Source organism: Leptosomus discolor, chromosome 5, assembly GCF_034619465.1.
Source record: "Leptosomus discolor isolate bLepDis1 chromosome 5, bLepDis1.hap2, whole genome shotgun sequence".
In the NCBI taxonomy this organism is placed as follows: domain Eukaryota; kingdom Metazoa; phylum Chordata; class Aves; order Leptosomiformes; family Leptosomidae; genus Leptosomus; species Leptosomus discolor.
The window spans coordinates 29,834,937-29,905,487 of NC_141395.1; the positions used below are offsets into that span (position 1 = coordinate 29,834,937).

At 45.0% G+C, this 70,551-nt stretch overlaps 3 protein-coding genes across 4 annotated transcripts; 1 reads left to right on the forward strand and 2 right to left on the reverse strand.

Moving 5' to 3' along the window:
* Positions 1–8,436: 8,436 nt before the first annotated feature.
* On the reverse strand, positions 8,437–11,255 carry METTL21A (methyltransferase 21A, HSPA lysine). Its single transcript, XM_009948449.2, has 3 exons — positions 11,109–11,255; positions 9,925–10,036; positions 8,437–8,882 (listed from the first exon to the last, which is right to left on the reverse strand). The coding sequence occupies exons 1-3, from the start codon at positions 11,253–11,255 to the stop codon at positions 8,485–8,487; spliced, it is 657 nt and encodes a 218-aa protein (XP_009946751.2). The 3' UTR covers positions 8,437–8,484.
* A 12,097-nt stretch (positions 11,256–23,352) lies between these two features.
* Positions 23,353–56,990, forward strand: CCNYL1 (cyclin Y like 1). 2 transcript variants are annotated; one of them, XM_086465128.1, is made up of 10 exons: positions 23,353–23,590; positions 36,382–36,456; positions 38,728–38,762; positions 40,446–40,546; positions 42,033–42,068; positions 42,750–42,801; positions 45,383–45,502; positions 47,558–47,724; positions 52,207–52,369; positions 55,218–56,990. In XM_086465128.1, the coding sequence occupies exons 1-10, from the start codon at positions 23,353–23,355 to the stop codon at positions 55,332–55,334; spliced, it is 1,104 nt and encodes a 367-aa protein (XP_086321254.1). In that variant the 3' UTR covers positions 55,335–56,990. The 2 variants fall into 2 exon arrangements, with proteins under 2 accessions (XP_086321254.1, XP_086321255.1); XM_086465129.1 differs by lacking the exons at positions 40,446–40,546; positions 42,750–42,801.
* Positions 56,991–63,302: 6,312 nt separating this feature from the next.
* On the reverse strand, positions 63,303–65,033 carry FZD5 (frizzled class receptor 5). Its single transcript, XM_009955083.2, has one exon. The coding sequence runs from the start codon at positions 65,031–65,033 to the stop codon at positions 63,303–63,305; it is 1,731 nt and encodes a 576-aa protein (XP_009953385.2).
* Between the last annotated feature and the right edge of the window lie 5,518 nt (positions 65,034–70,551).

Sequence of the window (70,551 nt, forward strand, 5' to 3'; positions counted from 1 at the left end):
AGCTCATGATGGCGTAATTTACACTATTATATGGAATGGTTCCTCCAGCTTTGAGAAACACAGAAAAGGCTGTACGTGCGTACATTAAGGCAATTCCTTTTGTAGAACCATCTGTTTGCAAAAATTTTAAGTTTTTGCAGTGAACGTGAATGAGGCTAGCTGTGATCTGAGAGCCGTTCCTAGTGGGTAATGAGCACCGTCCAGCACTTGCTGATAGTCACTCAGCACAAATTCTGGGAGCTGAATGGACCAGGGAGCCTAAACTGGTACCTGGGTGGGGTTCTTCTAGTACAGGGTTGGTGCAAATCTGTGCAGCAGTGAGACGAGAACTGTGTTACCGGTTTGTCTGTGTGTGGTCTGCAAGTAGTCCATAGTGTCAATAGTCTAGACCTCATTGGCAACTAATATTTCACTAAGAATATTATTTTACAGTACATAGGGATCTGCAAAAATCTTTATTTATGCTGCACTGAGGATTTAGGGACTGGAATTTATTTAATGGAAATTTTAAATTACAAGAATAAAAAACATATTAGACCAAGTACAGGGCTGGCTAGGGTTACCCATACATGCTTTACTATTTCTTTTGACCCAAAAAGGGAAAGACTATGACACAGGAATCCATTCATATGTTATTTACCGAGTAATGAGGTTGGGGTAATCAGCTTCTATAAACTAAGGCCATTTGGATGCAGGACAGAAATTATGCTGGCAGGGGGGAGGGAGGGTTAGTTTTAAATCTCACAGTTGTGAGTTTTCAAGAATTGATAGCCTGTTTTACCTGAAGAGAGGGTTAGAAAGGGCTAGATCCATTATGTTCATAATAAACAAGAATTGATTTGAAATATAATTTTTGTAATGTCATTATTTTGCAAAACAACAGCACCAATCAGGCAGTTAAGATATTGTCAGAGGTGCTCTTTTAATTTAGATATTCTTGGAAAATACATATGTATAATATATGTACATATATATATATATACACACAGTATATAATCTACAGCTCTGAGAGCTTTTAAGTCAGGAATGCTGAGTATTATAGTATATGGAGGTCAGAAAAAATTTTTACTTTTCTGTGTGTGTCTGGGTGTGTGTGGATGTGTGCGTGTGTGTGAAAGCTTCCCCCGCCCCAGTAGTTCTGGGCTGCATTATTCTAGCGCTTATTACTGATTTGTTTTGTGCTGTTTCTCAGTTATCCATTTTCAAGAATTTTGTTTCATCTTTCATGGGTTTTTTGAGGTTTTTGGTTTTTATTGATGGAGATTTTTGAAATTATGTAAACAGTTGTTTTACAACAACCACCACCCCCCAGAATAATTCACTTTTGTGCTTTTTCTCTTTGGCAGCTATATATCAAAGGCAAAACAACTGGAAAGGTTGTTAAAGTGTTATTTTCTAAAGGAACCACTGGTAAGACCTGTTTTCCTCCTGGGGTAGTGGTGATGCATTTTTACTCAAGCAGCAATTTCACCAGAATCGGGTAGTTGCCAGCACTATTGCTTGTATCTGAAAGCACAATTTTAGCCTGCCATGCTCATCAGGACTGTACAAACACTTGTAGGTTCTGGCTATTCTGTAATTGGCATTTGCATTGTAGACCACTGTCTTCTCTGGTACTTGTACGTTGATCAGAAAATTGGTGGGGTGTTTGGAATCATTAAGAGGCTCAGGAAAAAAAAAGATTTAATAAGGAAAAACAGCCTTGATAGTTTCTGATCTGGATTTGTACTACAGGGTTTTTTAAAATCTGGGCTTCCAGTAGACTGCAGCTGCAAGTAGTCATCTGTTAGTGAAAACTGGCCTCTGCTTTTTTATTTTATATTTTTTTAATTTGTGACAGACAGACAGTGCTTTTTGTGAGTTAAAGTAAAGACACGTCTCCCCATCAAAGCAAGTTCAATATCAGTGGTTGCAAATCTATGACAATTTATAGAGGATGTCATTGGTTTTCTAAGACCGTGTTTTTATTGTCATTTTTTCACCCTGAAGCTGGTTAGTGATGTAACGTTTGCCAATTATCTAACCAAAAGGTCATGTATTTATTTTTGTTACACTATATTCTTTGTAAATGTTTAATTAAAATGTGCACTTTTTTTAAAAAAAAAAAAGAAAAAAACAAAATTAAGAGAAATTTGGTTTGCTTGAGAAGCTTCCTGTCACAACTGTTGTAATCCTGCTGCCTGCACGCAATTCACTCCTCTCCCCACAGCAGTTGACTCCTTCGCAAATTTAACTTGCTGATGAGCACCTGGCGTCCAGCAGGCATTACTTCAAAATGGCAGGAGATCTGAACTGGCAGTACTGAAGACTGGAAAGAATTAAGTGTGTGGTGTCTCAGAGCAGTATGTACAGGATGGATGTGAAATATTTTTAGAACAGAACTAGTTCAGTGATCCCAAGTGGGAAAGGGAAGTTAATTTGGAAGGAAAGCTAATCTATTTTTCAGCCACTTTATTCCCCTTTCCTTAATTTGAGATTTGGCGCAGATTTTACAAGCTGCATTCCAAGAAAATAAACCAAACGGCTTTCCAATTCTTTGACACTGGGAAGTAAAGGTACACTGACAATGTGTCGCCCTGCTTTAAAAGATAAAAAAAAGCAGAACCACCTTTCTTTTGCAGGAACAATGATAATTTAGCTATAACCCTGAAATCTGTCACTGTGAGCAGGTTTTGAAAGCATACAGTACATTGATGGTTCTCTGTATTGTGCCTGGGAACTTGTTTCCCTGAGCTTTTGAATTTGCTAGCTGTGAAAGACACTGATTTTGCAGAAACCTGAATGTATCATGAAGCTCAGTTGGTCTGGGAGGAGCCAGACTGATTAAGAAAAACAGGGTGCTGAAATCCTATCTACTGTGTGCTTGTGACAGGTTCAGGTCTGTGGATGGATATGGCTTAAATTTGTTACATCTTTGGGGAAAAGGGACCAGATCCAGTTGTAAAGAGGATTTGCATTTCAAGTGTTTCACCTTGGAATGTGTTTTTTAAATGTATTTGAGCCCTGGCCTACAAAGAGACTTGCTTGGGCTAGTTTATGTAGCACAAATTGAAGACAGTGAATTGTTTGTGTTCTGGTACTGCAAGTGCAGTTTGTGACTTGCTGTCTGAGTGGTGAGTTCAGGTCTCACTTTCACCAGCGAGAGGCGGGAGAAGTCAGCTGTCCTCGGGAGCTGTGTGCTGGCAGGGAAAGGGGCAGGGACAGGCTGCAACGATCCATGGTTGGCACACTTCATAAGCTGACCACTTACTGTACTCATGACTTGGGAGCAGTTGGTTCACTCAGTCTCAGCCTCACCTATGTATTTCTCTAAATTAGGGGATAGCTGAGAGAGAGCACGGGGAAGGAAGGCCTTGAGCCAGTTATCTGGAAATGGACAGTCTTAAGAACTAAGGATGTTCAGATGCTCTCCACAAGTTGTGTTTTATCCAGGTGCCACTCCCATATTTTTTTGTGTGTAATTACATTTATTTATATTAAAACATTAATTTTAAAAAGTTCTAGAACTTTGCGTTTGTATGAGATTTGAAACTGTGCTGCTTATATGGACTTGATGGGATGGAGGAACAGGGCAAGAAGAGGTGCTAGTTGGCAGCCAACCCCTCCACAGACTTGTCCACAGATTGGTTGTTCACTTCAAAAATGAGTTGTTTCTACTCTGGATTTGTAATTTGAAATTGTTTTGGAACAATGTTTTTCAGGGAAGATTCCAGAGCAACAGTTATTATTCTCCCTTTGTAATGTAAGCTGGAAAGAGTAAGTTCACCTCATCTGCATTTCTGATTCTTTACCCAAACCATGTCAGCACAGGAGAGGGTATTTGAGCTGGACTCCCACATACTTGTGGAAGTTAAAAGAGAAAATGAAAGTCCATTATTGGGGGAAAATAAATTCTTATTTACATCTCCCCGAAAATCTAGAAACATCCCTGTTGTGTTTTGGGTTTGTTTCTTTTTTTTTACTTATTTTTTTGTGCTTTATCTGTGTTTTAAAAAAAATTGTACTGGGTTATAATGCATTTTATTAACACTATGTACATATTAGCTGCTTTGTGTTTCAGAATGGTAGTAATTGCTTTGTATATTAAAGTGATTCTTGTGAATTTGTGAATTATTGTCATAAAGAAGTGCTTTTTCTTACTGTAACCTTTGTGGTATAAACTGTCATAATTCCCTTTTTACACAAACATTTATGTGCAGTCACATAAACATGCTTTAAAAAACTCTTATAGAGTCTCTTTTTTGAGCAGGATGTTCCATCTACACTAATTTAGTGGCAAATGGTAGCTAGATAGGATTATGGGAAAAGGCATATTTTAAGCAGACTATAGTGTCCTCCAATGATCTGTGGCCTGCTGTAAGTATTCATGAGATATTTTCCCCAAAGGGAAGACTTTTTTAATCTTAATTAAATTGAATTAGATGAATGAGAAGTAAAGTCCTGAAAAACAAAGTTTCTCTTCCACGTCTGGTATTTTTAAACCTGCTTTCTAGTATCCATTCCGGTGCCAATTAGTTGCATTGTTTAATAATGTATGAAAGACTTTTCCCTTTCACAGTTTAAATATGCTGTCTTTCTCGCTTCTAAGCATTCCTGTAAACCATGTACTACTGATGTTAATAACAGAGCAGAACAGAAGGCAGCAAACCCTACAAGGATCACAACCCGATTATGTAATCTGCAAGGCTGGATCCAAACACTGGGATGAAAGCCAGAAGAACAAATTCAGCACTGAAGTAAACACACCTCCAGTGAAATCAAGGGGAAGCAGTAAGGTCGGCTCATTACAACTGGGATTTTGTGGTTTTCACAACTGTTTTCATAATGCCATTCACGAACTTGCTCAGAAAAATCTACATCTCGGTAATGAAGGAGAACCCCAAACAGGGTTAGTCCATGAGAGAAAAATGCAGTTTGGCTTGAATTTCACACTGAAAAGAATTGGGTAACACAGATCCCTGTGCGGTCAGTAGGTCAGCTGGTAAACCTGCTTCTTCCGACACTGCTGCACCTTGAAGTTCATTGTCCATGAGATACAGAGCTGAATTTCATACTGTGTGTCTTAATATTAATCAAACATGACTTTAGTTGCAATGACATTTTAGAAAACTTTGTTCCCTTGCAGAATGCCATGTTTCAGGGATGGTTTCACAATCTCACAGCATGTTCATGTCTTATTTGGTCACTTCCCTGTGACTTGGATCCTCTCCCTAGGGTGAGTATTTTATTTCTCAAGAGAATATTTATGCATTGCCCCACTACTCAGGGACAATGCCCAAACACATCCTCCTACAGATGAGTGCACATCATCTGTTACAAAACAGGACCAATGCAATGGAATCACCCAAAGGAGAGTTCACACTGACTTGTCTAGTGCTGGGATGAACAAGGTGACAGAAGGTGCTTGGGCAGGGTGTTAGTATAATTGTCAAACAGCCACTGAAGCATTACCACACATCATCTCACTAGAGCAGAAGCTCACCTGGAACCAACCAGTCGGGACACCAAAGTTTGCGGGTGTCATCACGAAGGCTGCTCTCTCTGTGCTCACTCACCGGGCAATTACGCCTTTGCTGCTTCTGTCCTGAATGTCTGGCAATGTCACTCCTGACATCTCCCTGAAGCTAAGTGCGATGGGAATTCAAAAAAGCTGCAAAGCTCCACCTGAGACAACAGATGGCACTGCTCACTGCCTGGTGCAGGTGAGTGTTAGCACTGCCTAGTGGGAATGGGCTGTAGGTTTCAGCTGAGTTACATTCTCATGGTTGGTGCCCCTAAACACTGTAGCTTAAAAAGCAACCAGAACTAATGTGCTTGTGGTGGTGGCCTAACCGCAATATTCCTGGGTGTCTGGTCTTCTGAACCTGAAGGAACACCCATACCCCAGTAGCAGTCAGAGGAGAAGGTGTCCCCTTGAGGGGGTGCAACTTGCTGAGCTGGGGAGGGGCTACCAAGAGTTCAGCTCTGCAGGTGAGGGGCAAGGCACTCACCTGAGCTGCCAGTGTCGTCTTACACTTTTTTCCACAAGTATTTACTTATGGGCAGTAGCATTGCTTCAGCCTTCAAACATACTCCCTTGGATTTGCATACATCTGCTGTGCAACTGCAACACAGCAAAAGAAGCAAGGCCTGGTCTCTTCTGGCACATGCCTGCTCTCACAGGAGGCCTACGGGCTGTAACAGGAGCAATGGGAAAACATGCTGAAAGCTGCTAAACAATTAGAAAGACATGCAATTAAGCTGTTTTTAAAAGTATAAAACTTGTGCTATTATCAAACCAAGGCCTGGAGCAAAGCCCCCTTCTTAACAGAGTGTAGGTTGCTGCACTAGGCTTTATTCTGTACTACACTGGGCTTTATTCTGTGCTATTTAAGCAGGCTTTCTAAGCATGTTCCTACTGCAGCAACAGCTGCTAAGGCTCTCAGTATTGCAAGCTGCAGCCTTTTGCGAAGGTGGAGCACAGCCAGGTATAGCAGGCTTTCCCCATGGACCAAGTCACATGCACTTACAAGCACAAGCACCAGCACGCTGCTTTCTGCCAGCTCCAGCCCGGAGGGAGCCTAACATACAGTGACCACAGACAAGCTCGGAGAGAGGGAAAACACCACTGGGGAGGAAAAGGAAGAGGAGTGGTGAGAACTTACAGCCACACTCTGAAAACCAGAGGCAGAGAAAGAGTGAGGGGAGCTCATAATTTTTTTCAATAGTTGCTTACCCAGTTGATAGGACAGAAAGAGCCGTGTCTGGTACATTAAAGCTCCTGTCATGTTCTCGTTTTAATTAAAGGTGCTGTCTAACTTCCCCGAAAGGGACTTCAACTCTCGTTTCAGACTGCAAAGTCCCAGCCAGCTGCGTAAGTACTGTTTTAGTGACACCATGTGGCTCCTGAGGATACTGTTGTAAGCAAGTGTTTTAGAGCAGCAACTCTCAGGCCAAGTCCAGAGCTGAGCAAGGAACTTAGATGAAAACACACGAGAGACACGCCAGGGATGAAGCACAAAACCTTCAGGCCTCATTCATGGGAGCTGTAATGATAAATGTGTCATTTCCAGATTACAGTCTGCACACCACTTCTGGACCACAGAAAAAGTTTGATGGAAGCAGTAGTGATGAAATGCTCCTAACGTCCATGTCCTGAAGCAGCTGCTCGTGTTTGCTGTTACCAGTGCCAAAGACATGCACACGCTTAAAGCTTGACCCTGACCTGGGGCTTTGTAATTTAGTTTAAAGAAAAAAAATAGTTCCGCATCCACCAAAAAAAGCACTATGGCAATTCTTGCATTTAGAAGTGTAGCCGTCTTCTGTTAGCCCATTGTTTTACCAGTTTCATTCTTCCACCGCTAGAAAGAGAAGGAAGCGCGCTGCTGGTGCAAGCTGGATTCCAGGCTGCACCATTTTTCACATAGGATCTTTTGGGATGAACACACAGAAGCATTTTTTTTTTTAAGCTCAAGGTATGAAATCATTTACTTAGAACAACATCTAACTACCACTGTGCACAGAAAGCACACTGAAATCTAGGCACTACCCCAAGGTCCCAAGTAATACAAGAATAAGGACTCTCCTGGCTACAAAGCCTTCACAGCAGCACCCTCCTCTGCTAAATAACAGCTCTCAGACACGGAGGCGGTACTTTGAGAGTCAAGGACTGATTTGATACTTAAAGAACAGTTTCAATCTTCTTGTTTTACTTTCCCTGCTGGCATATGTGCAAGTGTGTCTGCTTCAAGGAGCCTCAATCTGTGCACAGAAAGTTACCTTATTAGGGACAACCCAAGAACCACAATTGCTTCGGTACTGCAGGCATAGCCTCCACGCTTGCAAGTCAGGTAACACACCACCAATTTCTAAGTTGGCTGACTCTGCAATATTGATTCCCAACCCCCACCACCCCACCCCAGATCTTGTTCTTTGTTTCCCTTGTGCCTTTCAGTTCAGCAATGACAGCAATAGAACGACTTTATAGCAGCTGCTTTTGTCGGTTTTGCCCTTTAAGTGGCCTCTTTTACCGTAACATTTAAGATGCAGAAGGCCTGAAGAGTTAAAGCATTTAGAACTGGAGTCTTAGATTATATTTCATATATTTTTACTTTTCTGGAGTTAAGGAAGTGATAGGGGGGAAAAAAAACCCACAGTAATCTGAGTTTCCCATAAAAATTAAGTGTGATTTGATTTTAAACAAAGGTCTTTTTATGACATTTTTCATGCCTGGAGATTTCTGCAACTTAAATAAGTTTCAAAAATTACATTTGATAAAAAATCAGTGGAAGACCCTACACAACTCTACTGAGAAATGAAGTAGAGGTTCAATATGCAGAACAGAAGTATAGTCCTTGCTGTATCAGACCAAGTGATAGGACAACACCACCAGAACAAGAAGCCAGTGAAATAACACCACTGCAATTATATGCTTAGGAACAAGTATATTGAGCAGAAACAAGGGGAGCATTGAACAGCATTGGTGGTTACTAACAAAGCATAAAGTCAAAAGTCATCCTTGCGACTACCCCTCTGTGCTTTGTAGATATGAACATCCTTACTGGAATCATAGTGGACCTCATATACAGAGAAACGGCCTCTCAGCATCTTCAAGAATTTGTGATCTCGTTCATAGCGGATACGACAGGAAAGAAGAATCACAGATTTCTCTGAGCACAGGTGCTCCAGCGTCTGAAGCAGTTCTGCAAAAGTTTCTTCCAGATAAACGATGTCTGCACCCAGGATGAAGTCAAATGCTCCTGGAGGGAAACTACTCAGGTCTTTACCCCAAGTCAGTTCCTTCACCACAGCTCTTGGACGTAGTTCAGAGGGTAAGTTAGCCTGTACATTTGACTCCAGGAACTCCAGTGCTGCCGCCCTGTCTGTGATGGTAACACGAGCACCTAAGCGGTACAGGAGTGTATGTCTCAGACAAATAGTCGATGTCCATAAACATAGCATTTAGAATACAATGCTCTAAGTCAAGCAGGCTCCTTAGTTCCTGTTAAACATTAACAACTTCCCTGAGCTGCCTGATTAAAAACAAACAGGCAAAACAAGCAGAAAGCCCACTATCTACATACATCCTACCCTTCATCAGTCACTTAAAAATATAAAGTGTACTCCACATGAAGATTAAGTTGGGTAGGGAATAAAAAGAGTTTTCTGGATCATTTTCTTAGTGCATGAAAGCAGAGGGGTTACTTTCTGCCTTTCCATAGGTGACAACAGAACGAGTTACAGGGATTGTAACAATTAACCTGCTCCAATTCCATATTTGTTAGTAGCAGAAAGGCAGCTAGACGGCCTCTTTCACAGGTCAGACAAAAGTTATGCCTGTGTGATTTTGCATGGCATGATTGTGTTTTGTCAAACTGCTTTGTTTTTATTATTTCAATATGTACCTTCCACAGCCACTAGAGCTTTGAATTAAAAAGTTAACCTGGGACAGTTAGCGCAAATTTAATGTAGTACCCAGTCCCTCCTTCAACCACAGACAGATCACAGGCAAATCATTTCTCTAGACCTTGGTTTTGCTGTGTGCAAGATAGCCTAACAAGGCCTATGCAAGCTCAGAGAGTGGATTCTGTCTGCAGCTTCACCTGTGCTGCAAAAGAGGACAAGTGGAAGATGGCAAGCACAGCACTTGCTCCCTGGGGGAGAATAGCTGCAGGACTGGATGCTGCTGAGCTGAGTACCGTGGTTACAGGTGTCAGCCTTAACAGGGTCCCACCATAAAATAAACTGCAGTCACACCATTGCTACAATAAATAACACAGCAGGCTCTGAAGTCTTAACAAGAAAGGAAGATGCCTCAGACAGGAAACATCACAGTTCACATATGTAGCTTTGGTGCTAACTTCTATACCAGGCATGTAGATGTAAAAGTGCTAGTTTTACTACAGTTGTAAATTGCTTTAAACAAGCAAACAAAAAAGCCCTTACCTAATAACGTGGCCACTATTCCCAGCAATCCAGTTCCAGCTCCCAGCTCAATCACAGACTGATTCCTGAGATCAATGCCTCCTATCTCCAGATAGGCACACAGGACAACAGCCTAAGCCAAGAGACAAGGGCAATTAAGCACAGAGCTCATTTCAGTCGTACTGAACACAGGATTTCTGATTTACAGTGAGAGAGAAGGTTATGGGAATGGTTAGGCACATCAGGTCTGCAGCAAGACTTTGTTCAGCCCTTCTCTGCCTCCTGTGTGCACCTGTGGTCTTTTTATGAGTTTTATGGAAGACTCTTAAAGGCAAAAGGAAAAAGGAACCACAGAGGCTGCAACTCAGACGTGGTAACACTGCTTCATGAATCCCCAAACATAACAGGAGGCAGAAGGAGTTGCATTTGGAAAGGAAAAGCTGGGGGGGTGTCAAAACACTGGTGAATGAACACAGTATTTCAAAAGGCCAGGACAAGGTTTCATAGTCTCTTGCACGGTATCTCAAAAGGTTTCTGCTCAACACTGGCATGCTATCAGGAAGGACATACGGTAAGTAAAATAGTAACACTTCTACCTGCTTGTATCTACATGTTACATTTTACAGAAATCTTGGTAAGGAGCTCTCTCCATAGCAAGCTCTGTCAAAGACAATGTTGGGAAAGCCCTGTGCACCAATTCATTTGAGGAGTTTGCTAAAATTGCTTCGACCGACTGCCCTGCAGCCTTGGGCCTGGCACAAACCCCTCTGTTTTGGACGGTTCTTATCCCCAAGATAAAGTCTATCAGCAGTCCTTCTTGAAGCTACAAGTAGCAGGATCCATGCTGTGCTCTGAAGGGCGTTAAACAAACATCACCGGCCACTGTTAAAAAATGGGTGAGAGTTCTGTGAGTTATCTGGAATATTTCCTATATTTGGCATAGGCCGTGTGGGGTTTAAGGTGGCCCGCTTCCCTTGCAGTCCTCCAGGATCTCTTACGAGGGGAAAGGAAAAAAAAAAAAAAAAGAAAAAAAAAAAAAAAAAAAGCAGAGTTTAACGTTTTCTTTTGGTAAAAAAGCACATAGGAAAAAAGCCTTCCCTTACAATTCAATGTTAAATAATTTTCTGAGCTGATTCTGAAGGCGAGGGCACGCGCTACAGGAAGCCATCAAGTACGGAAACATTTCATTTGGTGTGAACACCTACCGCATCCCAGACCACCGCCGCCACCCCCAGCCGCCGCCAGTCCTGCTTGAGGCGGATGGTGTGACTGGCGAAGCGGAACGTGGCGGACGGGCTGTGCAGCTGCCGCGCTCCCCAGCCGGCTCCCTCCTCATAGGGGACCAGGGCCATCCCGCCGGCGGCCGATCGCCTCCCGGAGCGCGGCGGGCAGCAGCCCCCAGCCCTCCGCCTCACCGCTCCCGCGGCCTCCGCGCCCGGCGGGCAGGAGTCAGCGCCGCCGGCAGGGACCCCCGAGCCCCTCGCTCCTCTCGGCCCGCCCTGGCCGCCACCGGGCGCGGGCCCGCTCCGCCGCGAGCCGCCGCCCGAGGCCGAGCCGAGGGCAGGGGGAAGGCTTGGGGCCGCCGAGGGGAAAGGCCCGGCTCTCGCCTGGGCCTGGGCCCAGGCCCGGCCCCTCGCCGCCCGGCCCGCCCGCCGGCTACTCACGCGTCGCAGGCCTGGGGCCGCCGCGGAGCGCACGGCCCGGCCCCCACTGCCGCGGCCTGGGGCGGGCGCGGCTTCCCAGCGCCGCCGCCCGGATGGGGAACGGCGGCGGGGCCGGCGGAGCCGCGGGGGCGAGCAAACCACGGGTCACTAGGGATGAGGCTGGGGCTGGAGGGTCTCCAGAGCGCTCCTGCCCCTCAGTCACGGCGGGGGGTGGTGGGGGAGGCACAACACAAGCCATGGCTGTCTGCCGGGCGATGCCGGCGGCCCAGGGCTGGTGCCGGCTGTCAGGAGCTTGGTAGCGTCGGGTACAGAACTAGGAAGCCGCTGGCTGGGTAAGGGCAGTGCCCGCGCCCGTCCCCGGGAGGTCCTCGGGGCATCCCGGAGAGGAAAAGCACCTTGCCGCTTCCCGCGGGAGGCTGGGGCCGTTCTCGCATTCTCAGACTTGTGTGCCGAGCAAAACGGTACAAGGTGTGAAACACCCTGTGGGACATTGTCTGCTGTCCCCACAGGTTCTCTGTGTTTCCGGCTCGTGGCTTTTGTTTCAGGGGTTTTTGGAAGTCAGTGCAAAGGACAGGCATTTGTCCAGCCCACCGGCCTCAATTGCCAGCAATGGTGAACACTGTCCCAGCAAGTGCTCATCACCAGCCTGGATGCGGTCCCTCAATAACTGGGTAACCATCACAGAAACACAACACTTCTTGTGCACCTCAGTCAGAGCATTGACCAAGGCAGTAAAGCCAAAGCTGCTCGTGGCTGACGGTGTGGCGGTAACCCTCCTGCGGCGTTGTTTGTGCATGGGCTTCTCTTCACCTTTGGCTCTGTTAAATCTTTTGTTTGGCAAAATAACACCGTACTCCTCTCCTTTGTGTGTCTCCATCTCCAGTTACTTGAACTTGCTCCAAAGACTGCCAAGGGCCACCGGAGGGCTGGGGAAGCGTCCTGGCAGCGCTTGCACTGGCTGCCTGGAGGCACTGCTGCAGGTACTCCACAAAAACACACAAGGCCTTCAGCCACGCTCCTCAGCCCCTGAGAGGGCCCAGACCTCGTGTGTGAAGGGCCTTTTTTTGGGGAGCAGGGTAGGGGAGCAGCATGCCTTCCCTGCACCCATCTCCAGGGACTGCATGGGTCAGCAGCTCCCAGTGCCACCACCGACAGGGCAAGGCCAGCCCACAAAGCTGGGGAGCATAACCAACTCCAGAAAACATCCCCACGCTTTCCCACAGGGAGCAGCAATTCTGGCTGGCAGACGAAAGCGAAGGTGGTTACATCTAAAAGCTGTTGATTTCAACAGTGGTTCAAGATTCATGAAAGCCTTTGTGGAGGAGCATTACAGGCTGCACAGGGGTAGCAGGAACTAAAGCTTGTTTTTAGGGTTCTGCTACTGAAGGGGAATGGAAACCAGAATTTCCCTTGCCCCAAACTAGTTCATACTTGTCCTATGGCAACTCAGACTTCCCCTCACAAACATGCCAGAGCGGGTGCAATGATTCAGCTTTACTGTGGTTTTCTGTCCTGAAGTGCTGGTCCTTTGCCACTACTCCTGCTTTTGAGAGTTTGAATCTGCTTATGCTACTATCTCGATTTTTTTTTTTTTAATTATTTATACACGCAGTGTGGGAAAAGCAATGAGAGTGATTACACTTGAAATGAGAACACTGCTTGGATGAGTCTTTGACTCACTGTGCCTAAACTACACCATCAGGCAAATGGAGGGAAACTCCCAAATGGCACAAAGCTTTCGCCTCCACCTCGTGCACCACATGCCAGCCCTCGGATCTCCAACCAAGATGTGGAGGAGTATGGCAGGGCTCCAGTGCTCCCAACTGCCTCTTTCTTCCCCCCCCCCATAGATCAGTTTTCTTCCCCTGCAGTATTTCATAAGACCAGAAGTGAAAAAAGGCCGTATGTGAAAATTTATACATTTGTTCCCAAAGATGATAATGCAGCAAGTGCTTTTATCCCAAGAACGTGTTTTTGTAAGCCAGATATCCCTGAATATCTTTGGAGCCCAGCAGGTTCTCTACCAATCCTGCCTTGTTTCCCAGAAGTATTTCCCCTTCTTCCCTGCTAATCTTACTTTAGCACTGACTTCCATCAGCCTTAGATAGGAGATCAGAAATTACTTTCCAGATCATAACTGGATAGGAAAGCTATTAAAAGGGAAGCAAGTCCATTAGAAGTTCAGTAAGGGCCCTGATTCCCCATGTTCATTCTAAGCCTATATTTACCTGCTTTTCCCCTTTCCATATCCATTTTCTAAGAAGATACAGTACCTGGGTATTATAGTGGCAGAGAAAGAGACCTGGTTTCTTCCACCCTTCCTGACAGTAAAAGGGTAAGGAAAATGCAAGAACAAAGAATTACAGCTGAAATAGTTGCCCAGAATTGAAATGCTTTTTCTCACAGCTTAGCACAACAATGAAGTTGCAAGAACATAGCCTGGTTCAGCTTTTAAACACTGCAGAAGGCTATAAGGACACCTAAGCTGCAGATAAACTTGCAAGATAGGAAACAGCTGATTTTAAGGTAAGCAAGAATGGATTAAAATATAAAGAAACACTAATTCAAGTCCATTCTTATGTCATTCAACTACTTGAAAAAGCAGGCATACTGTGTCCAATTATAAGTAAATCTTGGTACCTCAGATGCAGGTAAGCTGCTTGGGGTAATTAAGAAGTGTTTCAGAGCAATGGTCCTTGTAATATTTAGAAGATCAAAGAATCAAGTAGATGAGACAGAAATTGGTAAAAATTATCCTGAAGCTATACTAATATACCTCCCTTTCTGAAATTTTCTCTTTCCTGCTTAATGTTTAAAATCCTCTCTTAGAAATGGATGTGACAGTTCTTGTGATAGTTCTGCAGACACTGTGTGTACTGCATGGCTGCGCATGGATTTTGGAGTCATCCATGATGTGGGGAAGACACTGCATCCCTCATGCAGTCTCTGGTTACCAAGGCAAAGGCAGGTATAAATAGAAACAATCTGATTTTTTTTAAGCTCTATCTAGAAACCTGTGTTGTTGGTAAGCCTCTGACAGCAACGCCTTATTCCAAATGGTTCTGTTCTACATTTGTGTAGAAACTTCTGGGCATACACATTTAATCCTTTCTTCTCTAAATACATAGCAGCTACTCTGCTTGTCATTCCACTGAAATATGAAAACTGTCTTTGAAGTAAAGTTCGGACAAGTATCTATTTTGCTAAAAGCCTTCATCAACCAAACAAACATGAGCCAACACAAAGCTTGGAGGAAAACCCGGAAAAGAAAGCAGTCTTTCTTCCCAAGTGTCACCACAAGTGTCCTTTCAAATGACTAGCAGTGAAATGATTTAACAATTTTTTTACATTTTCGTCTTCACCAGTAGCTTCCACATTCTCCACGCCAGTGAGATAGACAGGGCAGTGAATCACTTGCTGTTAAATACAAAGGGAATAAACCAGAGATTAATATGGCTGATGACAGCTTGCAGTTGCAGAATCAAGACAGCCTCAGCTTGAACTGATCTGGATCATCTTTGAAACCAGTGGGGTGAATTAAAAATAAAAAACTTAAGTTTCTGCAGAAACTGATGGGTTATCATTAGACATTATAACTGGCTGCTTCACAAGATCCTTGCAAAAAATGTTAAATATTGAAATAAATGTATGGTCTGCTCTAACGTGTCATTTCCCTTACACACAGAGTTACATTAAACAATGGAAGCAATGATCAAAAATATGAAGATGTATAATTTCGTAAGTGCTTGAGCTGAAATGCAGGAAGTTTCTGGAGCCTCTGAAGTGGGAATAGTTCCCGACAGTAACATTACATTCGTGTCTTCAACTTCGCATCTTGATAAACTGTCATACATAATCACCACTTTTATTAAAATGTCTTGCTACAGAAAGATCGCTTAGCTTTTAGTGGAATTATGTGACTGATCTCTCAAAGGCCTTGCAGGTCTGAAAGCTAACATTATTCTGAAGTTTTAATTAAGAAACAAAAAGCAAAATGAACAAGCTCTTCTTTGCAAGCAACCACTGCAGTTCTAGCTGCACTTTATTTGCCGGAAACCTCCTCCACTTATCACTGCACTTTCAGATGTTCACAGACCTACAGCCTTACCCATGTCTCCAGCTGCTGGACTTGCAGGCCATGAGATGCCACGTGTCAGGTCTTGTGACGGGAGAGTGCCTAACCCACCGGAGCGCAGCTGACACATCAGCGGGCATTGGTGTGCACCGGGAAGGGCTGCTCCGGCAGTGCTCCTGTGAGCGCGGGGCTGTGGTGGGGAAATGGCAGCGAGGTGCTGTGATCTCCCTCCTCCGCCAGCAGACTCTGTACTCTTTGCAGCTGGTTGATGGTTGTAGGCCAGGGTAACACATGTGTCTGGTGTGTGGGATACTGGGGCAAGGAAAAATGCTGCAGAAACCCCCTTTTATGGGGGCTGAGTATGGATCTAGAGGCTGATGTTAGGTGGCGAAATTTCTGGTGTGGTCTATAGATGCAACATTATATAATTGGAGAGGAAATTACAGCGCAAGCAATGTACTGTATTAATTTAAAATTAGTTAACAACTAATTTAAAACAATTTAAAAACAATTATATGGACAGGCAGACAACAGCTATAGCATTCATATAGATGCAAAAGCATCTGCCTCAGTGCAAAGGTTACTTCTTAAAATCAAGAAGAATCCAAGTTTATGACAAGTGTGGGGGCTTTAGTGTTATTCATAATGGTATTGGTAGTGTTTCTGTTCTCCATTCCTTGGAAGACAATGGAGAAGAAGCAAGACTCAAGTCTAAGCAGTTTCAGGTACCTTAAAGCTAACAGGAAGTGTTCCTCAGAGCCTCCCTCCAGGCTTTGGTGGCTCAGGGTTGGAATTAAGATTTTAGAAGTTCGCCCTGAACAAACTTACTGCAGGGCCTACATATGCAATTTGACTTTTCTGAATGAAGTAACGCATCCATGTTAATGTTTGTGTTAAAATACTGGAAAGCATTTTGCTTTTCCTCATTGGAAATTTGTATCCATCACCTGCAGTAACAGCTATTTCTAACACTTGGTACATTAAAATAGTAGTTGTGCCAGCCCTCTGCCTAAGAGTGCACAAAGCGCAGCTTTGCAGGCCTCCATCTTTCTTGGCTTCAGCACATCTTGAATTCTCATGTATTAAGTCTCCATTAACTCTGCCTTAGCCTTTGATAACTGTGAAGCAAGTTTTAGTTTACCTTGAGACAGATTAGAAAAGAGAAGCAAAGGTAAAGAAATGTTAACTCCCATATGTTTGTGCTGTCGGTATCCCTGCAGTGATCCAGATGCTCGCATGCTAGCCAAGAAGCCTCTGCATTGCCTGTAATGACATCTTAGATTGCTGCAGAGGCAAAAGGACGGATTTAATCAATGACACCAGCACTGCAGTCTGTCCTTATGCTATGAAACACAGGCTCCTGGCCCTGGTTTGCGTGTGTTCACCACTAGCTGAGAGTAGTACAGAAGATTTAAAAGTGTGGAAATTTAGGGCTTCTAAAAATCCACCTTGTGTGTTCTGAACAACCTCGCTGGTTACTGTTTTACCCAAAACATTAGAATTTTCTATTTCTCTAACTACTGTTTTGCTTCAGGCTTTTTCCCTTAAATGGCCATAGTCTTATGTTACTTGTCAGCTTCAGAAGACAATCACTCATGCAATATTTTTGTCCTGTCAGCTGGCACTGGATTTCAAAACAGGATGCCTATTTTTCCCCCCATTATTTGCAACAGTGAGACACAGAAGTCAGAGCTTTTGTTTTCAGTTGGTTATACAGGTTCAACCTGGTGATTCATTCTTCCTGCAGCTACGTTTCCAGGAAAAGACAAAGTCCTGGCTCTTCTCCAAGTTATCCATAGACTGCTTGAGAATAAGATCAGAAAGCACTCCTCCTCCTGCAGCTGGAACACTTTCTAAGAAGGCAGAAATTGAACAAAACACATCCCAGAGCTGGTGTTATCGCCCTGCAGACAAGCGAAGGGGCACATGGCCTTGGACAAGCATGTGCAGTACTAAGTCAAGGTGAATTTGTGGGATTTAAGATTCTTGGCCCTGTGAAGCACAACTGAATATTTGCAAGGAGCCGTTCTCCATTTCTGGGACTGACAGTGACTATGAAGCTGGATGGCTCTCCTGGTTTAAGCTTCACAGTCACCGTCAGTGACGGTAAGTGATCAGCTTATGGAAAAGCCTACAATTTAATTTTAGGCATTTTTGGAGACTCTCAGTTTCCTGTTGCAGTTGGTGTGGGCAAGAACATACCCTTGGACTTGGAAATTTTTCAAGAGTCATTATTCGGATAGGAGCTGGTAACTATGGTTTCAGACATCTCCTCTCAGGGATACTGCTGCTCGCAGATGAAGGGAAGCCTGGGTTTGCATCATGAAGCAAGGGACTACAGGGTTGTCTTGAATGCAAATGCTAAGCTTTCAGAGAGTGAGTTAAATAAAAACATGCACAAATCTACCTGCAAGTAACCATCACAGGAAATGTAAAAACTTGTCTGAGAAGTGGACTTCCTTTGAACACAAGAGACAGAGGCTCATGTGTACAGGGCAAATGCGCCAAGAGACAGAATTACCTTCCCCTGTAAGCCCACAAGCCAAAACACAGCTGGTAGCACTAATATTAGTCCTGCCAAGCCTGGCAGTCTTCATTTATTATGCACCCTGCAAATATTTATACATATAGTTAAGCTTATAGCTTAGAAGCTGCGTTCAGTAGTTGGCGCGGTATGTTCCTCACTGGTGTAGAACCTTTGGTCTCATTAGACTCACATCAGAAGTGAATCTGGTCCTTCGTATTTTCAGAATAAATCATAGGTCTTTTTCGTCTCCACATCTGGGGAATATAGGTTGCTCCTCCTTCAGCTGTCATCATGATCTGGCTTAGGTTTTGTTTCAGGATCCCGTCTGGCCTTCCTTAAAGGTGGTGTGGAGTTCTCCTGGCAATTACAGCAACTTCCCTAGAGGGCTTAAATTAGGATTCGTTTCCCACATTTTGGAAAGTTGCTTTCCCTTTTGTGAAAATTAAAGCAAACATACTGTCTCCCCACCGTGCATTATTAAAAGTTAAACATGAGCCATCACTTGGAGGAGGAATAAAGGCCCTCACTCAGTATAACAAACTTGCTGCCTTAGGGAATAGTGACATTAAGTGTCAAATTTATAAACCCCCATCTGCGCTGGCATTAACACCTGCTGGAATCCATTCGGCAGCCAGTATCCTTGAGCTATTACTTCGTAGGTTACATTTAGGTCACATTTTCTTTATGAACACAAATGCAAGAGTATTACTTTTTATCTTCATAAAAGCAAAATTCATGTTGAAAAAAAAGAAAAGGCAAACATACAATGGTAGAACAAGTCAAAAGCTGCTCTGCTGCTCTCTGTTCCCTGGGAGAAAGGTGCAGTATGCTTTTGAGGAACAGACCTAGGGACCCCACTGAAGTTACTCCTACCCTTGTTTTCCAGAGAGGTGCATCTTGCCCCTGGCAGCTGTAGGGCCTGTGTCCCTGCCCCAACCACATCTGTCTGTGCTCTGGGCACTGCGAATCCCCAGCCTGCCCGCCACAGCTCAGCTGGGTGGCACCTTGGAAGAAAACCTGCTGTAACCCACTCGCCAGGAAATGTTTGCCTTCACATTAAGGCATGGCTGCCTTGGTGGGAATAGCTGCCAAGTGCAAGCGGGGATGCTTGCCCTGAGCCGAGCCAGGCACAGCGTATGTCACTGGCTGTGTTTTCACCCAGTACACCTTGAAGCTGGAGTGTCCTTCCCAAGCGAGGTGCAGAAGCAGCATGCTGCTGTCAATGGGGCTGGCACTTACTAGTGTTACCCTCAGCTCCTCCCCTGGAACAGCAGCGATTCTCCACCATTACCTCGGACTTCATTATTGCTACTCTGCAGTAGGACTTACTAATCTTTATGGGCCAGCCCTGTAATCAGGAGAGCTCAATAAAACTGACCCACCCTCCTTGCCCTGCCATCTACACTGGGAATTGCCCTGCCCAGGCTGCAGCCCTGGTGAACCAGGACAGCCCTGAAACCAGGTGGGGGGTGAACGCTGCAACTAATGGGAAATGCTTCAAGCAGGGTGAAAAAACAGTTCAGTCCAACACATTATGTAAAAGCACAGTCTGTGAGCAAGGTGGCCCACTGGGTGCCCTGCTCAGAGAGAAGGGGCAGTAACTGAGGGTCTCTGGCACAGACCTGTCTTCGTGGAGCAGGAGGAAAAGGGTTTGAATCTCAACGGTCCACAGTAAGCTATTTTCAGCTTATGCATTTGTTATTGCCAAGATATGCCATCCAAAATGCCTGCTTATCATGCAAAATGTGGAACTAGGTAGGTGCTGCCCATTGTACATCAAAGTAATTGATTTTTTTATAATGGAAACTGTCTGATGATTCATGGGGGTAAATCAAGCAAAACAGTAGAAAGACGAGATGGAAAATAGGAAGAGAACCAGGACCAGTAATAAATCATGATAGATGGTATTCAGTGTATTGCTATAGCAGTAAGTCAATAGAGTGCTAAGCTGCATAAATAAAAGATAATGTGTTTCATCTCTGCAGGGTGTTGCTCAGGCTATACCTATTAACAGGATTGCCTGGTTCCACAGAAAATACACACAGCAACAGGTTTTGTCATATTATCCTGATAAATCAGATCCGTATTAAGATTTTAAGAGTTACTTTGCCAAAATGGAGGGGAAAATGAATGTTCCTCATTAGTGCAGCTACAGGGAAACATGCACAGATATGGAAAAACACTGTTTCCTGGCATACTGAGGTATGTGGAAGCGGAAGCTTAAAGTCCTCTGGAATGACAGAGAGGTGGGACAGTTTTCTGTTTCTGTGATTTCCAGGGATTAAAGTCAGCTTCCTCTTGCTTAAGACCTACACAAATAAGGCTACACAGGGAAACAGGCTACTGATTTCTTTCCTCCCTCTGCATGTTTGTATAAATCGTGATACGATACAACAGTGCTAGCGTGAAGGAAGAGCAGCCCTCGTCTCTTCCCCTTTGCAGCATTACACACCCAGAACAAGTACAAGACCCATGGGAAACTTCAGCCTCCAGGAGGCAGAGGAACCAAACCCTTTACACCCAAATAGCAGTGAGACACATCACATACTCTAGCCACTCTGAGTTCCCAGCATTTTTCATGTACTGGGACAAGTACGTGGGGTCTTGGCTGTTGCCCTCGATGGCTGGGTCCCGGTGCTCAGCTGCCTGGTGAGCCACTGTTGCTCACTTCTTCTTCACCCTTGAATAAGGATTTTCCACTGCCCAAACCCGCAGTTTTGGCAAAGGGCTCCCTGAGACTGCTCCGAAGCACAGACTTAGCAAAGGCCCCAGCTTGCTGCTGGGATCCCACGAGGCACTTGCTGCAGTTGTATCTCCCTCCACCAAAGCCGGGCAGCCACATTGCATGCACTAGTGCAGCTGCAAAGAACAGGACAGACACAGTGGAAGAAACAGACACTCGGCGTGGTGGCTGTCTGGCTGAGATGTGCAGCTTTGCCTGTGATTCATATAACCGCGCCAGCCAGAGCAGGCTCACATCCGCTGGACGGGGCCCGGCAGCGCAGCAGGAGTGCAGCTTGCTCAGCCACTGCCAGTTTTTAAAATAGTCAGCCATGTGCAAACAAGTAAGGGTATTGCTTTTCTGATGTTGGAGGGTAAATTACGCCAGTTTTAATATTAAATAGCGCAGATGCAAGCCAGCTCTTATTCTTGCTTGAGAATTAATTACTTCACTAAACCACACTAACCCTCCAGCTTTCTTCTCTTCCCCCACCATCCTCACCAAAAATCAGTGACTGCAATGCCAGAGGGAAGAAAACACCAACTTCTGAATGGCTGTTTTGTGTGAAGCCCCTTTTTCCCTCCCTGACTCAGACGAGTCTCTTGTCCCACCTGATGGTTAAGTCCCAGTCCTTCCTAGACCTAGGAGTCGCACCTGCTACATTTCCAAGCAGAGTACAGAGGCTGTGGAGGGACTTTAGGCTGAAGTGGTTCAGAAAGTGCTGAAAGCAAATCTTCTCTGAGGCCCTCATGTAATCCACAGTGAGGTCAGATTTCTCCGGAGTAAAAAGGCTTTACAAACTTAGTAGCATGTAGAGAGGCTTAGCTAACACAGCTTCGAGAACTTGCCAGCAAGTGAAAACGTATAATTCATCAGTCTGAGGGAATAACCGTCATATAAATAATCTAGTTCCTCCCTTTATTGTGCCTGGGATTAAGTTGTACAGATTTAAAAAATGCAGCATCTGTGACTTCCTCTCGTCAAAGAAACTAGGCATGGTTTTATCTGAAAACTCTGCATCTGCGATCACATGGGAGGGCCAGTGTTAGGATTTGTCCTACAAAATGGAGTAAAATCCCTGAGCCTGCCTATCTCTGGAAAAACTGCCAGCGTGATAGTGATGTTTTGTAATACTTCATGTGTTCTTAAGTCCTCTGCAGAGCCATTCTTCTTATCAGGGCCAGAGTTAAATTTTTGTAGTGATAGTGAGGTGATCCATTGCAGAATGAAGTATGTTCATGTTTATCAGGGCCTCTGACTCCTGTGGGTATCTTGCCCTCTAATCAGCCTTCCCTGGAAGAGTATTTGAGCATTCCAGTCCTCTGAGAAGCTCTCAGGTAGCTGAGACTCACCAAGCAAAAACGCAGCTGCTGGAAACTTTAAACTCAGCGAAACACAAGTCCCTGGGAATCCCAGCGGCCTCGCATTGTGTTTCCCCCTCCAGGCTGCAGGCAGGTAACGCGCAGAGCAGCAGATTGCAAGCCCTAAGCGAGCAGCAGGACACAGCATGGCCTACACTCACCTACTGGAGGGACTTCACCCAAAAGTCCTCAGAACTGGCCGAAGAGCTCCCAGGAGGCCGCTGCAACCCCCAGCCCAGGCAGCCAGCGACACCAGCACGCGTCGGGGCAGGTGAGCGAAACACCCCAGCCCAACCCAGAAGCCCTTAAAACCTTTAATAACGGGGGGAAAGAGCCGGCGAGGCTCGCAAACAGCCTTTAGAACTGGCAAGAGCAGCAGCACCGAGGCCGCCCGCGCCCCTCACTAAGCCTCTCTGGGCTGCTGTGCCAGTGCCTGGGCGGGGACTGTTCATATCCTTGTGTGTTAATACATTTATGTTTTATTTTGTGATGCTACATTATTGCTTTTTATTATTTCATTATGACATTATTATTATTATTATTACACTACCGCTAGTAACTTCATGCCGCTACTGCATCGGCAGCACGTGCGCGTCCCCGCACCGCGAGCCAGGCGGCCGCGGGGGCGGGACCAGGGGCGTGGCACCGCCAGGGGGAGGGCAGAGGGGTGTGGCCGAGGGGCCGCGGCCGGCGCTGCGTGTGCGTGTGCGCGTGGGGAAGGAAGGGGGCAGGCCAGGAAGGGCGTGGCGGCGGCCGCGTGACGAAGCCCGCGGCCATTGGCGGAGCGGCGTCACGCGGCGCCCCGGAGGGAAGCGATTGGGTGGAAGCGAGGCGGGGCCGGCCCTCCCCCCCGCCCCTCCCCCGGCCCGGGGGAAGGTGGACGGTCGCGCGAGGTCCGTCTCTCGCCGCGCGCAGGAGGCGGCGGGCGGGGGCCGCGCCTGGCCGGGGCGGAGGCGACGGTGATGCGGCGCTGAGGCCCGCCCCTCCCCTTCGTCCCTCCCTCCGTCCCTCCCTCCCTCCGCCCGGCGCCTCGGCTCCCCCTCCCCCGCCCCAGCCCGGGAGCCGCGTAGCCGGGGCCCGGCGGGGGAGCTCCGAGCTCCATGGGCAACACCGTCACCTGCTGCGTATCCCCGGACGCCAGCCCCAAGCTCAGCCGGGCCCGCGGCGGCGGCGGCGGGGCAGCGCCGGGGCCCGACCGCTGGGTGGACGCGTACCAGGCGGCGGCGGCGGCGGGCGGCGGCGGCGGCTCGGGATCGGCGGAGGCCGAGTCGGGGGACTCTGATCCCGGCGGCGGCGGCCCCCACCTCCAGCACATCAGCGACCGGGAGTTCCCGGATGGTGAGCGGCGGCGGCGGGGGGCGAGCGGCGGGGCCGGCGGGCGGGCGGCGAGGAGCTCTGGGCACCGCGTCCCCGCCCTGCCGGCGGCTGTCCCCGTGGTGCCCCCGCCCCGCTGCGCCGCGGGTGGGTGCCCGGGGGGGTCTGGCAGCCCGGGGCGCGGCGCCTCCCTGCCCGCGGCGCGTCCCCTTTGTCCCGGCGGCGGGGGGAGCGTGCGGGCCGGCGAGCCCCTCGGGGGGCCTGGCCTGCCGCCGGCGGCCCCGCGCCGCTCCCCAAGCGAAGTTCCCCGCGGCTGTCACTGCTCTGACAGCTCCGGGAATTCCTGCGGGCGCGCCACCTTGCTGCTGCCGGACGGGGCGAACCGGCTGCGGTCCGGGACCTCTTCCCGAAGTACGAGCCGCGGGGCCACCGCAGCCGGCGAGGCCGCCCTACAAGTAACCCGGCGGAGGGGCGGCCGGTTTCCCCCGCTGCCCGGGGAGTGCCCTGTCGGCGTCCCGGCAGCCCCGCTAGAGAGAGGGGTCGGAAAACCCAAAGGAGTCTCGGCAGAGCCCCCGGGTGCTCCCGTTGGAAGTGGAAGTCTGGCTGCTTGTTCCTCCTGAACTATGGAGTCGTGACTCAGTCGTAATGTTGGGGCAGTTCGCAAAAGCTGCTGCATTTCCAGTCTCTGTGGAACAGGAGGAAGGAAGAGGGTGTGTGGGGTGTAAGGGAATTAAGAATTACACAGATTGTGTGCATATGACATCATCGTGGCTGGACGTGGGTAATCTATAATCTAGCTATGCAGGGTGCTCGCTTATAGCTGTGGACTCATTACACTGGGGTTCCTTGGCATGCAGCTCTCAGTGTTCCCAGTTTGCTTTCCTTGAGCTCGTGGGAAAGTCCGTGTTTGCCGTTCAGATTCCTTCCAGTTATACCTGGAGCACTGGTGTCACACAGACTTGCTCCGTATTGCATCTCCTTTCAGACATGCCTAGGAAGAGCTCGCAGGTTTGTGTTGCAGTGAGAATTACTGAGACAACGTGTAACAGGCTAGGGGTGCTCCGTCTGTCTGTATCTTCACTTGATACCGTAAGTGTACAGCACAGTGTAATAGCTTATGATATTCAAAACTTAATTAACAAGCACCTTGCTATTCCTTCTCATAGTTATCACCACACCTATACGAAATATATTCAGCTGAAAAAAGATAGCCTGTCTGACATCTTTAATGTACAATGCATACAATAGCAGTTATCACTGGCCCTCCGTACTCATCTTGAACTTAAGAAAAAAACCTTTAGCTATCAGAGAAAATTGGCCACAGAAGAGTGTGAGGAAACATTCAGAAATGGAATTACTAAACTTGCATGGTTCTGCATAGCACCATATGGTGCAGTGCAGCTGTTACAGAAATGAGATGGAACAGTCAGCCCCTTGGATCTCCTTTGAGACAGCTGTGCAATACAGCAGCAGGAGAAATTATATTTGCCGTCTAGGAGAAATAAAACTTTTTTTTTTGCAAGAAGATATTGCAGAAATCTCTCAGCTCTTCCATACTCGTTAAGGGAGGAGGAGCTAAGCTCTGTAAAAATTCTAATAAGCCAAGCAAAAATGCCTAGGCTAAATAACTCTCAGGAATAAGGGTTGTTATTTGTTTCAGTCTTTAGTTTGTGATCATGGGAGCAGTGCTAAGTAACTAGGCTTAGTTGTGAATTCATCCAAATGACAGAACTGGCCTTGAAGTAGGGAAGTATTTAATTTTTTGAATTTGCAGAGATGGCTGAAAGTGTATAGTCCAAGGATAAGGTAGTAGCTGTCTATCACAAATTTTACTTTTGTAGCTATGGAAACTTCAGTCTTGAGGCAGGAGGTGATCCTAAAATTAGATCTGTGTAAGTAGTATATGTTTTAGATTATTTTAAAGATCACTTTTACAGTGGTATGTGGTTTACTATCGCGTGGCCTAGAAGTAGATCTGCTATGAATGATAGATGCTATTTGTCTACATTTTTCTGATTGATATAACCATTTAGGGCTGCAAAAAGTATGAAAAGTTTGATATCTTTATGAAAATCCAGTTCTGGATAGTCGGTATTAGAAGTAAAACTTCTTGTGTTCATTTTTGAACATTATAAAGTGCTACCTAGGTAGGATTGAAGCAGTTAACTTCAAAACGTAAAGCATTATTTGTGAAGTCTGAAGTTGAAGTGTTATGAAACAGACATTATAATGAAATTTTAAGTGATACTGCTGTCTGTTTAGTTTAAGACCTTCTATGAAAATAGTAAATTTGTAAACGCAGCACTTGCATATACCAGACAGCTATGCTTAGCCCTCTTGACTCTAGGGTATAAAAGCTGTCAGCATACCCAAACGATGCAAACAGCCTACATGTTTCTGTGCTGTTGACTACTACAGAGCACTAATTTGTTGCTATAGTGGTAAGTAGTCCAGCAGTTTCATTTGAGGGATAAATATTACTTCTATAATACATTAAGTACAATATCATAGGTTAGCTAAGATGCCAATTCTGTCAATAATGGAAGGCTGGGAATCTACTGACTAGCCTTTTCTTGAATGCTTTGGCAGGGGAAAAAGAGAGAAAGCTGCAGGGAAGTCAAGATCATCTTGGCTATTTTTGTTCCATGCTGCTCAGTTCTAGGAGTTTGTAAGAACACAGCTAAATATATCAGAAAGCTAGCATCCAAATGTGATGGAGATGCTTCATTCCTTAAATTTCTGTCTTTCTTTAAGTTGTTTGTTGTTCTTAAAGTTTGTCTTAATACTTTTGTGCTTGTTTTGCTACAATTGAATGTTTTGACTGTATCAGGAATGCAGAATTTACCAACTGAGCTTTGGACTTTTTGTTTTGTATTGTTTTGTCTTGCTTTTTCGTAGCAAGTGGAACGTGGTCCTCACAGGTCTATGGTCTTAAATGAGGATTATTTTGTAGCTTCTCCAGCACACTACTTAACAGGCACTGCTTTCCAGTCGGCACTGCTTAGATTGTCTGTATCAGATCAGAATTAAACAAGAAAAATCTCACTTTCTATAAATGGGGAGGTTATGAAGTGGTATTTGTGTAAGACAAAAAAAGGAGTGGTGAGTGGGATGGAGATAAAACACACTGAAACTGAAAGTGTAATGTTTCAACAAAAGTTAATTCAAATGGGAAGGGATCGTCAGATCGACTGCTAAGAGAGAATTTAAAGGATGACTTTGTATTTTATAGTTCTCAAGATCCTGAGCCATACTCTATTCAGTGCATGATTTTTCAGAATGAGAAATCAGCCTGCATTTGTGGTTTGCTATGCTAAGCCAAGTTGTATTAAGTAAATGGGAATAAACATAACTTTGAAAATTATAGTTTCTTCCAGATAGGTTCATGCCTCCTCTTGACGTTAAATATCAAAAGCTAAAATGAACCTAAAGCTGCTAGCTGACTGTTCAGCTGAGCATTAAGTGTTCCTTCTTTCAGCATGCAAGCAACAGTCTGAAGCAGTTTGAATTGACCAAAAAGGTTTTCCTATCTAGTTTTAGAAATGGCAGCTCTTTGAACTTAAGGTGATGTTTGCATTGTTCTGATTATTGTTTTGTTTTGGGTTCCCCCACCCCAAATAAGTGTCTGCTAATCTTTATTTGGGGCTTCTTTTTTCCTGTGATTTTTTTTTTTTTTTTTTTTTTTTCCCAGTACTTTGGGGGAGAATTTCTTATGGCTGGCACTTTCTTGCCAGATACCTATGTTTAAACATAGATCTAATTTTTCATAAATTCTTTGATCCTTGGATAAAACTAGAACAAGATTGCGCTTGGCAGTCTTTTCTCACTTGTACTTGAAAACATTATCTGCCTCTACCACTGCAGTTTACTGAGGCCAGCAGTTTTGAGCAGAGATTTGCTTGATTAAGATGAACCAAGGGGAGGACTGACCAACTGAACTGGTGGGACAAACTGACCTGATACCTTCACCTGGAGAACTGGGGGTGGGTGGGGGGGTGGAGAATGACAAGGGAAAAGACAATCAGGGATGAGAGGGAAATGCAAATGGAGTCAGGAGAGGTGCTCAGTGGGATGCAGTCATCACACAGAGGTTAGATGGGAAAACAAACGGAAGGGGACTTTGAAGAGGAGAGTTAATAGAGAATGAAGTAAGTGAGATTTACCTGAGCAGGCTCAGACAGACTAGTGCCTAGAATAACTCTAAAAGCACCTGTGAGCTTGCTTTTCCTTTTGCAACAGCCCCCTGGCTCTTGAGGCTGTGCCTTGCTGAAAGGGGCAAGCCTCAAGTTGCCTGCATGCCACAGTTATTGAACTGTGTTGAAGAAGAACAGATACTTGAATGTATTGATTGTGATCTGATTCCACCAACAGCTTGTCTATAAACCTCCTTGCAGAAGGTCTCAATAGTGTTCATTTGTTCCTCTCTTATATAATGTCAGCTTACTTCAAGCATGTGGGTGGAGGGGTTTTTTTGTGGTTCTTTTTAAAATCCTAGTTAAAATGTTAGTAAGTTAGACAAAAAAAAAAAAAAAAGATGAACACTTTGATGCAAGGAATCAGCTTTTTGATGCCAGCAGTTTTCAGCACAGGAAAGTCTTAACCATCTCATGTTGGTTTTTTGCGCCTCTGTTGTTGAAGATCTGTAGCTGCATAGGCTTGCAAATACCGTTGTCTAGTTGGACAAATAGGAATTTGGGGGTGAAAACCAACTGATGGTCTGGTCCCTTTTCTGGTGTTCTCTCTGCTTTTTTTCCTTGTATTCACCGAGTTTTTCACCTGACTTATGCTCCCTTTTCTTTCCCCAGAACTTTCAATATCTCTTTCCTATAACTGACTGGGAATTAATTACAAAGGTATTTGTAGCAGTTACAAATAGTATGTGATCTTAACAAATGTGAAAGAATTGACTCTCTCAGCCTGGAACACCTTCCATGTTGCTGGCTTAAGATGCCTAATGTCATGGCCTTTATGAAATGATCTGTAAAGTGCCTGTAGTGGAAATGACTGAATCGCTAAGTTGTTCAGAATCAACGATGAAATTGATATACAGATTTTGGAACTGGAAATAGAAGAAATCATCACCATAGTATAGTATCTGTATTTCAGTTCTTATGTATGGGGACTGCTGACAGCTAAGGAATCCTCTGTCCTTTTCTCTGTTTGCTAAATCTGGGAGACTTCTGCAGCGGGCAAGTTTGTATGAGCCTTAGGTTTTTAAGAACAGTTGATATGGAATATATATACATGAAGCTCATATGGAGGGAAACTGATTTGTTTGTTTTGGTGAGTGTGTTTCTTCAGGCTTCCAGTATAACAGCTATTATAACTGAGATATTTTCATAAAATAGGAAATATTGGAAGGAAATATATGGCTAACCTGAAGGTTTTGATTGAAGTTATGGAACTGAGGAAATGGAATTTATTTTCATCTTTACCTTTTTTTTTTTTTTTTTTTTTTTAATGCTGTTTCCATGTAACTTGTCTCTAGGATCCTTTCCTCTTCTGGCTTTCTTTAGGAGACTTGCTCTTTTCCCTCCTACCTGTCACGGTAGATGATGTAGAGCAACAGAAGTTCTGTGGCTAGAGGTATCTGTTCTCTCAAGTGCAATCAGTGCAGTGAGGTCATGCTGAAAAACTGACTAATAGGGGAATGAACTCTTGCACGAGCCAACAAAACACAAAAAGCTACTCCTCCCAAATTCGCATCACACATTACATTATGGTTTCTAACAATATTTCTTCCTCATATAGGAAGAAGGAAGAAGTGACTTGGAGGCAGGAAGAAAATTCTACAAAACATTAAGAACCCAGACCTTGGATCTGTAGATCCTTGTCAACAAGCTCATCTTGAGATTTCTAAATCTATTTGGTTTTCCTTCATTACAGCTAGACTTTGAATGTGCACTTTTATTTCACTCACTAGAAAAATTATGTTTTCAGAAGAAAACTCTATAGAGTGTTTTGACTTGGAGGGACAAACAAGGACGCAACTGGTTAAAAAGCTTGGTGCTATTTAATTTAAATGTGTAGTAAACCAGATGAATAAAGCTGAAGATCATACTTGCAGGTGATGCAAATGTCAGGGTTACCTCAACAGCTTACGCAAAAATCCCACTGTTAACCAGGTAGTGTTCTGCAGTGTTTGATGAGCTGTATGCGTATAGCACAGCTCTGCTTCTGTTTGGAGCTCTGAAAGGGTCTTGAATCATTGCAGTAATCAAACTTAGTTGTTGGGTTTTTTCCAGTGTGAAAAGTAACACTGCCTTGTCATCAAATGTGTCAATCAGACTCACATAATAAACTGTTGAATGCCAGTTTCTTTCAAAGGCAAAAAAAAGCTTTTCTGTAAAACTGTTGGACATGTTTTGTTATGCAGATAGTTATTTTTCTTTTATAGAACAAACTGCAGGTAAGCTGAGAATCCACAAAGCCCCTATAAAGAGTGACTGTGTTTGAGCTTGTGCCTAAAATGGCACAAAACTTGATGACAGTGTTAACTGTCATGAAAGCCCAAGCTTAATTTGAAGTTTGCGTTATTGTGAATCAGTGGAAGAGGAGAGGAAGCGTAACATATGCCGGTCCATCAGGTGGCATATGACAGCCAGCACACAGTACAGTGCGTCTTAGTTTAGTTACCTGCAGATACTAGATGAGACTGGAATTTCTGGTACTCACCTGTTATCACTTTGAGCCATGTCTTGTGATAAGGCAGAGAGGAGTTACAGGGAAGGCTTTCCTTACACTTGCAGATATCAGCATGGATCTAGGATTATAAAATGTGGTTGATCTTTAATGTGTACAGTTAGCAATTTTTGTTGTGGCTTATCAATTAAAAATTAGAGCCGTGGAGTTGTCCTTAAGCTTCTCATGGCAGTAAATTTATTCCCCAAATAGTAGGTCTCTATGGGGAATAAAAAGTGGACAGCATGGAACCAGTTCTTTCTCCTTGTCTTTTTAAATGTTCCTATGTTGAATGCAGTACAGAAACACGTCTCTAATAAAATGTTAGTTACTTTTAAGATCTAACTTGTGAACTACAGTTTTCCTTCTAATTCCAAGATAAAATCTTAAAGGCATCTAGTTTTACTTCCTTTTAACTGGTTCTGCTTTTGCTGTGGAATTTGGGGCACTCCTGACATCCCGCCATTCTGCTTAGCTAAAATACCCTGGCAGGTATATTGTGAAATGCATGGAGGCCTACTGGACTTTGTTCAGTCCCAGAAAGGCCAGGTGTTGCGTACAGTGGAACAGGTCTCGATTGTGCTTCCCCAATAGGGGCTGTGAACCGAGTGCGATAGGATCATGTTGGGATTTGCTGTGCAGGCCGACAATAGTGGTGTGGATCCTCCTACACTTTAAGAAATGCAAGAACACTAATACTCTATTGATTTTTTTTTTTTTTTAAAAAAAAAAAAGCTGAGAAATTAATGGATAGCTTAAACCCTGGTTAGCCCACAGTATTTAATGGATGGTCTATACTTTTGCTTTGTAAATGATTCTGATTTTAGTAGCAGATTTGAAATGCTTACTGTGTCAGTTTCTTTTTGAACCAGCCCAGCTCAGGAGTGTGGTGTAAGAGAGCAAATAATTCCTTCCTAATTAAGAGAGCTTGTATATTGAAGTAATTTCTGCAGCCTTCTAAAACATCACAGTGCATTTAGGTAGGTGCTGGGTTTTGGTAGTGATACTGCTGTTCTCATAGTAGTGCCATAACGAACAACTGACAGATTTTTAAATAGCTTTATGACATCCTTCTGTGTGTATTGTATAGTCACAATCTTTAGAAATAATCATTTAACAGTGGGGGTGGTCAAACACTGGCACGGGTTGCCCAGAGAGGTTGTGAAGTCTCTGTGGAGATACTCAAAACTTGACTGGACACAGTCCTGGACAGACTGCTTTAGCTGACCCTGCTTGAGCAGGGGGTTGGACTTAGGTTATCTCAAGAGGTCTCTTCCAGCCTCAGTGATTCTGTCATTCTGTGAACAAAAGCCAACTGTGTGGGTTGGCTTTAGTTGTTTTCCTTTTTATATAAAGAGTTCGTTTCCTCTGGGAAGTTAGGAGTGGTTTTAAGGAACGTATGTGTATGCAAGTGTTAGTTAAGATTGTTTTCACAAAGATTCTCTCTCAAAATAGAGTTCCTTTCTGAGAACTGGTTGTGTTTGAAAGCACTTTGTTACACAACAGATCCAGTCCTTTATGTATTCAAATTTGCTTGTATTAGTTATGAAAACAGAGCAAGTTTAATATCTTTTGAGTCCATCCCGTTATGGAAGAGAGATGTATTCTGTTGAAGATGAATAATTGGGAGATCAAAGTGCTTTCATTCTGTCCAGATCTGGGGAAGGAGCCACACATGGAGCATTTATAGACTAACCTGTGTGTAAGTGAGGACATAACAGGAGAAGACAAATGAAAAATGACCTATGTGTGCTGGGTTCTGTGGTGTGTTCGGTGTGGCTGGTGAGGACTAAACAAAGCGGGTTGAATTTGGAATTCAGTATTGGAACTTTTAGGAGAGTTTTTGGGAATAGAAATAGAGTAACATAATTTAAAGGACGAACCATTTTATATGAAGTTATTGTTAGAAGTAACAGACTTTCTGAAATGTGTTGGCAAATTTGTTAGTTTAATTTGTTTTAATTTTTAAATCTTTATTGGGGATGTTAAGTAACTCACACCTTTTGTACTGTAAGGTAATGAAATTTAAGGGAAGCTCAAGTATTAGTCAAATCTAGTAACCACTGAGCAAGAGAAGAAACTCCATTTAAAGCAAAGAGATTATTTTATGATTTAATGCTTTAACTATGTGCTGTATAAAACTGTTACAGCTGTGTAGTAAAGCAGAGGATGGGGCGAAAACTATTAAAGGAAATGCAATGTTTTAGTGTTCTAAAGTAGTGAAATCGTCCAAGGGCTGCTACTTAGTAACAGTGACATCTTTGACTGTCAGCTTTATTCATGAGGCAATATATGTAGCACGATGCAGTGTGTAAAATGTGTTCTTAATAGTTAGAAATCACCCGTGGAGATGTGTAAAACAATAGATAAGTAGCTACCATTATGGATTCCTAAAATGTACGCACATTCTTATGTGGCATAGATGAATAAAAGTAAAGTCTTCATGTGGATTATGTGTTGAGGAAAGGATGCAAGATCTTGAGCTAGGAGCAGAGGTTTGCTTTTAAAAGTAATGTGATCTGCCCTGGGGTGGACTGTATGCTCTTATCAGCACATAGAGTGCACAGCAGCAGCAGAGGTAGCTGAGATTGTCTGAAGGGCAAGCACGCTGCAAGGGATTCTTTAAAATGAGAATGCTGAGTGAGGGAAGCAAGTTCAGGCTTCTCTGTGCTCCAGTTGGAGACAGGGTTGATCTGACAAGCTTGGTAAGTGCCATGTGAGTAAATGGCACTGAGAGATGCAGAGAAATAAGGGGGAGGGCTGTTCTCAGCATGCATTTCTGAGAGAAGTGGAGGACTGTTGTAGTGTGGCAACGTTACTGTGCTGCTCCTGCAGGCTTAATTTCTGGTGGGGATCTTCTCACCTTTTTATCACTAAGTGTGAGGGTCCGATAGAAAATGTGTTTTGACTTCTATCGAGTTGATAGCCTGTAGAACAAAAATGATCTGGAGTTGTTTTCTTGCTTTTTATGTTATCCTGTTGCTTCTTGCATTTCTCTCATTCTTGTTTCTGCATGTTTTAATTCCATGGAGCCACTGTGGAACTGGAGCCAGTAAAGTCTGTTTTCCTTTCACTGCTATTCCTCTCCTCAAATGTGTGGGTCCACTTGGGTTCAAGGGGCAAGTTTGACTTCTGTGGCCGTGTCAATATTGTGTCCCTTGGTGTATCCCACAGTGCTGTGGATCTTGGACCCTTGTCTGGGATGAAAGTTGATTATATTTGCATGTGTTTCATTCTTGTAGTGCTTTTAGCCCTAGACCTAATTTCTAACATCTAAGCAGCATGGATATAGGCAGAGATTGACAGAGCACAAGAAGAGGGAAGAACAATAGAAGAGAGCTTTAACAAATCCTATAGTTTCAAAGTAAATCAAAACCTCAGGGAAGTCAAGATGCTAGTGTATTTTTTTGTGGGATGAGGGAGGATGGGAGTTATCCTGTACTGTCTCTTCCAGGGAAAAAAAAAGCACCTGTCCTGTTTAACATTTTTCAGTGTCCTGGAGGAGACAATGGAGGGCACCCAAATTGCTGATAACATCCAGTTGGGCAACAGTATGCTGGAGGCTGCTCATTCAGAGGACCTAGATAGGCTGGAGGATTGGTCCAACCATGAAATTCAACAAGGAGAAACACAAATTCCTGTGTTAGGATTTACTGAATTCAGTAGCCCTTTTCCCTCTGTTTTCCTGTGCTTGTTCCTCCCCAGTCTTCCTTGCTGCCTTCCCCTAAATGTCACACGAGTCTTGTACAGTGCTACATGCTCTTCCCAACCATTCCATAGTCCTATAGGCATTTCCCTTAGTGGGAAAGGTGATCTGGGCTCTGTGGACCCTCACTGGAGGTTTTCAGGGCTCAACTGGTAAAGTCTTGAGCAGCCTAGCTCAAGCTGACCCTGTTTTCAGCAAGAGGTTGAGCTAGAGACCTCCTGGGGTCCTTTCTAACCTGACTTATCCAGTTATTCTAAAAGTTGCTGCTGAACGGTAAATAAATAAATTCTGAGTTGTTTGCTGTTTGAATCATAACTTGCTAATGATAAATAATCTGTATTTTAAATCTGGATATTGCACTCTTGTTCTGCCTGTTGATGATATTGAAGTTATTTGGTAGACTAGCAAAATACTTCCATTTCTGAATTACTCCTGTCTCAAATCTAAAAAGTTTTGTAATATTTGCCATTATTATTGAATTCCTTGGTCTGTGTCAAAGTTTATTTTTTCTTTTTAATAAAGTGCTAGCATTAGAAACAAGTTGGTGTCTATACTGTCTCTTAAAAAAGATTTTGCTAAATCAGTGTTAGAAAGTTGTCAACATTGTGGACAAATTTTAAACAACAGTTATGCTGTTTTGTTGAGACGTTACAAATGGTAGTTAAAATGTGCCAGTATGGTGTAGTATTGTGTGCTGGATTTTTTTTTTTCAGAGAAACAAATATGTATTAGTGGTACTTCAGGTGTGAGCTGTAAGGCAAATTCCGTTCTAGGGCTTCTAAACCAGGGCTTCTTACATTTTAACTACATGGTTTAAATTCAGGTATCTGTTCACTGTGTGCCAGAGTAAGGTGAAAATAGAAATACTGCTTTTGTAAGTTAGCTTTTAAAAGCTGCTTGAGATGGTCTGCTTTCATTGCTGACTGGCCTTTTGGAGGGGGGGGGGGGGAAAATTCCTGATTGAACAGTCTTTGTGTTTCTAAGTAGACAATGGCTACCTTACTTATACAGTAGAGGTTCAGAATTACCATGGTCTGCATCCTGGACCAGCGGCAGGGCGATACTGTTGGACTAAGAACAGTGATGTAAGCCAAGTACTTGGAAACCATCCAGGTGTGAATACCAGTGTTGTGTACCAGTGGGGATCTGGAATGAGAAGTCTTGGGGACACACGTACTTTTGCAATTACGTTCACTTGCTGACGCATGCGAGCTGTGGCTGTGCTATGGCTTAGATGCTGCAGCTGAAATCATTCACATAGTTAAGACTTCCAGCACCAAGACAGTTTGTGCGTACTTTGGCTACTATTTAACCAGAGTTCTGTTGGTTGAGTGCATAAAAAGCTCTTAAGAATTATTTTTTTTTTCATTAAAAGTTGATGGTGATTCTTAGATGACTATTTTTTTAAGGGCGTGGCAACTGTATTGGCATACCACCTTGAAACACTACCATATGCAAGTTTGGGAGCTTGCATGCTTTTGTGGTTAGCATGGCATAAGTAGCACACAGGAAGATCAGAATGACAAATATAAATGGATGCGAATTTGCTCTTTCCAGCATGTACATGATCACAGCACTAGATATTCTGTTCATATGTTCACGTAAGTCAGTGTGTGTGTAGCATGACTTCCTCAGAACAGCTGTTGCTTCTGTCAAAGCTAATGCAGCTTAAAATTTCATCATGATGTTTACATTTTCATCAACAAATTTTTTAGTGATCATTTCAATCTTAATCTAAGTGAGTGATATATCCTCATTTAATGTTATCACTGGTTCATTGTGGCAAAGGGTTAAAGCGATCATCTTGTTCATCAGTAATTACCTATTGGCTGTACAGGGTTTTGCTTGAAATTCCAAAAGAACAGAGTAGTGTAAGATCCGTGTTTTTATATTTATCAGCACTGTAGAAGTTACTTACTAGGTTCTTTTATAAGACCACAGAGATTGTTTCCTGCCATATTGGGTATTCATAGCATAGAATGAAAGATCAGTCTTTTTTTTTCTTTTTTTGTTTGTTTGTTTTGTTTTGTTATGCTTTTGATAAAGTTCTAGCTTTCTGCCCTCTACGGAGCACAGGCTCCACATCCAGCTACCCTACCATGCAGGGATGCATACTAACTTCTAAAGATGTATGTTGTTTTCTGAGATCTCCCTTTCCAGAATTTTTTTTGGTGGAAAACATAAGCTACTTCAGAGCTTCATGGCAGTAGGAATTAGTCCGCAGGCTTTTTTCATTGGAGAAGAACTCAGTTTAGTATTTATCTTGGTAAAAGAAAGGGTTTGCTTTAGAGAGATAGGCCATTCGTTCTGTGGGTTTCTGAGCTTGTCTCTTCACTGTGCTTGAGCACTTTAAGGCTGGGTGGGAATCATTGCAGTAATCATCTTCTGTTAAATGTCTCTCCTTTTTTTTTTGTCCTTTCTGTTTCAGATTTAGCCTTGGAATCTAATCCATCTGATCATCCCAGAGCAAGCACAATTTTCCTGAGCAAGTCCCAAACAGATGGTAAACTAAGTTTTTTCCAATTTAAAAAAAGGCGGGAGAAAAAGTGGAAAAATAACTGCCTAGTTTAATTATATAGTGCAAGAACACTTAAATTGCTTTAATTCTTTCAAGGCATAGGGATTAATAATTTGTGTGTTCACACAGAAATTTGTTCACAGGCTGTTTAACTTAACACTTAAAATCACTTGTTCTTTTAAATGCTTACATATCAGGAGATTTCAGAGGCTGGATGCTAGTAGTCTGAAGGAGCAAGGCTTTCTTCACTAGTGTGATTCAAGCTTCAAGCAGTGGTGGGTTTTATTATGAACAAGGTCTGTTTCAAAAATGGCTTTTTTTTTTTTAAAAAAAAGATGATGTTTTTCTGTAAAGAATAAATGAATAATAAGCCTAACCCATTAGTCAATATTGGTTGCATTTGAATATGTTGTTTTAAACTGTGTGAATAGTTTCAGTAGCATAATTATTCTTGAATCCTGATTTTAATTACCTGGATGTATTGGGATTTTCAGTTTCTTTGCAGATCCCTTGTTTACTTAATAAAGTCAAGTTTGAACAATTACTATAGCTGGTGCATTCCAAAATGCTGTTAAAAACTGGAGACATTTCCGTATTGCACAAATAAAAAAGAGTTCTGACAATAGTAAATTTTGAAGTTGCAACTAAAAAGGAGTTTAAAATGCTTAAAACTGCTTCTGTTCCTTTAATAGTTGTTTCTTGTTTGAAGCACTGTTTTTTGTTAGACAGTGTTGCACTTGAGATTGGGTATGTTGATGGAGAGCTGCAGTGTGTCTTCTACCTTGGCGTAGCTTTGCCACAGGAAAGTAGAATTATTTTGACAGGTCTGTCAGTTGCAGTCCTGCCGTTCAGAGTCTTACAGCAAGTAGTAAAATTGTCAGTTGTATCAACTTTGCAACGCTTAGATAGTCTGTGAGCAGTGGAAACAAGCACTAGCATGATTCTCCAGAAGAGATGATACTAAAGAAATTTAGGCCTCTCCTTAAGGCCTCTAAAGTCAGTCTTCAAACAGACAGAGAATCTGACCAGCACATTTCAAACACCTTGGATGAGTGCTGCCGAAGTTGCTATTAGCAAGTTGACATGGTTCTTGAACACTGCAGCGCAGCTTCACTGTGCAGCCTTTCAGCCTTGCTGCATGTTACGCTCAAACTACACGAACATCCTTGTTGGGGGTAGTATTCCTTTTAAACGTGATTCTGTATTCTTCCAATGTAATGTATTGAAATGTATATACACTTGTGTTCATGTAGAAAAATGGTCTGCTAGGTGAGCTAGTAACTATTAAACTATTCTCTGAAGTTTGTATTAGTTGGATGAGTTGGTTTTTACAGGGTATTTTTATGGACAAATCGGGCAGAAGAATTTGTTTTCTAATTTCACTGGATCTTCCATAGAACTAGTAGAATTAATATCCGTAAAAGCTCTCTCACTGAGATGTTACCAGGATTATGAGTTTTGATTTATGCAAAAAGACCAAAAAGATTTGGATACTCTCTTCCAATTGTTAATTTTTCTAAATGTGTAAGAGAATGTGTCCTGCTAGCAAGTGGTAGTGATCAGAGGTCAGAACTTAGGAGAAGTCACTTGTCCAGGCTGGTCACATTTGTACAGCTTTCTGCATGTATGCAACTCTCAGCTCTCCTCTAACAGCACTGTTCTACTGCTACTGTTAGAGCTGGAATTTAAATCTTACAATGTTTTCAAAGGCTGACACAGTTTAAAATGGTCAAATAACATGGTCACAGTTCCATGATAAATAGGCATAACTTGTGCCAGCATCTTCTGTATAGTGAAATAACCTTTTTACCTTCTGCTGCCTAATAGGAGGAGAGAGAACATGTCTATAATGCTGGGCACCTCACTTCCTCCTTGTGTGTCTTCAGCAGGTTCAACGTGTGATGTTTTTACTTTGATTGCTAAGTGGTTGCTGTTGGATGTTGGACGTTGTCTGTTGGCACTATCTGAAGTCATCCAGGTTTTCATGATGCACAGCATCTTTTCAAAGCTGAGACATTTTTCCCTTAGTGCGATGGGTAGAAGTAGTTCCTAAAGGTACAGGTGGGTAGTTGGAAGAAGTATGTAGTTTACTAGCTTGATAAAACTCAGTATTTTTTCCTCAAACTACTTTTCCACAGACCTAAAGTCAAATTTGAAACTTTTAATACTCATGTACTTCAGAAGGTTAATGAAGTGACTATATTGGGATTGTGTTTTAGAAACCTTTCACTTCTCATTCTTTCTCCCTGTTTCTAGTGCGAGAGAAGAGGAAGAGTAACCACATCAATCATGTAAGTAAACCAAATTCTTAGTGTGCTATGTAGGTAATATTAGCATTGGGACAAAGACAACTGTAGTAGTTCTAGGTATACAGTCCTACATATGTTCCAAATCCCCCTTGGCAAGATAAAACTGAATTATCTTTGCTTGTCTTTAAAAAAATAAACAAACAGGCACAGTAGCACAGAGCATAGAATGGCTGATGTCAAAAGAATTAAGAATGGATTTTTATGTTGTATCAGTCTTGAGCTTTTCAGAACTGTAAAGGAGAAAATAGAAGTCAAACTGCCTACATTGGTGGTTTTAATCAGAAATAAAACTGAATTAATTTCTCAGCTGAGATGACAAATCTTAAATGACTTGCTGTCTGAGCATCACTACAGGACTTACTGTAAGAACTGTATCCAGCATGAAAAGAGAATGATGATCAAATCTTGTCATCAGCATGATAAACAAATGATAATCCATTAATTTTGGAATCTGAAAATAAGCTCTAAGCTTCTAAGCAAATATTAGTTGGTTTTGGCACTTCACTTACAAAAAAAACCAAAAAAGATGCAATGTCATTAATAAGTGAATAAAAAAAGGTAGTGACTAGTAAAGCTAAGAATGGAAGTTATTACCACAAAGCCTAAAAAATACTGTCTACCAAAAGTGTCTGCTGATAAGATAATGATGTTTAAAATATGCTGTATTTAGTATGCTTATGGGGGGGGGTGGTTTTTTTCTTCCCCCCCCCAGTTACAGTTCCAGCTATAGTCTGCCGACACCAAGGTGAAGTGTGATGGATTGCTTTTGCTGGCAAACTTCAGCTAGGATGGGAGATATTCCCAGGCAGCCATTGAGTTGTGAAGGGTGCCAACATTTTCATATGGAAGACTTTCAAGTTTTTAGACAAGGCATTTGAAAAGATTCTGGCAAAACTAATGAATCTTGAATTGCTTGATTAAAACTCCTCCCTCAGTTATGATGTCCTAGCTCTAGTGCAAGGCATGCTCTAAAAAGGCTCAGGGAAGCCTGACAGTGTTACTTAGGAAGATTTCTTACAGTATAAAATCTACAGGATCAGGATAGATGATGGAAAATATTGCTACCTCTAAATAGTAAAAGTAAGGGTAATAGTAGTACTTTATTTTCAGATTCCAGATGTTAAACAAGGCATGAGTGAAGTGAAGAATGTCAGGAAGCAGTTTCTTTTTTCTAAAATATAATTAGACAAAACCCCAAATATGAAACTATCTTTACAGGGAGCGATACTGGATAGCCAGAAAATGTAAACTATGGTATATAAAAGATGGGATAAGTTGATTATAGAATTACAGGGAAATTGAATAAAGTACATCATAGAAAGGGAAGACTTGAGACCCAAACTGGCAAGAATGCAATGGAGGAGAACCAAGAAAATCAGAAGACTTGCTGCTTTAGATGCAGCTATTTCTGCTGAAAAATTGCTTATCTGAAAACGACACGTTGTGTGTTACAAGGCAAGATTTATAACCCCATCTTACACAAAGGGTGTCCTCAGGAACTTCATGGCTGTAGGGTAGCTTGCATAGCAGGAGCGATCAGCTACAAAGACCTCCTCTGCAGTAACTCCTTGAGGTGTAAAGCTAGTACTCAGTGTGGTAAGCCAAAGCTTGTAGAATCCCTCTTCTTGAATATATTCTTTTTTTTTTCTTTTTTTTTCCCCTAAGGTTTCTCCAGGGCAGCTTACGAAAAAATACAGCTCATGCTCTACAATATTTATAGATGACAGCACTGTCAGTCAACCTAACCTTAGAAGCACAATAAAGTGGTAAGAACCATTTGTCATCAACAAGGGGCTGAGTAGCACTGCAAGGTTTATTTGGGATTTTGTGGCAGTCCTGTCTGTTCCAAAGCCAGTTGCACACTTGAGTGAGAGGAGCACAGTGCTGCTTATTCAGGTTGGTCATGGAAGGGGTGGAGAGTTGCAGTTAATTATGACTGCTGAAGTGAGCTGCTTTTTTTTTTTTTAGCTACATAGCTAATGTTGTGTTTCAAAGTAGTTGTCATTGTGCGCTTGAGAATCTGAGGCACTGCAGAAGTGTGTCAGCATTTTGGGTTTAGAAGTGTGTGTTGGGGTGGGGAGTTCAAAGCCTTGACGTTGAAAGCTGAATCCAGAAACTCTCGATCTGGGAAAACTTGACATGGATTTTGTATGGAGTTGCAGGAAGTTTGCAGGACTGTGTTTGCTACTTGTCAGTGGTGTTAGTCTGCCCTCTAGTTGTGGATAACAGTATGTTGCTGGCTTTGGTTTTAGTTCTAGCCTTTCTACTTTATATATTTGTTATTTTAGGTGGGTGGGGTTGATAATTATTTAGTCTTCTTGGTTCTCGAATGGAAATGGCTGTTTGACCTATTGTTCAGGGTACCGCAGGGACAGTGGTTTGTGCATAGACAGTACCAGCCGAGAACAGAGAAGAGAGTTTTACTGTGCTTGAAGGGAAAGGAAGGCAAAATAGCTTCAGGGCACAGAAGGCTTTACTATTTTAACAGTTTAATAGAGTTTAGAAATGTCTAAGTTGATTTGTCACTTTAAAATTTGGTTTCAAACAAAGGTATCTAGCATGTCACTCCTCCTTTTCTTCAGAAGAAAGATCCTAGAAGATGGTGCTTGTGCCATTTTGAAGTGATATACAGCTGGCAACAGATCAGAGCTTGTCCATGATGGATTCCTGTGATGGCAGTGTTCCTGTTGTCACTGCCAGTAAAGTGTCTGAAATTTGGCCACAGCACATGACTGTCAGTGTGAAATCATTGCCTGGCTTGACTCAGCAGAGACTGAGATCTGTTCTTGTCCCCGTCTTGCATTATGCTGGCGTAGTATCATCTTTATTAGTCTGGTTTTTTAGACAGGTCCCACGTTAGACAGCCAGAGGTACAGGGTTAAAACATCAGTGGAATCCCTATAACAGTATATGTAACATCAAGTAAAACATTTATTATATTTTAGTTGTGAACAGTCCACATTTTCAATAAATGTCACCTAATCAGGCAATGAGGGTGTGTGTTTAAAGTGTGGCATAACATCTATTTTGTGTCTGTACCACAAATGTAAAAGTAGTTTGGCTAGTAGATTTGATTTGGCCAGTTTCTGTTCAGGCAGGTAAACATCAGAAAGGAGACACAGAGTACTCGAGAATGTGAGAGGAGGCCAATACGTAGTGGATTCTGAACGTTTTGCCCTCAACAACAGCTGTTGCAGTGCAATAGTGTGCACAGAATATGCTTTAAGTCTTTTTTTTCTTTCTCTCTTTTAGTGTAACATTAGCAATATTCTACCATATAAAGAACAGGTGAGTGAAATTGTTTTTGCTGAAATATAACAGCTTTCTTTTTGAGCCAGGGATATGGTCTTGGTCACGTCAGTAACAGCTAGTCTAGCTTAAAGGAGTTGAAGAATCTGCCACTTTATGCTGTATCTGCTTCCTCTTTGTACCCCCTCTTTAGCTGATATGGAAGGGCCAATAATACACCCATCCAATGGGACATGCTTCATTGAGAGTGAAGCATAAAAAGTCAAAACAGGGGGAGTAAAGAAAAGACACGTAACTCGCCACAAATCATCCTTTGGACTTTGTTTAGCTTTTCCTGAATACAGAGGTACAGGTTAGTTTTGATGGATGAAGGAACACTCTGTCCCATGTACAAAAAACCCTTGCCATTACAGCTAGTTACAGCTGCCTTTTTAAAATAAATGCTATCAATGAGACTGTTTCACATATTAAGGGAGAACTGTACTCAGCATAATAGGAGAACATGGATAGCTATTTGTTGTTTAGCTTCTTAAATATTCAGTTGTAAGATCTCATCATGAAATGCTTTGCAAAAGTACAATATAACTTCATACCATATTTTAGGAAAAGCTGAACTATAAAATTATGTCCCTTTACCCTCTTCAGTGAGTAGTACTTTTTCGTGGAGCATAGCATTACCAATTAACTCCTGTTGCTAAAACAGACATTTTTACTTTGTAGAGATTCTGACAGATCATTGGATATTTTTGATGAAAAATCTCATCCTCTCACAGTAAGTGTAACTTTTTGATCCTCTGAATGTGTATCATTAGACATTTTTTAACATTTTAATTTGTATTATATAACTCACAAAAATGTCTTGGTCACGAGCAAATTGATCTTAAAATAGATCTTTATACATAAAATATAGTACAAACAGTGTCCTCTGGACTTTTGATATCAGCTAGATCATGAACAGAACCCAGTCTTTCTAAATGTTGCAAAGTATGTTTGGTTTTCTGTACTTTGAATACAAATAGAAAGGAAGCATGTGCTGATTCTTGCATATTTCATGTCCGAACTTTCTTGTCTGATTCCTCTCTTCACCTCTTTAACACTACTTTAATTAAAAGTCTTTCCTATTTATTTAAGAAGACATGGTTAGTAGGTATGTGCCTAACCTTTCAAATGACTGCGAGCAGGAGAAAATAATACATGAAGCATCACACAAAGTAGGAGACAGTGAGTTTGGTCTTTAAAAAAACCTGAAAGGCAAAATTTTAAAGCAAACAGTGCTTAATGCTGCTTGCAGTAACAGCTAGGAGCATCCAGCATGTGATTTTAATGTGATTGGCACTGGTACACCAGTTTAGACAATCTTTAAGATGCAAAACCTCATAGTACAGGCAAGCTCAAGAGTGGAATTTGTGGGGTTTTTTTATGTCCAGTTTGAGCACTGCTACCTTAATGACTGTCCTACAGAATCACTTCCTTCATTTTTTCTTTGAAATCAATTTAGCAAAGCTCTAGTGGCTTTAAAAATTCACTTTGCTCTGGGACTTACCTGAGTGAATGCAGCTTAATCTATCTCACAGATTTGGCTTGTTAATAAACAGTTTTAAATACACAATTAAATATTTTGTTAGAGTTTCATCCCTAAACATGACCCATTGTGCTAGGAATTGTACGCTTGAATAAATATAACTCTTTACTCAAGAAAAATAATCAACTTCAGGAGGAGAGCTATATAGAAGATTCCCTGTTTGGACTGTGGAACTTCAGGAGAGAAGTCTGGTCTGAAACTCTTTTAACTGCCTGAATCTGCTGTTTCACATTGAAAATTATTTATGTAAGAAGAACTCCACTTCATTAGACAATTTCTTTTCTTTAGTTAGCATCCTGACATTTTTTGAGCCTTTCATATAGCTTACCTCCTATTTAATGAGCATAAATAGAGGAAAATCATTGTGTCCATTAGGGAACACTTAAAGGTCTCTTCCATCTTACTGCAGTGTACAGACAGAAATAGTAGTCATGGCTGTATGTCATACTTCAGAAAGGAAAGATACAAACGGCTTGTTAGTTTCTATAGCAGCGAGGTTTTGGTTGGGTACCTACAGTTCCTTTAAAAAGGTTAGCTGGAAGAAACCTCTGAACATCTCGTCCTCTAAAGACAAGGAGTCCAGATCCAGGCTCTATCGACCCTATTAGCGGAAGTAACAAACTTCAAGTTACCAGCATCACAGGGCTTAGTCACAAATATGTACCAGTCTTGCTCCTCCTCAGTTCCAGTCAGCAAAAATGTACTTCTAGATGTGCTTTTGGACTGCTCGTAGTGCAGAGGGGATCCTGCTCATGTTATTCCTAATGTTGCATGCCCACCTTGAAGAGGTAACCTCCATTGGTTAGTGATGTATTAGAAGGCGGTATGGAGAGTACAAAGTTACCTCTTCATTTTACTTGATGCTGTTACCTGGCTATTTTAAACTACAAAACCACATGAAAATTCCTGGTGCTTTGCTTACTTATGACTACTTATTCAATGTCAAGCAGCTATGCTGTTTTTATCTGGCATCTTTACCATACTATAAGCCTAACTAGGACTGTAGATAGAAACCTCTTCAGTATCAGTCTTGCAGAACCAATGAGTAAAGTTGTAGCTCTTGAAGTTTCATCCCCCCAGGAAGAGTGCTGAATATCAGAGTGTCTGGGGGGGACAGGGTCAGAATTCTCAGTCATTTTAGGATTGGTTTTACAGACTGTTTATTTCGAAGCTTTTCTTCTCCCCTGTGTTTAGAAACAGTTTAGCATAATGTCAAAGTTAAACCTAGCTGTTCATTAGCTTTCCTGTCTTTCTGGAACCTCTCAAATACAAGTCCTATGAAGACAGCATACGTTACCTTCCAGTTCTACCTGTGACAGAATAACTGATGTGTGTTCTCCAGCTCTTCTTCAGCTGGAAGGGAAGTCATTGCCTTTTGAAGAGCCATTGCTTCCCTGGTGTGTAGATATCTGTGATTTTGTTGCAGGGAGAAACCCTTTTTTTTTTTTTTAATCTCTTTTAGTCTGTAAAATGTTCCATGGACAATAGTTAGCACCCGTAATAATGACGTAGTCCATGCGCTTTCCCATTAGCCTTATGGGTCAAGAAAGTGTTCAAAACAAAGATATTGGCTAAAGCTATTGTGTTTTATTTGTAATGTTCATAATATTGCAAGGCTGCTTGCTTCTTTCAGCACATAGTTTTGTTCTCTGTGACAGGGAAGGGTTGTATACACTTCTACTCGGTGAGAAGAAACAACCATGTGTGGCTGTTCTTTAAAGTCAGTATTAAGACAGACAGATTTTCAGTAATTCAGAGAACTTTCTTTCAGCGGGAAGAAGTTCCAGATGACTACTACAAGCACGACCCTGATCACAAGCACATCTACCGGTTTGTTCGGACACTTTTCAGTGCTGCACAGCTGACAGCTGAATGTGCAATAGTGACACTGGTAAGCGATAACCTGGTTACTGAAACTTGAGCTTTTGGAAGACTTTTTTTTCTTTTGTTCAATGAGTGAACTGGGCTGAACTGACATGTAAATAGTTACAGTATCTCATGAAACCTTGTTAATAATGAAATGTACAAGAGTTCCTTAGAGAAGATTCTAAGTGGTCACAGAAGTGGTTAACTAAAAAGGAACTTAGCTTTTCTATATATGAATATGTAATGTTTAATTACTTGTCTAATCATAATTTGTTTCATAATCTATAACTTGCTGAAGAAGCTTGAGAAAGGCAGAACAGCGGGACACCATAAACAGAGGGGTATAATAAGATCAGATACAAAGACATCTTTTATTTCAGTTGTGTGGAGGGGAAAGTGGGAATTTTGAGTTCATATTAACGAGAACAGTGCAAGTAACACTGCCTGAGGGGTTGAGGATCAATACTGTAGGAACTCCAGGAGATTAACTTCTCATTATTATGTCCTTCAGGCATTGCCACCTTTCTATCAAACTTTTTTTTTATTAAACCAAAGAGCCCACAACTTTTTCCCCCCAGGTCATATGGAGGTACTTGGAACTTAAGAACAATAGTAAAAAAATAATCTCATGACAGTTTGTTCTTTGATTTCAGAAAGCAAGATGGAAATAAACAATGGACAATGATAGTGATTACTTTATTTATACACACACAGATCTATGCATGCATACATATATATATATGAAGGGAAAGAAAAAAACAGAACCTATATAATTGCTGCATTAGACAATCTCTTAAACTGCATTTCATTACATACTAGACTTCAGTCTTCACTGTGGCTTCTTTCTGAAAAACAGTCTGAAAGGAGAACACAAGAGAACTGTCACCAAAAGACAATGTGGCAAGTAAGCAAATTCACCTTGAAGGACTCTCTTTAATAAGGAAATAAGTATTTTAAAAGGCCAGATAGTTAGAGCTATTGAAACTCTGAAAGTTGTTTGAGGTTTTTGCTTTTCCACAGACATGTAAGCAGTTTTGACGGAACAAGATGATAGCTAAGCCCGGGGAATCTAGCCAGCTGCAGTATTTACAAAAAAGAGTTAGTTTTTAAAGTGGATTTTACCACTAGATGGCTCTGTTTTTATAGGAACACCTTTAGTCCACTTGAAGGCTATGAGCAAAGGATGGGAAGAAAGTGTGGGGAGGAGACCCTAGTAGTAAAGATTGATCCTGCCTGTACAGCAGCTTCCTGCACCCACTAGTTTATCTGAGGTTTCATTAGGATCTTGGACTTAGTTTAGGGAACGGAACATTGAAAACAATCTATATTCAAATTTGAAAGTGCAAATTACTTAGCATGTGAATCATGACAGGAGTGTGAAATAGCAGCAAACTTATAAGGAAGGGACTGATTCAGTATCTTTGGGCTGATTTGAGATTACATGGGAGGAATGATTGAAAGACCAAGACACATCTTTGGACTCGGGCATCTTTCACTATCGAAGCAGCTGGTGATGTAGATGAAAGCAGAGGCTGATGTAGGTGAAGGATTGAAGTCTGTTCTTTACTGGGTGAAGTAGAAATAGCACTATAATGCTTTTCATTGTGGAAAGATAGCAATTAATGCATCTTCGCCCCACGACTAGAGATCACAGTGCAAGTTTTAGCACTTCCTGTTAAGCTACAAGTGCTGAACCTGAACGGTGATGAAAGGCTAGTGTGATGTTGAGTGATTTACTACCCCAGGTAGGCCCTAACGAGAACCTGCCAGTGACTATGTGACTCGGTTACAGAAGTGTCTCCCTGAAACAGCAGTGCTCATTGCTCAGAGCTGATTCTCCAGTATTTTTAATTGTATACCTTGGTGGTCCAGTTCTTGTGTTAGAATAAAAAAATGGAGCCTGTAACTCCTGAAAGTTTGGATTCTAAAGTGCAAGTAGTAATTACTAATACTTACTTGAACACACTTAAAGGTAACAGGATAAAATAGTTGTATTGGGCTGGCATGCTTGCTGCGTAGAACTCAGCGCCAGGTCTTAATTACACACATAAAACTGTGGGTTTTGTTTGTGTTTTTATAGGTTTATTTGGAAAGGCTTTTAACCTATGCAGAGATTGACATATGCCCTAGTAACTGGAAGAGGATAGTCCTAGGAGCTATTCTGCTGGCTTCTAAAGTCTGGGATGATCAGGCTGTGTGGAATGTGGATTATTGCCAAATATTGAAGGACATTACTGTTGAGGACATGTAAGTTGCAAAGTTTGACTAATCTGCAATGGTGGGTTCTTTTTTTGTTTGGGGTTGATGGTTTTTTTGTTTGGTTGGTTTTTTTTGTAATGGCAATTTTTGTGATCATACTGAAAAGATATCTGTCTCTGGTGCTATGATGTATGTAGGTGATGTATATCTGGTGTCTGGCCTTGTTCCCTTTTTTAACCTAGGAATCTTTGAGACAAACCTGTACTAACATTTCTAATGACTTGGGTGAGTAACTTCAAAGTTAGTTTTCTTTACCTTCTTTCCCCCAGTGATGAACCATGGGACTGGCTGCTTGTTTCCACTAATTTTTTGCATTGGTGTAACTCGGCAGCACCCAATTTATAGTCTTACCAAAAGCCTTTTTGGGAAGGAAAGAAAAAGGTGAACTAAACTTGTTCCCTGCCTTTTCTGTTTTAGAATGTGAAAAATTGCAAGGTAAGCCGTAACTTGTGACTTAGCGTGTCTGCTCTTGTATCCAGCTAAGGCCTAAATATCTCAGGGTCTGAATTCCTAGCTGCTGCTGCTGGCAGACAGGTGTCATTTGTGTTGGTGTCTGTGGTTGCATGTGTTACATCCAGCTGCTGCTACAGCTCGTCCTCTGGGTGAGTTCTTAGACTTGCCTACAGCTCTAAGAACAAAATCCTCAATCTTACTACTGCTTGTTTATGTAAGGCTGTTCCTTGTATATATTCTTGTCTCAGATGTAGATTTTGAATCTGCTGTCTTTTCTTGGTGCACTCAGCTTTAAGCCTTACAATTTCTGCAGTTTCGGAGGATGTTCATCCTTGTGGCTTCAGGTTCATACTACAGGCCGGAAGAGTGTTTATGGGGAGTGGATTTGGCCCATTAGATTTTCTGTTAAATTCCTTCTCACAAAGCTCAATCCGAGAGCTCTGAGATGTCAACATTATTGTTTTAATTCTTTGCCAGCTTGTTCCTCTCTTTCCCTTATTATCACAGTGGTAGAAGTGCTAGAAGGCTAGCTTAATATCAGGCTTTCTGGCCTTCATAAACTTTGTGACATGTTGTATGTGTGTTTGTGGTTTATGACACAGCTGTGCTGTAACTGAGCATGTGTCCAGGCCTATGTAGTAACAGTCAGTTCTAGAACAGGAGCAGACTGAGGCGGTAGAGGTTTGCAAACAGCACCGGGAGGCTACCTATGTGACAGAGTCTGTTCTTCCCTGGATTTGGCCTAAAGCTAATGTTTAAATTATAGTAAGTAATTATTTATTTGGGACTTTTTAGGAGGAGGAATATCCAGTTTTCTTCCTCTTAGGTGGGGGGCAGCATTTCTAAAAGTGGGGGAGTTACCTGCACCAAAACAGGCTTTGTTACTTAAGTTATTTCACTTCTCAAACAGCAAACATAGTACCATGTTTTATATACACCCCTTGCCTGGGACTTCTTTGTCTCCAAATATAGGGCTGTGCCAGCCCTGCTTTCAGGAAAGCATAATTAGTGATTTTATAAAATGTACATCTTCACTGAACCTGGCTCAGAGTGCTCATGTATCAGAGGAACATACTCGAAGCGTTGCTGCAAATAACTCTGCGAGGGCTGAAGTGGGGTCAGCGATGCTAGGAGTGCTGGAGTATACATCTTGCTCTTTTTGATGTCGCCTCTTCTGGCCCTATTTGGGACAAATCAAATTGATAGCACTGAAAATATCTGTAACAAGCAGGATGCTTATTCTCTGTTGCCAGTGCTGGGTCTCCTGAAATTGTCAGTACTTACATTTTCAAAGCAGTGCTGTTGGTAAGGAAAATAGCCTGAATTTAGGCTTATTTTTTCTTCCAATTTGAAGATGGGATTTTTGTAATCCCATCTCATTTGAAATGACTTAGACCTTTGAATTTGGATATGTGCAGAAGCTATACAACCCCTTTCTGACAGTGGCCCAGGGGTGTCCATCCCAGGCCCCGCACTGCTGCAACTTGGCAGACTTCACTGCTCCGGGGTTGGAGAACATCACCATAATTGGGACCTTGGAAAACTGCTTAAAATACTCAGCAAAACTGAGTTTTAAGTTTGTAAGTCTACTTTCAACTAATAGTTGGTACTATAGTTAATTGTCAGCTTTAGTAGTTCCAATATTTTTTTAAACTAGTCACTTGATGGTATTAGGTATTCTGAATACAAGCATTACTGAGGGAAAACAATTGGCAAAGGATTTTAGGCATGGTTGCATTCTAACATTGGATGGCTGGTGATGCTGCCAAAAAGTCCACCCAAAAGCCCAGCAGCTCCCCAGCTAAAGATTGCTTGGCAGGACTCCACCAGGTGTTGCTCCCTGCGTGGGCCATTTCTGTACAGTAAAGGCCTGTCTGCAAGGACTGGTGGCAAGTTTTGTTTGTGAACTTCATGTGAATTTTCCTCTTGGCTCTGCTTATCTAGAATGATCTCACTAACCTGATGGATGCTCTTGTTGAGCCGCTGCAAGCCAAGCATGGGAGTTACACCACTCTGGAACTGGGAAAAGGGTTTATATCTGCTTTAGTTCACCTGATCTGCAGATCTCTGTATGTGCATATGTGTACAAGCCAGGCACCTCTTCTGAAGGCAGTGTAGGTGCACCTTGTCCCCACCAAATACACTCTCCTTACTGGTTAAAGACCGTTGTTTGGCAGCCCCATCTCACCGCTCTGCTGGCAGTGTGAGCTGTGTGGCTCTCACAGAAACTGCTAGTGTTAAGGTTTGTTAATCCACTTTGATACGTGATCCAGGCCTCGCAACTGGCAGATGGGTTCACTTGCCTTATTCTTTTCCTACTCAGTGTAGGTAAAGTGTTCATCCTGGTTTTTTCTATCACAAGCCCTTTCTTATTTGACCAAAGCAAAGGTGGGTTTTTTTACTGAAAGGGTTTTTTCTTTTGGGTTTTGGAGGGGTGGCTTGCTTTGTTTTGTTTTACTTATTTCTAATGGGGAAAAAAAATCAAAGGAAATTAAATTGATATTTGGAAGTCATCCTTTGTCAAAACTTGCTTGCTTTGATGAGGGTGAATCCATAGTCACTGAAAACCGTGCAGCTGCTAATCTTGCTATGATTGCTTGTAAGAGGACACATGCTGTTCATTCTCTTGGCTACATGTATTTGTAAATAAGGCACAGAAAACACATGGGCATTATCCTTTCCCAGGTTTTAAACCGCTGTTAATAGACTTGTTAATCCAATGAAGAATTGTATTTTTACACAATTAAAATGTATTAGCGTAGTGAGTACAAAAGGGGCAGTGAAGAGCATTTATTCACAGGGTAAATCAAGCTCTGATCAGCTGATCATCAAAACATTATCTGATTTACATTTCTATAGGCTTATGACCATATGAACAGGAAATTAATTTTGGCACTAGGTTCAATGATACTCAAGTCCACTATACTAGAAACTCACTCACAAAGCTGCTATTCATATTGAGACTCGCCATCCAATACAGAACACAACCTGGATGATTCCGTGATTTATTTCCCCCCTGCTCTGATAGGTAAAACATCCATTTGAAAAGCTCACAAAAAGCAAGAGCAGCCTTGACACTGAATTTGTGCAACTTCTCTTCTGGTGTATTCACAGTTGGCCCGTACAGCTGCGAAATTCTGTTGAGACAGGTCTGCTACCAGTAGGAACAATTGTTGAGTTAGCACTGAACTGAATAGCTTGGTTTGGGTACCACCAGCTTCTTTTAGGTTAATTTGTAAAACATTGTTTTTCCTCTGTAGAACATCTCTGGTTTAGCTGACCACGGGACAGTAGCTGAAGCAGCTTTTTTCATGTCATGGCACTCTCCCCACTTTCCTCCAAATATTTTGCCCAGTGAAAATAGACGAGTGAGTAAAAACTGGACAGTGCCCTTTGACATAGTACTTTGTTATCCTGCCTAATGCTATTGAGGAGAAAATTCCTTCTCCCACCTAATGCTGCTTATTTATTTATTTATTGGAGATGAATCCATGTTGCTTCAAGAGGCTTTTTTTCTGTGAGATAATAGCAGCAGCTCTTCATAGATCCATTTGTTGCCGTGGTGATCTGCCTACTCCTTTTGTTAGTCCGCCTCTACTTCAATAAACCCCCTTCCTGTTATCAGCCTGGTGAAAATGTCTGCAAGTTCTTCAGAGCTAATAAACAGCATACATCATTCCTTTCATCTGACCACTATAGTGTGGGGCCGTACGAGAGTGAGAATGGCGCATGAATTGTACAGCTGCACTAATGGAACTCCGAAGAATGAACCTCCCCGGCCAGCCGAGCGAGTGCATGACAGGGCACTACCTTTCTCTCCAAGCTGGAGGTGCCAGGACTCAAAAGCTGCACCTTGTTTTGAGCACTAGTGAATGACCTGTCTCTCGAACCTAATAATGCACAGCTCTCGATTTTCAAAGTTGCTGGTTTTAAAAACAAGCTTGAGGTCTCTTCAGTGTTTTCAGCCAGCTAAAACAATCTTTTTTTCCTTTGTCTTCTGTCCCTTATGCCTCCTAGGAACGAGATGGAAAGACACTTCTTGGAGCTACTGCAGTTTAATATCAATGTTCCTGCCAGTGTTTACGCCAAATACTACTTCGATCTTCGCTCCCTAGCAGATGACAATAACCTGAGCTTTCTGCTGGAGCCTCTCAGCAAAGAGAGAGCACAGAAACTGGAGGTAATGGTCTGAAATTGGCTGAGCAGGGGACTCTGTATGTGTAGTAAGAGCATCTGTTGCTAATCATGTTAAGTGGCAGTTAGAAAAACTAAAAAGCTTTTAGATTACTGTATTACAGGCTAATTTAACCCCTTTATAACTACAGTTAGCACTTTAAAACTCTGCCTAGGCTAAGCTAGTATTCTGAGGAAAGGCAGGGACAGAGATTACGGAAGTATAGCAGATCACAAAATAAAATGGATGTTATTTTCAGAACCGTAGCTCGGCTAGGCTACTTAAGATTGAAAGGATTAGTGTCATACGTAATGGATTGTCTGTCTTTCCTTGGTCTCTGTCTGTATTCCAAGCACCTAGAGACAGTCACACTCAGACCTTTCTAAATACTACCAGCTGAAGGTTTCCCACTGCATCCCACTGCACAGCTGCTTTTAGATTTAGAGGGAGCACCCTTACTGCCCTCATGGTTTAATAAACCATTTGTCTGGGGACAGCTGCAGAAATAATAGTATGTTTCTTTTCACAACTTTCAGAACCTCACCTTTCCAAAGAAATATTGCTTTAAGATAAACTTTTGGAATAGCTGCTTCTTAGGAGTCCTTCAGAATGCCCAGAGGAGTGTAAATACAGAGTACTGGCCCTTTCTGCTCGCTGGGAAAGGCTGCCCTTCTGCAAGTCCCCGCAGCTGCCTTTGGTATGAAGGCTTGTTTTAAAAAACTCGAACTTTTGCAGAGTCAGTCTTCCTAGTTGCTGGAGATAAGTAAGACATTTTGAAAATATCTAAATTACCTGGGTTCCCAGGCAAAATTTCTTGTTGGATCAATGCAACCTTTCATCTGTCCAGTTTTAATGGATGACTCCGTGTGCTGTTTTGTTGACCTTTCGACAAAGGCATTACCGCAGGCCCTGTGTACACTGATACCGCAGCCCCTTTCAAAGAGGGGTGTGCTACAGTATGCTTGGCTTATATTGTTCTGTTGTCCAGCCCAAATAATTCTGCCAAGTGCCAGCTTTTTTTATTTCGTCCCAGAAGTGGCTGAACTTTGGGACTAAGTGTGATCCCTCCTGGTCCTTTGGAATGATAGGTATGATATGCCTTCAGATTCCTCCATTTAAAGTTAAGCTATGCAGCTCTTCTGCTTTGTCTCACCCTTGTTACTTGCACTTTAAGCTAACACTGTCACTAATTGTAAATGTGGTCGTAGGGCAGTTCATATTCCACAGGAAATTGTTTACTGAACTGCTCAGTGCCCAGGCATGAGTGGATGATTTACAGATTGTGAGCCTGGTTTGTTTCTTCTTTGCTAGCATTTGGGGGCTTGGTATTTAAAATCAGAGTAATTTTCAGTACAGTATTGTCATTTGCTGTAATGTGCTTACTAATGCAGCATGTGTATAGGGCATTCTGGGCTTTAATTCTAAAACATGATAAATATTTAAGCCATTTGCTAAAATTTTTAATTCTACCTTTTGGTTAGAAGCACATGAGCAGTTGATAGGAGCCTGTATGAAGCAGCGAATTAGTATTCCAGGGACTGAAAACTGATTTACACCATATGGGCGGCCAGGGCTAAATATGTCAACACAGGTTGCTTTATGATTGATGTGCTAGCATTAAAATGGGATGGCGAGTCTGTCTGGTCTTGCAGTGAGAGCTCATGCAGCCAGTGTCTCAAAGAATGCCACTCTCGAGCCAAATGCATGCCTCCAGAAGGTCGACAGAAATAAATGTAAATAATTATTTTAAAACACACTTAGAAGTTATTCATGCTCAGAGTGCTTTTCACCTTTTGAACTTCCAGAACACTGGGCTGTGCTGAATGGGTGCTGCCTTAAAGGGAAGATGTAGGCTTGTAGCTGATCGCAGGACTCTGAAAGTTCATCTGGTGATAGGTGGTAAATTATTAATGGAAGTAAATGTTCAGGACTTAAATTCAGTTCAGCCTTTTATTACAGGTATCCTTATTTATTTACATTGATAATGCTTGAGGGCTTCGATCAGAAACAGGCCTTGCAGGGAAGGACGCTGTTTTCTGGACAATCCTGTGTTATTAGGATTTAAATAATTTGGGTTGTTACTAGAATAGCTGCACCAGAATAAAGGCTGCTTGACTAGTAGATAAGCAGTGCAGAGGCAAGCCAATAAACGGGTGAAGAAGCAGTTAAATACTAAGCTGTCCCCATGTGCTGATAAGTAATCGCTGTATGAGTGCCATGGCTATTGCCATGCCATCGAGCGGTGGGCTGCCCTCCCTTCCCCGACCTCTTCAAGAAGCTGATTGTGTGAGTGATCCCAGGAAGAGCATGTTGGGGGCAAGGGCATAGAGACGGTAAAGGCAAAACGGATCCTCCAGTAGAAGTTCATTTCCTAGGCATGCCTGCACTGAGCGGCCAAGTGCGAGGTGCCCAAGGGAATGCAGAAACCTTTTCAGTTTGAACCTTTTCTCTCATAGAAATGTCTGGGCGTGGGTTTGTACTGTTAAAATCAAATTTCTGTGCTGCTGCGTGCACCAGACCTAGCTGCTGGGTGCAATTTTGAACATAACTTCCACAAACTCCCAAGTCTGAAAGGGATCCAAGGTTTCCATTAGATAGTGAGTCTTGTAGAAGAATGAAGATACTTGGATATGTAAACAGCTCACCTACTTTGTGTCTCACTTGCTAATGGACGGGTTCTTGTTAGTGAGTCAACAGACCCCTTTAATATTTTCCCTCCGAAGTAGTTATTTTCTCTCATTCTAGGTAAAAAACAGCGCCTGCTCTGTTGGCATTACACTTGTAAAAGCTTCCTTGAAATGTTTAGACTTTCCTAATGTGTGCTTTTCATTTTGTATCTGAACGTGGCATCCAGGCTATCTCCCGGCTGTGTGAAGATAAATACAAAGACTTGTCAAAAGCTGCTATGAGACGATCTTTCAGTGCTGATAACTTAGTTGGTATCCGCCGTTCTAATGCCATCCTCTCCTGAGGAAAGGTGCAGCACCATGAACCAGCATCCATAAGAATCGGAGGAATACCACCACTCCATGCACACAAGCCAGCGGTGATGGTGTCTTCCAGCAAGAGGAGGAAAGGAGGGTAAACTAGCCAAGGGAGCCCACAGCTTGAGGAGCATACCTGGTGCAAAAGACAAGACCTTTGTCAAATCAACTCTCTCCTCCTTCTAATATATCCAGAGGTGCAAAAACAAACTTCTCTCCTTCTCTACCCCACAGATGTTTGCTTACTATGTAGGCCTATAGCTGTGAACTCTTGAGGTTTTTAATAATAAGTAGTTTTAAATTTTAGAATTTAAACACTAACCACATGACTATAGTTATCATGTTCTTCCCTCCTCTCCCCTGTCATCCAGAGTCTCACTGCATTTGTATTTCAGGTCGATGCAGTGTTAACAAAAACAAAACAAAACATGGGGCTCTTAAAGTATAAAGCCACTCTGGAGCTGAAAACAGTAGCATAGACACGTGTTGACAGCTTTTCCCTGGTTTGGCTACTAAAAGCTGCTATTATTGGTGATCTGTTCATAACCAAGAAGCTGCCCAGCAGGAAGGAATTCCAACTCTGCGCCCATAACTTCACTCCAGTAGAGATTGTCAAAAGACTTGGAATGTTTTGACTCGGGCAGATACGGTTTTATGTATTGTTAAAATGTATAGGGTCCATGCTGCATTTCTTGTGAATTATGGTGCTTCTCTCATTTTCTAATATTTTATTGCTCTGGAAGGACGCAATCTGTGTATTTTTCTGAGGCATTGAATGAGAAAGTTGGTCTGGAAACATCATCACCATCCCAAACAGTGTAGCAATCCAGTGGTGAATGGCATGTGTGCAGCACTGCTTCTCTGAGTTCTACTGCAGATCTCTTGTGCTATATACAGTGGAGTTCCTAAAGCTGATATTGTGCATCCATCTGGCTCTCCTTGGGTTTTTGTTTCCTGGGAGGGATTTACAGTCATAATGAGACGGGAATGAGTTTGAGAATCCTGGACTACCTAACAAGGTAGATTAAAAAATACTGTGTTCAACTGAGAATCATCACAAAGCTTTCTATAAAACCCAATTTTTTAATGGTTTGGGTTTTGGTTTTTTTTTCAAAGTTAACTTTTATCTTCTGCAACTGCTCTAGAGGCTTGGGTTTTGCTCTTTCTGACACTTTGGAATGGAGCTTACTTTCAGTCTCTGAAACTGAACTCTAAACAGGATAAGTATTATTAGACTCTTCCTGTTACAAGTCTTTGTAGTATCTTCCCTTTTTGGATCCAAATAGGTTCTAGGCAGTTTGTCCTAGGAGCAGATCTCCCTCTGAACGGCACGGGTTTTGTGCCCTTCCTCTTCCAGCCAAGGCCCAGAAACTTACGCTGAATGGCAAGTCCATATGCCTTTGAGAGTGGGGGCTGTCTGAGTGTGATCACCAGTTTGGCTGCACTCAACTGTTAAATGATGCATACGGCCTTCTGCGGTATGCAAATATGCCAGCCCCTGGCTCCCAAATCCGTGGAACTTGGCACTTCAGGTATTGGACACAATTCAATTTTGAAAATAACGCTACATCTTCAGGTGGTTTTCCTTTCTCATGTTTGTATTAAAAGAAAAGCTAATAAACTCTATTTTAATTAAAGGTGAATTGTGTGTTCTGTACAGCTGTCTGGTTTCATTTGCCCATGGTGCTATGCAGCTTCTCTCAAGTATGAAAAAAGAAAGAACCACCCCAGCATGTGCGTTAAGGCCCCTCCATTCCCAGTACAAGCCCCTCGCCTTCATTTATCACAGTGGCTTGTGAACGTCTGGGGAGCCGTCAGCAACTGCGAGCCGCTTGGCCGGCAGCGTGGGGCAGGGCCCTGGCAGCCGGCTTCGGCTGAAGGGGTGGTAGAGTCTTGCGCAGCTGCCTGGCTGTTCCCATGTGTCGTCTGGATTTAGAGTTTGACTCGGGCTGCTCAAATAACTCACTGACAGTCTCTTTGCACTTAAATGGCCTTTAAGTAGGGCCGGTCTCTCCGGAGGTGATGTGATGCTTTTTTTTAAGTCCTCCCTCGAGGAGCGCTGAATTAGAAGCTACAAGTGACCAACTCCTGGATTGACTTGTGACCTAATTGCTAATGAACTTGTCTTTCCTTAGCGCTGTCAGATGCCTTCAGCTTTGTGGTATCGGTCTGGATGCGCTTCGCTGCGGGCTGGCACACAGCTTCTGCAAATGCAGCCATTCAGCTGTGAGGGGCGCAGCAGGAACTTCTACCTTTTTTGCCAAATGAGATGGAGGCTTTTCCTGCTGATCTGGATGGCAGGTGAATGACAGCCAAGCTGACAGCTGCTTCTGCACTCTATCCTGCAGGAGACTGCTGCTTTTACTTAATTTTGCTTCGAACCTTAACTGGCTGTAGTCTTACTGTAGCATAGCCCAGAGCACACTGTCAATAGGATTGTGATCTGTTCAGCAGAGGTTAAACAGGGCTCAATGGCAACTGCACTTCTTAAGAGAGGAAAAATAGCAATTCCATCTAACATTTAACATACTGGTCCCCCTAAAAGAGATTTTGAAATAACACAGTAGTGGATTTCTTAAACAATAAAAAGCAAACCATACCGCTACCTTTTGAAGGGATGAGTGGTGATAGTGCTTCAGAAGGAATTGCATTTAGGTGGTTCTGCTGGAAGATGAACTGGGGGGGCGGGGAGGGGGCGCTACCCTGTAACTCTCACTATTCTTTGTATGTTGGCAGCACTTTTCTGAAAAAGGCAAGAGAAAAATTGCAGTCACAGTTAGGAGACTGGAATTGCAGACACTGTTCCCTACTTCTGCTCCCACGGAAGAGCAATCAGCCACAGGATTAATGTACTTTGTTTCTCTTAACAGCTGAATAATATTTAATCTATGTTGCGGTGACCTCTGCCTGCATCCAGTTCCAGGGCAGCACTCCCTATCTCGGAGTAAACTGTTTGCAGAGACAATAGCTGTTATGGCCCAGCAAGTATAATGCGAGTACCAGCAAGAATAACACGAGCATCGTGCGTTAGCGGTCAGCAGGGGCGGGAAGTCATAGCTCTGTTTGTGGGCTACGTGATGCCCTTGGGCTTCAGCAGCCCTTTCCCTTTGTGTACAGGACTGTGTTTTTTGTTTCTAAGGGAATTTGATGAGAACTGCTTCAGTGTGGGTTTGGCAGTTAAGAAGACAGGCACTTCAGGGTGGAATAAATGTCAAGACCATCGCTTCTGGATAAGAGTATAGGCGTCAAGCATAACCTGAGCAAGCAGAAGAGGACAGAAGAGCAATTGAGGCAAGAGCTTGCATAAGGGGCTGGCAGGCGTGCGTGGGGTAGGGTGAGCTGGTGTGTTCAGAGCTCAGCGCTGGGCAGGCTCCTGCCCCCATCCTGTGCTGGTATTTCCCACAGCACAATCACGCAGTAGCATTACGTAGGACTGACTTTCCGTAACGTTATCTGGGAAACTACACTTGCAGCAAGCTGTTTGACAATATACAGTGAATTACAGAGTGTAGTACACTTACTAACTCCACACACACCACCCCCCACCCCCCACCCCCCCCCCCCAGTTGACTAGCTAGGGTGAGAGCATTTAACTGGCTGAACAGGGGCTTGTTTGTCACAGGGTTAGAAAAGCCTCAAGCTGCCTTTGTGGACAAGGCTGCTTTTTTTTTGTTTGTTTGTTTGTTTTTTTTTTAATGTGGAAACAACCCCTGTGGTACTGGGCTCTGATATTAAAAGCTGAGAAGCCACATGGGCCCCGTGCTGTCAGACACTGTCACTTCCCAAGCCACCCAGCCTGAAATTGCGCTGCGTTTGCGCTTCAACCCCCAAGGAAGCCAGTGACTGCCACAACGACGGCCTAATGTGACCATATGGGACACAGAGAGCACAGGAGCGATACAGCAGCACAAGCATTAGGCTGGGCTGTGCGTACCCACGCATGTGCTCACAGGCACACAGTCCTGCAGGTGATTTGCAAACAGCTGCCTGCAGTAATGGCCCTTCCCTTGCTTGGAAACAGTGGCTCGAGGTAGGCGGTGGATGGCAGCACTGCCAAAGGCCTGTTTACTGAGGAGCTGAGGATGCTGCAGCTTCCTGGAAGGTGAGGATGACAACAAGGCTGCCAGCAAGGTGCTGGAGTTACTTCTGGAGGCAGGCGGTGAGTGTCTGCAGCTCCTCAGTAAGATCCTCTGCTGAGATGGTCCGTGTCCCCTCCATGCCCCAGCAGTTGCCCTGCGCGCGACAGGATCAGCCCCTGACGTGTTTTGCCTGTACGTGAGCACGGGAAGGCAGCTCAGCCGGCACGGAGGAATCAGTGAGTCAGGCTGTGTGGCTGTCAGGTTTATCACGGGGTGCTGGAAGGGTGCTTCCAGGTAAGAGATCCTATCTAGTGGGACCTGGTGTGTGCCTACACACCTAACTAGATAGCAGAGTCCTACACCATTAGTCACCATGGAGCCAGCCTTAACCCCTTGCTGTCCTTCCTAAAGTGCTCCTCCCAACACAGAGAGCACACAGCAGATGGCACGGACACTCAAAGTGGCGTGCAGCATCCTGCTTGGCTAAGAGCTGTCATCTGCTTGGCCTGACAAGTATCAAAGGGCACCTCTTCAGGGCCTGATCTCGGCGCAGGGTGAGGGACTGATACTGTGCAAACTGTAGAACACCAATAAAAGTTGATAGTTAACCCTCGTCTACCAGTGAGGAGTGACCTTGGCCTGTCAAGGAAACATGGTGTCAGCGAGGTCATGGGCACCAGCCAGCACCACAGCCGGGCCGGCCTGGCAGCCCCTGAGAATCAAGCCTGGCCCAGTGCAGGCTGCTGCACCCAGGCTGGGGCACACAGCACCATGGTGGGCCATGGCACGCCAGCGGTGAGGGCGCGGGTGCGTGACAGCCCCTGTGCCAAGAGCAGCGCTGTGTGGGGTTTGTGCACACGGAAGAGGCTATTCCTGCGCCACACAAGCATAATTGCCTCACCAGTCCCCCATGATCCCCAGCGATAAGAATCCTGCACAGCCCTCCGGCACAAGCCTCCCCATCCCCATCCCCCCGCCCCTAAGTTTTCATGGTAATTAATATCCTAGCAGAAGCAAAGAAAACAACACACACACACACACACACACCCCCACCCTTTTTTTTTTTTTTTGTATCCTCATAAATAACTAATCTCGATATTTCTCTTTGAATAAAATTTCTTCAGCTTTTCACAAAATATAACACAGTAATTTAAACAATGTTGAACATCATCAGTAAATGGAAGAGGAAAAAAAAAAAAAAAAAACAACATGTAAATCAGCTACAGCATACAGGGCGCACGGACACGGCTCCTTTCCCCCTCCTGCCACTTGTTGCTGAGAAGCCAGGCTCAAACCAAAGTTGATTGTATTAACCTATCATTAGATCAAAGCCGGAAAACACTCTTGTGTTTTTTCCAATAGGCAACAGTTTGTAGCTAATCTTGGATTTTTTTTTTTTTTTTAAAAAAAAAAAAAGCTTTACACAGTCAGTTGCACTTTGGAAAAAACAAAAACAACAAAACACCACCTTTCCACCTTTGACACGGTTTTGTTCATTGTATTGCGGGATGTGTGTTTAGCTGTATCTACAAAAGGCACTATAGAAAGAGAGGAGTCCAGCGAGGTGGGGATTGGAGCAGGCTGAAGTCATTTAATGCCCTGGAATACAACATGCAACTACCCACAGCATCTCTGCGCCTGACCTCCCTCACTGCCGAGAACACACCTGTCCCAAACCCGTATCAAAGTTCACTAGAGTTCCTCTATGTACAAACCAGGCTATAACACAACTATTTACAGTTTGTAACACAACATGGTGCAATTCTGCCCACAACGACGTACTGCAACACGCTGGAGGGAGCAAACCCTGTGTCGCAAGAGTGCTGCTATGTGTGGTTGAGCAGTCCCTGCCGAGCCCTCTGTCCCTGCACCACTGGCCAGAATGCCCCAGAGACACTCATGCAGTACTTGGCGGTACCTTTATCAGCAGCTGTGCCACTCGAGTGTCCCCTCACTTCCCAGGCTTTGGTTTTAAAATGCGGTGGAAACCTTCTTGACTGAAGTGGTCCAAGGGTGTTGAGAACAACCTCGGATCCTTGCAGTCCCACAGGAGCAAAGCCAGCAGTTGTCCAGCGCTCAAGCAGCCAGGTCACAGAGCCACGCTTTGAAGGAGGGCTTTGAGTAACGGCTGAGTGGTTACATGTGGGATCATCACGGGGGGGGGGGGGGGGGGGGGGGGCAGAAATCGGGTGCTTTCACAAGCAGGCTGAAGACAGAGGCAGCCAACCCTTGCCAGCTGTGCCCCATGCTGTGCCACAGCCCCTTGCCCTGGTGAAGTTGACAACAGCGCCCCCCACCCCGCCCCCGTTCTACTTATCAAAACTCAGCTGTCACCACCACTTAATGCCAGGCACCGGTTCTGCCAGTGCTCTGCTGCTGCCTGACCTGGGGAAGTGAAAGAGGCTTGGGAAGCTCGAGGAAAGGGAGTATGAGCGCTCTGCTGAGTTTTCCTAAATTAACTGCTCACTCTCAAACTCGGCACTGTCTCCAACAGCGGCACAGCTTTGAAAAAAAGCAGTAGGAAGTGTTGAAGCTGGCTGGCTGGAAAACCCAGCTGCTCCCCAGGAGAGACAGACTGCTGGCCAGCTCAGAACCCCCCCCTCATGCACACACTACCCGCTGCAAAAGCGCAACCACCCTTTTAGGGTTGGTTGTGCCACCTCCAGCTGCTGCGCCGTGTGCCACAGCCAGCAGGCTGGCGGGCAGGGACCAAGGCTGCCTACCTCACCCCAGGTCACTTGCACGGCACCAGGGAGAAACAAGAAACTCACCCTGCTGCAGAGGCGAGAAGCGCGGAGCAGCCTCGACCCCTTCCCAGAGCACACGGCAGCTCCAGAGGAGGCTGCTCTCGGTGCCAGAGCCAGCGATGCCCTGGGCTCCTTGTGAACCCCATCCTGGGATGGCAGCCTCGTCACCTACACAGCCCCTCGGCTCTCCACAGGCGGTGAAGCTGGCTGCCCAGCACGGCGTGGCAGGTCGAACCCAGGAGTTGGTGCCACAGAGCTGAGCCCCACTGGCACCAGCCCCTGCCTGGCCCTGAGCCCCCTGCCCGGGGACAGCTGGCACACGCTTGCCTGGGGGGAGAAGGGACCTCTGGGGGCACCTGATGACCACCTGCACTGCAGACCCTTGGGACCATGTCCCTGCCTGCTTCAAGTGCCAGCGGCAGTTCCTCTCCACAGCCCCTTCCTCCTGCACCACCACTGACCACGAAGCCCCCGGCCCAGCTCCCACTCAGTGTGCTGCTGCCAGAGTGGGGCCAGCAGCAGCGTCATGCCAGGGACCCCCACCCGCTCCTCCACAACACATACCTGTCCCCAGCGTCTCCAGGGACCCTGGGGGCACTGTTCCACGCTGCCCCAAGGGGCCTGGGTGCAGGGAGGCAGCCCCCACTGACAGCTCTCCCTGGCCCCCTCACACACCCCCTGGGCTCTGGCGAGCAGCTCGGTGCTGGTGCCAGCGCATCACCTGCCCTGCCTGCTGCAGCTCTTCCCTTCACCCCAGTGCCAGCAAAACCTGCCGAAAGGCTCGTTGTGGAACACAAATCAGTGCTCGAGGGCTACCTGCCACCTGCCCATAGGCAGCAGCACCCAAGGACCCCAAACAGGGCATGGGACCCCAAATGGAGCATACACAGCAGTGCCAGGCTCCAGGCCGCCCTTTCCCTCTGCACCCACATCGCTGGCAGCACCTCTTCCTGCCCTGCCTGGGGCCAAGGCTGATCTGTGCCCCACAGGCACACACACTCGGTCCCAGGCAGCACCGCCATGGTGGGGCTGAGGATGCCAGGAGTGGCCCAGCTGCCACTTCTTCTGTGGCCCAGGGTCTTTGCAACCCTCTCCTCCCTGTGGCTGGGGTCACCGAGGCTCCCTCTGGTCACACGTGGGACAGCGGGACCTGCTTGTGGTAGGAGGCCATGCTGGGCAGCACCGTCCTGCCTGCCAGTGCCGGGCTGGCCTCGCCATACACGGAGGCACCTGCGGGCTTCCTGGCCTGGCAGCAGCGGGCTGTGAAGCGCCTCCAGGACTCGAGCGTCTTGCCAGACCAGATCCAGACACCAGAGGTGATGCCCACCACAAGGCACATGAAGTACTTGAGCATGAAGATGGCGTAGTCAGGCTTGGGGCGATGGGGGTCCCCTGGGCAGGAGCAGTTCTGCGCCTGCTCCCACGCCTCCCGGTTATGCTGCTCATAGATGTAGCAGGCAATGACGATGGTGGCAGGCACAGTGTAGAGCACGGTGAAGATGCCGATGCGGATCATCAGCTTCTCCAGCTTGTCAGTCTTGGTGCCACCCTGCTTGATCACGCTGCGGATGCGAAAGAGCGAGACGAAGCCAGCCAGCAGGAAGAGGCTGCCAGTGAAGAGATAAACCACGAGTGGTGCCAGCACAAAGCCCCGCAGGTTCTCCAGGCTCTGGTTGCCCACGTAGCAAACCCCGGCCACCGGGTCTCCATCCACGGAGCTGAGTGCCAGTACCGCAATGGATTTGGCGCTGGGGATGAGCCAGGCAGCCAGGTGGAAGTACTGTGCGTAGCTGGCAATGGCCTCGTTGCCCCACTTCATGCCGGCTGCTAGGAACCAGGTGAGGGACAGGATGACCCACCAGATGGAGCTGGCCATGCCAAAGAAGTAGAGGAGAAGGAAAACCACAGTGCAGAGGGCAGGGCCCGTGGTCTCATAGTGGATGTGGTGGTGCTCTGGGTTGCAAGCCACGTTGGCGTGCCCTGCCACCAGCCGCACAATGTAGCCCACAGAGACAAAGAGGTAGCAAGCGGAGAGGAAGATGATGGGGCGCTCGGGGTACTTGAAGCGCTCCATGTCAATGAGGAAGGTGGCCACGGTGGTGGAGGTGGACAGGAAGCAGAGGATGGACCACAGGCCGATCCAGAAGGTGGCGAAAGTCTTCTCGTCCTGGGTAAAGTAGGGCTGGTAGCAGGGGATGGCGCAGTTGGGTACTTGCCCAGTCCTGATGCGGTTGTACAGCGGATGGGACTCCTTGGAGATGGTGATCAGGGGCGCTTTGCACTTGCAAGTCCGGCCGCAGTCCAGCCCCGAGGGGCGCTGCCCATCAAGCGGTGTCAGGTTTTTGGCCGCGTCCTTGGCCGGGCGCGTGGGCTTCCCAAAGAAAGGCGGCAGGGTGGTGGCTTCCGTGCGGTTGTATCCCATGCAGAGCACCTCGGTGTCCCCCAGCACCGGCAGGCTGTCACAGCTCATCCTCTCGGGCCAGGCGAAGCCGTACTGCTGCATGATGGGCGAGCAGCCGGCCTTGGCCCGCTCGCAGACGGAGCGGCAGGGGGGCAGCGGCTTGGTGTAGTCGGGCAGGCAGATGGGGGTGTACATGCTGCAGAGGAAGAAGCGCAGGTCCGGGGAGCACTGGATCTCCACCAGCGGCCAGAACTGGTGCACCTCCAGCCCGGCCTCGTCCTGCGTGTCGTGGTTGAACTGGTTGGGCATGTAGGTGAGGTTGTAGCCGATGCCCTTGCACATCGGCACCGTGATCTCCTGGCACACCAGCGCCTTGGAGGCGGCGCGCCCCGCCGCCGGCAGCCCCAGCAGCAGCGGCAGCCCCAGCAGCAGCGGCACCGGCAGCCCCCGGCCGCCCATCGCCGCCGCGAGTCCTACCGCCGCCGCATGCCCCGGGCACCTGCCGCCGCCGCCGCGCAGGGAGCGGGGCCCCGCCGGGACCGCCACTGCCGCCGCCGCCGCCGCCACCTGCGCTCTGGGGCGGGCGGGCGCCCCCGCGCCGCGCCGCGCCCGCGCCCCGCCCCTCGCCCCGCCCCGGGAACGCCCCCCGCCCCGGCCCCCTGCCGCTGGCCCCGCCCGCTCCGGGGCACGGAGTCCCGCGGCGGCGGAGCGAGGCCCCGCGCCGGTAGGAGGCGGCCTGGCGGACCCCTGCCCGCCGGCACCCGCAGACCCGCGGCGGCCCCGGCCCGGCTGGCGGCGGCGGCCCAAGTGAGGAGGTGACGGTGCTGCCCAACCACCGACAGCTCCGCATCCGCCGCCGGCTCCTGCTCTCCTGCGGGGAGCCCAACTCCTCCCCGGCTCGCCCACCGGGCCCCCCCGCCCACCCCGCGGGAGCCGGCGGCGTGAAGAGGAAGGCGGGACGGGGGCAGCGGCTGGAGGAGGAGGCAGGGGCAGAGGCAGGCGGCGTCTGCGGTGCTGCAGCTGCGTCGCCTCCTCCTCTTCGGGCCCTTCAGCCCCTCTCGGCGGGAAGGAGCCGGGGCCTCACCCTGCCGTAACGGGATGGGGCGAAAGGGGGAAATCCCGGGGTGGGGTGAGGGGGGCGTGCAGGGGCCCTGCCCCGCCCTTGCCTTGCTCCGGCTATCGTGCATCAGTCCCGGCACACGGGTCACGGCAGCGCCTCCCGCTGCCGCCCGCTCCCCCGGCTGCCTGGCCGGGCAGCGCTCCCGCCTCCCGGAAAGCCGAGCCGCCGCGGGGAAGGGGAACCGGCCCGGCCTGCGCCCGCCCAGCTGGCAGGGTGCAGGCAGCCGCGCTCCGGGCCTGGGCTGCCGGCCGGCTGGCCGCCCCGCCCCGGAGCCGCAGACTCCAAGCAGGCGGCAGGCGGCGGAGCGCGGTGCGAGTGAACGAAGCCGGCACTTTCGAGAGACCCTGGCCGGCGCAGCGGTCCCTTCCCAGGGCTCCGGGAAACGGCAAGTCCACGACACGCAGGGAAACGGACCCGCTTCAGCAGCCAGATGTGGGGGTCACAGGCTGCACCTGCTGGGGCGGCGCCCTTATTCTGGCCAAGGAGGAAGGCTGATCCGAAGCCCTTGCACTGGAGCTCCTCATTCCGGCTCGTTGGATGTGGATGGAAGCCCAATTTGGACCAAAGTACTCGCATCCAGCACTGAATCTGCTAGTCAAGACATGCCCACAGCACATCACAGACAGGAATAGCTCACATTCAGGCCTGGTGCTGGGGGACACCGGCACCCAAAATCTCATGCGCCAAAAATACCCCCAACTGCATCCAGAGCCCTGAAAGCAAAGACTCAAAGCATGACTTAGCTCCTGCCTTCCTTCCAGAAGTAAAACCTACCTTGCCTATCGCTGTGTGGCCAGTGGCTCTTGTGCCTATGGGCGGAGCACTGACTGCTGCTACCAAACACCAAAGTCCTCAGGGATTTTAAGGCCAGAGACCTCATTACCACCTCCAAAATCCTCTGTGTCTACAAGTCCACCCAGCCCAGGCGGGCCTATCATTTGGTACTGTCAACCTTGATGCTTGACAACTTTTTAAAAAAAAATTCTCAAGTCCCTACACCTCTCTGCTTTACACTGTGAGTTTTGTCTGTAGCCAAGCTATACAGAAGAGAGTTACAAGTCACATGTTCCTTTGGAACACAGTGGCATATCCCTGTAGCAGGAGTCATAACTTTTAATTCTCCCCAACAATGAGTTTCTGTGAACTAGCAGCCCAGCGATCACAGACAGTTTCATTATGGCTTTCAGTTGATTATCCAAATTATAGCTGAGAGCAGAGGGCAGCCTTTTTATTATCATCACTGCTGTACAATTAGAAAATGCTGGTGAAATTCCACAAGAACACAAATTCTCTTTTTTGCTGATATTTTTCACTTTTATAAGCGTTCTCTCAGGCTGTATCTCGGTTTGATTCGACACACAAGGGGAATAGGTACATAGATGGGAAGGGAGAAAGAAGATAAGAAGGGGAAAATGGGGCAGCTTCATTTCAGTTAATGTATCAGCTCTTGTAGCCTGGTTCACGTTTTGCCACTCCTCCAGATGTATCTAATTCTTAGAGCCTGGCTGTAAATAATGCTGTATTTGCTACACTGGGGACACATAAAATCTAATTAAGAGCCAGGTAGACATCTGTTGGCTTGCTCTGTGCTTCTGTTTCCTTTTTGGTTTCCATGAATATGTAGCAGAGCAACCAGAACTGGATTAAATATGGTGTAAGTGCAAGTACAGTTGATAGGCTTGTTAGTCATGTCTACAGTACAGTACGAGAGTACAGTGCTTTATGTGCATCCAGCACTATTAGTGACAGAAGCCGTGCCTGCACAAAACCTACCATGCCAAACCCTGGAGACAAAAGAGAAAGTGTTTCCTGCCCCAAAGAATTTGCTGCTGTTGTTAAAAAAAACTTTACAAATGTTTAGGCAACAGCTTTACCTTTAATCCATGTGTAGAGGTGTTCATGAAGCTCCACCATGCTAGACAGGTCTGCTTGGGAGTCCAGCCAGGCCCCTTCCTCGTGGCTCCAGCCCAGAGGATATGGGCATGGGCTGACAATACATGTGTCCTCATGGACATAGTTTCTACCCTTTGAGGCATTTTCAGCTGGGATGTAGTGGTTCCTGGTAGAAGCAGCAAGAAAAAAAGGTGCTAAATATTTCTGTATTTGGTTCTTTCAATGCTGTATTGTCAGCCTACACCTGGACAAACTGCTTTTGCGAAGGATACCATGACTTTTAAAAGACTTTAGAAAAGAACTAAGTGAGCTTCCTTTGTAAAGACTAGCTATTGCCCTTGCCCTTGTTAGAGAACCCAGCAGACTTTTGCAAAGAGCTTTTCAACCCAGGCTCTGGGCAGGGACAAAGCCGGGGAGCACTGCTCTCACTCTTGGCTTAGCCTGTACCAAAGCAGGGCAGGAACCTCCTGCCCTTCTTGCTGTAGCACCAGCACACCACCCTTAGCCCTCAACCCTCCTTGCTTGGAGCAGCAAATCCTGTTTTTGTCTGTGCTGCTGACAAGTCTCCAGCTCCCAGGAAGGGAGCAGTGGGGGCCCAGCACAGGTTACTGTGCCGGTGGGCTCCTGGTGCCAGTGGGCAGCCTGTCAGTCACCCCAGCTGGAGGCTGCCCTAGCTCAGGCAATGCTCAAATTAGCAGTGACCCCTGACAACAAACTGCTTGAGCAAGGGGGTGCTGGGGACGACAGGGTGGTTTGCAGCAGCACAAGACAGGCAAGGCTGTGCTTTACTGCTTGCTGTGGGTGCAGAGATGGACAGCCATCACGTTTGGCATCATGATGCAGCCCCCAGCCAGCTCCAGCAGAGCAGACCCACTGTGTGCATGTACAAAAGGAGATTGATGTTCCCCACACACACAGGGCACAGTTGCACGCTGCACCAAGACAGGTGTGCTTCTGCTGCCACCCATGGCAAGCGTTGGCATTCCCATTTGAGAGTCACAAGGCTGCAGACTGCCAGCACTGCAAACCCCAGCACCAAGACTGACCTCACATAACTGGACCTGGAGGGGGGCTCCCAAATAAGACACCAAGGTCCTTCCTGCCCTGCAGGCAGGAGGAACCTGGCAGGTAAGGAGACAGGGTGGCAATTAGCCCTTTGTGAGCAGGCAGAGCAGAATAAGAATCGCTGCTGGCATTTGCAGAAGGACCCTGGCACCCGAACCCTACCCAAGTGCAACAGCAGCAGGGACAAACGTTTTCTCATGTGCCCATATGATTTAAAAGCTGTGGACTGGGAACAGGAATTCAGATTTAAATCACTTGAATGCTTTTCACCATGGATGCCTTGTTGAAACTCCCCTGAAAATTCTAACCTAAATCAATACTGTTTCTTTTATATGTATCTGTACAATTACACACCTTAACATATTGCAGGAAAACAAACCATACCAAACTGCAGTCATATTCAAAAAGCTACACAGAACTAGACATCTTCTGAGTGAAGAAATGCAAAACTTGATTTCTAACAGCAACACAAACTTTAGCAACCCCTGCGGTCTGTAAAAAGCTACCAGAAGTTCAGATAAACTAAAGTAAAATCAGGAAGAGTGGCTGCACTTGAAACTCATCTTGGCAGACTCATCACTTAATATTTGTAGACGTAAGTGCACATAAAATGTACATAATTAATTTCCATTGGTCTCCCTGGGGACTGAGACCCCTTTCTGCAAGGCACGGCTGGTACACCGAAGGGGTGTTCCTGTCCCGAGGTGCCACCACCACAGCACGCAAAAGGCAGAGGCAGGATCACGGCCCTGGCCCAAAGGCGCAGGAGGGTTGGTGGGGATGAGGAAGGGTCCCTGCCATGCCACAGCCCAGCCACCAGTGCCACAGCCACTCCTGATCTTCAAACCTCCTTGTGTGATTCACACAATGCCAAGAGGAGGAGAAGGCAGTGAACTTTACATTTGATTTTCTTCGGGGGCATATTGCAGCCCGAAACTCTTCAGATATGTAGTTTTTGAAACACACTTGAAACACACCATGTCGTGCTTTTTTTCTTTTTCTTTTTTTTTTTTTCCATGGGCCCTTGAAAAGAAAACAGTCCCCCATAGTGAAGTTGACATGATAAATTAGTGTGGCCCTGGCAAAGCCCTCACTCGTCATTGGGCAAATACTTATTTATGGACTTTCAAATTGTGGCTTATGTAACAACAGGGTGAATGACTTTCAAAAAACCTCCGCCATGTATTGACCTGATAGAGCCTAATGGGTCCTTCAGAGCAATTAGGATTTATTGTGTTAGCATCTATTGTGTATAGAGACCATTTTGAAAACATGTGTTATTTACCCAGAAGGCAGTAATGACTGTTTAAATACATAGTTAGATTGTTTCTGAAATGCTTGCTGCTCTATACATTGCAAAGAAGTTACTCCAAGTATTTTTCAGAGTTAAATGCTTTGCTCCACTGGGATTTCCAAGCAGGGTGACTGTACCACATGTACATTTGTACGCTTATAGCTGTAAGTGAATTGAGCTCTCAGGAAAGCTGCCAAATGAGCAACCTTGAAGCATGAAATCTGAGATTTTTTCTTGACCAAGGGGCCAGTGCTCGCCACTCTAATGGTCTGAGCAGCTCAGACAATTTCCCAGCTGAGAGAGCAGGGCATTTCCCACAAGCCACCCGAGTTTTGACCTGTCTGATGGGAATGTCCAGCAAAGGTGACCTTAACAGCCATGAAGCTGTGGTTTCCATCATGGCACATCTAACACTCTATGTGCATGTGAGGTGGTACCATCACCACTGTAGCCTACCGGGGGCCCGCATGCAATATATATAAATGCTGGCTTCTGAACACTGGTGCAGATTTCAGAACCCTAAGCCCTGGCCAGGCTCCTCAGCAGGCATGAAGGAGCATGGCTTCCTGCCCAGCAAAGATTGGTGCTGGCTTACACCAGCTTTG

What these genes read in the sequence shown, in the direction of transcription:
- METTL21A (XM_009948449.2), bottom strand. Translation starts at nt 11,255, where the DNA reads ATGGCCCTGGTCCCCTATGAGGAGGGAGCCGGCTGGGGAGCGCGGCAG. An exon ending in CGGCGGTGGTCTGGGATGCG is followed by an intron (nt 10,037 to 11,108) that starts GTAGGTGTTCAC and finishes CTCTTGGCTTAG; the next exon opens with GCTGTTGTCCTGTGTGCCTA. An exon ending in AATAGTGGCCACGTTATTAG is followed by an intron (nt 8,883 to 9,924) that starts GTAAGGGCTTTT and finishes TGTACCGCTTAG; the next exon opens with GTGCTCGTGTTACCATCACA.
- CCNYL1 (XM_086465128.1), top strand. Translation starts at nt 23,353, where the DNA reads ATGGGCAACACCGTCACCTGCTGCGTATCCCCGGACGCCAGCCCCAAG. An exon ending in CTTAGAAGCACAATAAAGTG is followed by an intron (nt 40,547 to 42,032) that starts GTAAGAACCATT and finishes TCTCTCTTTTAG; the next exon opens with TGTAACATTAGCAATATTCT. An exon ending in AATGTGCAATAGTGACACTG is followed by an intron (nt 45,503 to 47,557) that starts GTAAGCGATAAC and finishes GTGTTTTTATAG; the next exon opens with GTTTATTTGGAAAGGCTTTT.
- FZD5 (XM_009955083.2), bottom strand. Translation starts at nt 65,033, where the DNA reads ATGGGCGGCCGGGGGCTGCCGGTGCCGCTGCTGCTGGGGCTGCCGCTG.